Below are 72,089 nucleotides of genomic sequence, written 5' to 3' on the forward strand. Positions count from 1 at the left end.
AGGGAGCTTTAGTCTGTATCTAACCCCATGCTGTACCTGTCCTGGGAGTGTTTGATGGGGACAGGGTAGAGGGAGCTTTACTCTGTATCAAACCCCGTGCTGTACCTGTCCTGGGAGTGTTTGATGGGGACAGTGTAGAGGAAGCTTTCCTCTGTATCTAACCCCGTGCTGTACCTGTCCTGGGAGTGTTTGATGGGGACAGTGTAGAGGGAGCTTTCCTCTGTATCTAACCCCGTGCTGTACCTGTCCTGGGAGTGTTTGATGGGGACAGTGTAGAGGGAGCTTTACTCTGTATCTCACCCCGTGCTGTACCTGTCCTGGGAGTGTTTGATGGGGACACTGAGAGTTTGCTCTTCCTGGACAGTATAAAAATGGTAATATATTGAAAGGAGGTCTGAATGTTTCAGTGTCCCACACATTTGAGTTGCTTCTTTGCTCTGTTTTACTCCCTCGGGAATTTATGTCCCATTTTTCCTCACTTCAAAGAAAAGAAACGTCAGTTTGAAATGAGACGAAAGCAGATTTACGATGAGGCAAGAAATATTCAACGGGCGCGGCAGTTGATAGCGCACGAGGACCAGGAAGATCACGAAGATTCGGATTGTGAGTAACATCATCGCATCGTCATGTAACCGTGTCCGCTGTGGCCGATTCCAACCCAGACTGTCACAGCTATTGCTACCTGAGAACAGTGAGGGATTAGGGCCTGTCGGAGAGATTGCAGGAGAGAGGGGACTGAGAGACACGAGTCAGTGTACCGATATCTCCCTGAGAGAGGGAGGGGACTGAGAGACACCAGTCAGTGTACCGATATCTCCCTGAGAGAGAGGGGACTGAGAGACACCAGTCAGTGTACAGATATCTCCCTGAGAGAGAGGGGACTGAGAGACACCAGTCAGTGTACAGATATCTCCCTGAGAGAGAGGGGACTGAGAGACACCAGTCAGTGTACAGATATCTCCCTGAGAGAGAGAGGGGACTGAGAGACACCAGTCAGTGTACAGATATCTCCCTGAGAGAGAGGGGACTGAGAGACACCAGTCAGTGTACAGATATCTCCGCGAGAGAGAGAGGGGACTGAGAGACACCAGTCAGTGTACAGATATCTCCCTGAGAGAGAGGGGACTGAGAGACACCAGTCAGTGTACAGATATCTCCGCGAGAGAGAGAGGGGACTGAGAGACACCAGTCAGTGTACAGATATCTCCCTGAGAGAGAGGGGACTGAGAGACACCAGTCAGTGTACAGATATCTCCGCGAGAGAGAGAGGGGGGGACTGAGAGACACCAGTCAGTGTACAGATATCTCCCCGAGAGAGAGAGGGGACTGAGAGACACCAGTCAGTGTACAGATATCTCCCTGAGAGAGGGAGGGGACTGAGAGACACGAGTCAGTGTACAGATATCTCCCTGAGAGAGAGAGGACTGAGAGACACCAGTCAGTGTACAGATATCTCCCTGAGAGAGAGAGAGGACTGAGAGACACCAGTCAGTGTACAGATATCTCCGCGAGAGAGGGGGGGACTGAGAGACACCAGTCAGTGTACAGATATCTCCCTGAGAGAGAGGGGACTGAGAGACACGAGTCAGTGTACCGATATCTCCCTGAGAGAGGGGGGGGACTGAGAGACACCAGTCAGTGTACAGATATCTCCCTGAGAGAGAGGGGACTGAGAGACACGAGTCAGTGTACCGATATCTCCCTGAGAGAGGGAGGGGACTGAGAGACACCAGTCAGTGTACAGATATCTCCCTGAGAGAGGGGACAGAGAGACACCAGTCAGTGTACAGATATCTCCCCGAGAGAGAGAGGGGACTGAGAGACACCAGTCAGTGTACAGATATCTCCCTGAGAGAGAGGGGGGGACTGAGAGACACGAGTCAGTGTACCGATATCTCCCTGAGAGAGGGAGGGGACTGAGAGACACCAGTCAGTGGACAGATATCTCCCTGAGAGAGAGAGAGAGGACTGAGAGACACCAGTCAGTGTACCGATATCTCCCTGAGAGAGGGAGGGGACTGAGAGACACCAGTCAGTGTACAGATATCTCCCTGAGAGAGAGGGGACTGAGAGACACCAGTCAGTGTACAGATATCACCCTGAGAGAGAGGGGACTGAGAGACACCAGTCAGTGTACCGATATCTCCCTGAGAGAGGGAGGGGACTGAGAGACACCAGTCAGTGTACAGATATCTCCCTGAGAGAGAGAGGGGACTGAGAGACACCAGTCAGTGTACAGATATCACCCTGAGAGAGAGGGGACTGAGAGACACCAGTCAGTGTACAGATATCACCCTGAGAGAGAGGGGACTGAGAGACACCAGTCAGTGTACAGATATCACCCTGAGAGAGAGGGGACTGAGAGACACCAGTCAGTGTACAGATATCTCCCTGAGAGAGGGGGGACTGAGAGACACCAGTCAGTGTACAGATATCACCCTGAGAGAGAGAGAGGACAGAGAGACACCAGTCAGTGTACAGATATCTCCCTGAGAGAGGGGGGACTGAGAGACACCAGTCAGTGTACAGATATCTCCCTGAGAGAGAGAGAGGACTGAGAGACACCAGTCAGTGTACAGATATCTCCCTGAGAGAGAGAGGGGACTGAGAGACACCAGTCAGTGTACAGATATCTCCCTGAGAGAGAGGGGGGATTGAGAGACACCAGTCAGTGTACAGATATCTCCCTGAGAGAGGGGACTGAGAGACACCAGTCAGTGTACAGATATCTCCCTGAGAGAGAGAGGGGACTGAGAGACACCAGTCAGTGTACAGATATCTCCCTGAGAGAGAGGGGACTGAGAGACACGAGTCAGTCTACAGATATCTCCCTGAGAGAGAGAGAGGACTGAGAGACACCAGTCAGTGTACAGATATCTCCCTGAGAGAGAGGGGACTGAGAGACACCAGTCAGTGTACAGATATCTCCCTGAGAGAGAGAGGGGACTGAGAGACACCAGTCAGTGTACAGATATCTCCCTGAGAGAGAGGGACTGAGAGACACCAGTCAGTGTACAGATATCTCCCTGAGAGAGAGGGGACTGAGAGACACCAGTCACTGTACAGATATCTCCCTGAGAGAGAGGGGACTGAGAGACACCAGTCAGTGTACAGATATCTCCCTGAGAGAGAGAGAGAGGACTGAGAGACACCAGTCAGTGTACAGATATCTCCCTGAGAGAGAGGGGACTGAGAGACACCAGTCAGTGTATAGATATCTCCCTGAGAGAGAGGGGACTGAGAGACACCAGTCAGTGTACAGATATCTCCCTGAGAGAGAGAGAGGACTGAGAGACACCAGTCAGTGTACAGATATCTCCCTGAGAGAGAGAGAGGACTGAGAGACACCAGTCAGTGTACAGATATCTCCCTGAGAGAGAGAGGGGACTGAGAGACACCAGTCAGTGTACAGATATCTCCCTGAGAGAGAGAGAGGACTGAGAGACACCAGTCAGTGGACAGATATCTCCCTGAGAGAGAGAGAGGACTGAGAGACACCAGTCAGTGGACAGATATCTCCGAGAGAGAGAGGGGACTGAGAGACACCAGTCAGTGTACAGATATCTCCCTGAGAGAGAGAGAGGACTGAGAGACACCAGTCAGTGTACAGATATCTCCGCGAGAGAGAGAGGGGACTGAGAGACACCAGTCAGTGTACAGATATCTCCCTGAGAGAGAGAGAGGACTGAGAGACACCAGTCAGTGTACAGATATCCCCCTGAGAGAGAGGGGACTGAGAGACACCAGTCAGTGTACAGATATCTCCCTGAGAGAGAGGGGACTGAGAGACACGAGTCAGTCTACAGATATCTCCCTGAGAGAGAGAGAGGACTGAGAGACACCAGTCAGTGTACAGATATCTCCCTGAGAGAGAGGGGACTGAGAGACACCAGTCAGTGTACAGATATCTCCCTGAGAGAGAGAGGGGACTGAGAGACACCAGTCAGTGTACAGATATCTCCCTGAGAGAGAGGGACTGAGAGACACCAGTCAGTGTACAGATATCTCCCTGAGAGAGAGGGGACTGAGCGACACCAGTCAGTGTACAGATATCTCCCTGAGAGAGAGGGGACTGAGAGACACCAGTCAATGTACAGATATCTCCCTGAGAGAGAGAGGGGACTGAGTGACACCAGTCAGTGTACAGATATCTCCCTGAGAGAGAGAGGGAGACTGAGAGACACCAGTCAGTGTACAGATATCTCTCTGAGAGAGAGAGGGGACTGAGAGACGCCAGTCAGTGTGCAGATATCTCCCTGAGAGAGAGAGAGGACTGAGAGACACCAGTCAGTGTACAGATATCTCCCTGAGAGAGAGAGGGGACTGAGAGACACCAGTCAGTGTACAGATATCTCCCCGAGAGAGAGGGGATTGAGAGACACCAGTCAGTGTACAGATATCTCCCTGAGAGGGAGAGAGGATTGAGAGACACCAGTCAGTGTACAGATATCTCCCTGAGAGAGAGGGGGGACTGAGAGACACCAGTCAGTGTACAGATATCTCCCTGAGAGAGAGGGGGGACTGAGAGACACCAGTCAGTGTACAGATATCTCCCTGAGAGAGAGGACTGAGAGACACCAGTCAGTGTACAGATATCTCCCTGAGAGAGAGAGAGGATTGAGAGACACCAGTCAGTGTACAGATATCTCCCTGAGAGAGAGAGGGGACTGAGAGACACCAGTCAGTGTACAGATATCTCCCTGAGAGAGAGAGGATTGAGAGACACCAGTCAGTGTACAGATATCTCCCTGAGAGAGAGAGGGGACTGAGAGACACCAGTCAGTGTACAGATATCTCCCTGAGAGAGAGAGGGGACTGAGAGACACCAGTCAGTGTACAGATATCTCCCTGAGAGAGAGGGGACTGAGAGACACCAGTCAGTGTACAGATATCTCCCTGAGAGAGAGGGGACTGAGCGACACCAGTCAGTGTACAGATATCTCCCTGAGAGAGAGAGGGGACTGAGAGACACCAGTCAGTGTACAGATATCTCCCTGAGAGAGAGGGGACTGAGAGACACCAGTCAGTGTACAGATATCTCCCTGAGAGAGAGGGGACTGAGAGACACCAGTCAGTGTACAGATATCTCCCTGAGAGAGAGAGAGGACTGAGAGACACCAGTCAGTGTACAGATATCTCCCTGAGAGAGAGAGAGGATTGAGAGACACCAGTCAGTGTACAGATATCTCCCTGAGAGAGAGAGGGGACTGAGAGACACCAGTCAGTGTACAGATATCTCCCTGAGAGAGAGAGGGGACTGAGAGACACCAGTCAGTGTACAGATATCTCCCTGAGAGAGAGAGGGGACTGAGAGACACCAGTCAGTGTACAGATATCTCCCTGAGAGAGAGGGGGGACTGAGAGACACCAGTCAGTGTACAGATATCTCCCTGAGAGAGAGAGGGGACTGAGAGACACCAGTCAGTGTACAGATATCTCCCTGAGAGAGAGAGGGGACTGAGAGACACCAGTCAGTGTACAGATATCTCCCTGAGAGAGAGGGGACTGAGAGACACCAGTCAGTGTACAGATATCTCCCTGAGAGAGAGAGGGACTGAGAGACACCAGTCAGTGTACAGATATCTCCCCGTGAGAGAGAGGGGACTGAGAGACACCAGTCAGTGTACAGATATCTCCCTGAGAGAGAGAGGGGACTGAGAGACACCAGTCAGTGTACAGATATCTCCCTGAGAGAGAGAGGGGACTGAGAGACACCAGTCAGTGTACAGATATCTCCCTGAGAGAGAGAGGGGACTGAGAGACACCAGTCAGTGTACAGATATCTCCCTGAGAGAGAGGGGACTGAGAGACACCTGTCAGTGTACACTTATCTCCCTGAGAGAGGGGGGGACTGAGAGACACCAGTCAGTGTACAGATATCTCCCTGAGAGAGAGAGAGGACTGAGAGACACCAGTCAGTGTACAGATATCTCCCTGAGAGAGAGGGGACTGAGAGACACCAGTCAGTGTACAGATATCTCCCTGAGAGAGAGAGGGGACTGAGAGACACCAGTCAGTGTACAGATATCTCCCTGAGAGAGAGAGGGGACTGAGAGACACCAGTCAGTGTACAGATATCTCCCTGAGAGAGAGGGGGGATTGAGAGACACCAGTCAGTGTACAGATATCTCCCCGTGAGAGAGAGGGGACTGAGAGACACCAGTCAGTGTACAGATATCTCCCTGAGAGAGAGAGGGGACTGAGAGACACCAGTCAGTGTACAGATATCTCCCTGAGAGAGAGAGGGGACTGAGAGACACCAGTCAGTGTACAGATATCTCCCTGAGAGAGAGAGGGGACTGAGAGACACCAGTCAGTGTACAGATATCTCCCTGAGAGAGAGAGGGGACTGAGAGACACCAGTCAGTGTACAGATATCTCCCTGAGAGAGAGAGGGGACTGAGAGACACCAGTCAGTGTACAGATATCTCCCTGAGAGAGAGAGGGGACTGAGAGACACCAGTCAGTGTACAGATATCTCCCTGAGAGAGAGAGGGGACTGAGAGACACCAGTCAGTGTACAGATATCTCCCTGAGAGAGAGGGGGGATTGAGAGACACCAGTCAGTGTACAGATATCTCCCTGAGAGAGAGAGGGGACTGAGAGACACCAGTCAGTGTACAGATATCTCCCTGAGAGAGAGAGGGGACTGAGAGACACCAGTCAGTGTACAGATATCTCCCTGAGAGAGAGGGGACTGAGAGACACCAGTCAGTGTACAGATATCTCCCTGAGAGAGAGAGGACTGAGAGACACCAGTCAGTGTACAGGTATCTCCCTCAGAGAGAGAGAGGGACTGAGAGACACCAGTCAGTGTACAGATATCTCCCCGTGAGAGAGAGGGGACTGAGAGACACCAGTCAGTGTACAGATATCTCCCTGAGAGAGAGAGGGGACTGAGAGACACCAGTCAGTGTACAGATATCTCCCTGAGAGAGAGAGGGGACTGAGAGACACCAGTCAGTGTACAGATATCTCCCTGAGAGAGAGAGGGGACTGAGAGACACCAGTCAGTGTACAGATATCTCCCTGAGAGAGAGGGGACTGAGAGACACCTGTCAGTGTACACTTATCTCCCTGAGAGAGGGGGGGACTGAGAGACACCAGTCAGTGTACAGATATCTCCCTGAGAGAGAGAGAGGACTGAGAGACACCAGTCAGTGTACAGATATCTCCCTGAGAGAGAGGGGACTGAGAGACACCAGTCAGTGTACAGATATCTCCCTGAGAGAGAGAGGGGACTGAGAGACACCAGTCAGTGTACAGATATCTCCCTGAGAGAGAGAGGGGACTGAGAGACACCAGTCAGTGTACAGATATCTCCCTGAGAGAGAGAGGGGACTGAGAGACACCAGTCAGTGTACAGATATCTCCCTGAGAGAGAGAGGGGACTGAGAGACACCAGTCAGTGTACAGATATCTCCCTGAGAGAGAGGGGACTGAGAGACACCAGTCAGTGTACAGATATCTCAATGAGAGAGGGGACTGAGAGACACCAGTCAGTGTACAGATATCTCCCTGAGAGAGAGAGGGGACTGAGAGACACCAGTCAGTGTACAGATATCTCCCTGAGAGAGAGAGGGGACTTAGAGACACCAGTCAGTGTACAGATATCTCCCTGAGAGAGAGGGGGGATTGAGAGACACCAGTCAGTGTACAGATATCTCCCTGAGAGAGAGAGGGGACTGAGAGACACCAGTCAGTGTACAGATATCTCCCTGAGAGAGAGAGGGACTGAGAGACACCAGTCAGTGTACAGATATCTCCCTGAGAGAGAGGGGACTGAGAGACACCAGTCAGTGTACAGATATCTCCCTGAGAGAGAGGGGACTGAGAGACACCAGTCAGTGTACAGATATCTCCCTGAGAGAGAGAGGGACTGAGAGACACCAGTCAGTGTACAGATATCTCCCTGAGAGAGAGGGGACTGAGAGACACCAGTCAGTGTACAGATATCTCCCTGAGAGAGAGAGGGACTGAGAGACACCAGTCAGTGTACAGATATCTCCCTGAGAGAGAGGGGACTGAGAGACACCAGTCAGTGTACAGATATCTCCCTGAGAGAGAGAGACACCAGCCAGTTTGCCAATCCAGACGATTTAAGAAGCTGATGTGTTGTGAGAATGCTCCGCAGCTGATTTGAAGAATTGTTTTTTTGTTCTTATTAATATCCCTGCACTGTACACCTTGCATATTCCTGTTCCCAGTGTAGAAGATTGTGCTGAGTGTTATGTGTGAGTTCTTGAATCTGGCAGTTAGATCTGTACATATTCTGTAACCGGTCTCAATGTCTGTGGGGCTTTGCGCAGAGTGTGCCCCGAGCTCTCTGTCCCACTGTTTGGTGTCTGTGACATTGTTGGATGTACCCGCTCCCGGTCCCAGTCCTTTACCGACCCCCTCTCTCATGTTAATGAACGTTAGGTGGGATTGCTGCCAGAATTCCTGCTGTTGCTTTTCCTGTTCCAGCTGGGACAGTGGAAGTGACGTGTCCAGCAAGAATCAGCCTGAGGTGAAAATGCTGTTTGAGAGACGGGGTCTCAGGGGCACCATTGAAACAAGCCTGGGTACCGTGCAAGAGGCAACTGGGGAACTAGCACAGGCTGTGAGGGGGGTCACTGAGCATGGAGGGAGGGGGGGGGGTACAGCTGGTGCCCCTTCCCACCTCATTCCTCATTCCCAGCCCATGCGCAGGACACATCTGACCTTTGTCGCTGTAAAACTCGATGACCATGATCGTTCGTATCCATGGGGACTGCCACGGAACATAGAACATACAGTGCAGAAGGAGGCCATTCAGCCCATCGAGTCTGCACCGACCCGCTCAAGCCCTCACCTCCATCCTTCCCCATAACCCAATAACCCCTCCTAACTGAACCCAGAGGCTGGTCCATCTCTGTCTCTGATTGGAGGCAGACAGGCATTGCTCAGGACATCTTGACCTGCCTTCTCCTTTACTGTTCCTCCAGGGCCCCATAGAAATGGCATCATAACCTGTGGGACTAGAGTCACACAGACACCAGGACTTGGCACAGGGGGATACTGCTCCCTTCCCTGAAGGAGCTGAGCGAACCACTAGGTTTCCAGGACACTCAGTCGTCACAGGGTCACGATTCAGCAGCTCATTCCCAGCTCTGTCGATCACCAGCTTCTACCGAGTTCAAACTCACTCAGTGACTCGCTGGCACTTCAGCTCACAGGCTATGGGTAACAAGTCGAAACAAGGCCCTTCTCCTTGCGCCCAATCACACACACACACAGACATGTTCAATTCTGGTCGCCACACTACCAGAAGGATGTGGAGGCTTTAGAAAGGGGGCAGAAGAGATTTACCAGAATGTTGCCTGGTATGGAGGGCATTAGCTATGAAGAGCGGTTGAATAAACTCGGTTTGTTCTCACTGGAACGAAGGAGGTTGAGGGGCGACCTGATAGAGGTCTACAAAATTATGAGGGGCATAGACAGAGTGGATAGTCAGAGGCTTTACCCCAGGGTAGAGGGGTCAATTACTAGGGGGCATAGGTTTAAGGTGAGAGGGGCAAGGTTTAGAGTAGATGTACGAGGCACGTTTTTTACGCAGAGGGTAGTGGGTGCCTGGAACTCGCTACCGGAGGAGGTGGTGGAAGCAGGGACGATAGTGACATTTAAGGGGCATCTTGACAAATACATGAATAGGATGGGAATAGAAGGATACGGACCCAGGAAGTGTAGAAGATTGTAGTTTAGTCGGGCAGCATGGTCGGCACGGGCTTGGAGGGCCGAAGGGCCTGTTCCTGTGCAGTACATTTCTTTGTTCTTTGTTCTTTGAAAATACAATTACTGAGTGACCGGCAATGCACAGATTTCGAGCTCTTGACCACACAGCTTATTTCCAGAAACAATAGCGGCTGACGGCAGAGATCAGCAAAGGGCGAATTAAAAAGCCCCAAGTTCAGCCCAGTCAAACGGAGAGTATGTTTCATTTTTCTAATTTGTACTTTTGGTATGATCTCTTTCCCCAGCTGGTCAAGATGAGGGTAATAAAAGCTTGGGCCGGGACCATCAACAAGGACACTCAGGTCAGGTACAGCTCGGGGTTAGATACAGAGTAAAGCTCCCTCTACACCGTCCCCATCAAACACTCCCAGGACAGGTACAGCACGGGGTTAGATACAGAGTAAAGCTCCCTCTACACTGTCCCCATCAAACTCTCCCAGGACAGGTACAGCATGGGGTTAGATACAGAGTAAAGCTCCCTCTACACTGTCCCCATCAAACACTCCCAGGGCAGGTACAGCACGGGGTTAGATACAGAGTAAAGCTCCCTCGACACTGTCCCCATCAAACACTCCCAGGACAGGTACAGCACGGTGTTAGATACTGAGTAAAGCTCCCTTTACACTGTCCCCATCAAACACTCCCAGGACAGGTACAGCACGGTGTTAGATACAGAGTAAAGCTCCCTCTACACTGTCCCCATCAAACACTCCCAGGACAGGTACAGCACGGGGTTAGATACAGAGTAAAGCTCCCTCTACACTGTCCCCATCAAACACTCCCAGGACAGGTACAGCACGGGGTTAGATACAGAGTAAAGCTCCCTCTACACTGTCCCCATCAAACACTCCCAGGACAGGTACAGCACGGGGTTAGATACAGAGTAAAGCTCCCTCTACACTGCCCCCATCAAACACTCCCAGGACAGGTACAGCACGGGGTTAGATACAGAGTAAAGCTCCCTCTACACTGCCCCCATCAAACACTCCCAGGACAGGTACAGCACGGGGTTAGATACAGAGTAAAGCTCCCTCTACACTGCCCCCATCAAACACTCCCAGGACAGGTACAGCACGGGGTTAGATACAGAGTAAAACTCCCTCTACACTGCCACCATCAAACACTCCCAGGACAGGTACAGCACGGGGTTAGATACAGAGTAAAGCTCCCTCTACACTGCCCCCATCAAACACTCCCAGGACAGGTACAGCACGGGGTTAGATACAGAGTAAAGCTCCCTCTACACTGTCCCCATCAAACATTCCCAGAACAGGTACAGCACGGGGTTAGATACAGAGTAAAGCTCCCTCTACACTGTCCCCATCAAACGCTCCCAGGACAGGTACAGCACGGGGTTAGACACAGAGTAACGCTCCCTCTCCATTGTCCCCATCAAACACTCACAGGACAGGTACAGCACGGTGTTAGATACAGAGTAAAGCTCCCTCTACACTGTCCCCATCAAACACTCCCAGGGCAGGTACAGCACGGGGATAGGTACAGAGTAAAGCTCCCTCGACACTGTCCCCATCAAACACTCCCAGGACAGGTACAGCACGGGGATAGGTACAGAGTAAAGCTCCCTCGACACTGTCCCCTTCAAACACTCCCAGGGCAGGTACAGCACGGGGATAGGTACAGAGTAAAGCTCCCTCGACACTGTCCCCATCAAACACTCCCTGGACAGGTACAGCATGGGGTTAGATACAGAGTAAAGCTCCCTCTATACTGTCCCCATCAAACACTCCCAGGACAGGTACAGTACGGGGATAGGTACAGAGTAAAGCTCCCTCGACACTGTCCCCATCAAACACTCCCAGGACAGGTAAAGCACGGGGATAGGTACAGAGTAAAGCTCCCTCGACACTGTCCCCATCAAACACTCCCAGGACAGGTACAGCACGGGGTTAGATACAGAGTAAAGCTCCCTCGACACTGTCCCCATCAAACACTCCCAGGACAGGTACAGCACGGGGATAGGTACAGAGTAAAGCTCCCTCGACACTGTCCCCATCAAACACTCCCAGGACAGGTACAGCACGGGGTTAGATACAGAGTAAAGCTCCCTCTACTGTCCCCATCAAACACTCCCAGGACAGGTACAGCACGGGGTTAGATACAGAGTAAAGCTCCCTCTATACTGTCCCCATCAAACACTCCCAGGACAGGTACAGCACGGGGTTAGATACAGAGTAAAGCTCCCTCTACACTGTCCCCATCAAACACTCCCAGGACAGGTACAGCACGGGGTTAGATACAGAGTAAAGCTCCCTCCACAATGTCCCCATCAAACACTCCCAGGACAGGTACAGCACGGGGTTCGATACAGAGTAAAGCTCCCTCTTCACTGTCCCCATCAAACACTCCCAGGACAGGTACAGCACGGGGTTAGATATATGTAAAGCTCCCTCTACAATGTCCCCATCAAACACTCCCAGGACAGGTACAGCACGGGGTTAGCTACAGAGTAAAGCTCCCTCTACACAGTCCCCATCAAACACTCCCAGGACAGGTACAGCACGGGGTTAGATACAGAGTAAAGCTCCCTCTACACTGTCCTCATCAAACACTCCCAGGACAGGTACAGCACGGGGATAGATACAGAGTAAAGCTCCCTCTACACTGTCCCCATCAAACACTCCCTGGACAGGTACAGCACGGGGTTAGATACAGAGTAAAGCTCCCTCTACACTGTCCCCATCAAACGCTCCCAGGACAGGTACAGCACCGGGTTAGATACAGAGTAAAGCTCCCTCTACACTGTCCCCATCAAACACTCCCTGGACAGGTACAGCACGGGGTTAGACACAGAGTAACGCTCCCTCTACATTGTCCCCATCAAACACTCACAGGACAGGTACAGCACGGTGTTAGATACAGAGTAAAGCTCCCTCTACACTGTCCCCATCAAACACTCCCAGGAAAGGTACAGCACGGGGTTAGATACAGAGTAAAGCTCTCTCTACACTGTCCCCTTCAAACACTCCCAGGGCAGGTACAGCACGGGGTTAGATACAGGGTAAAGCTCCCTCTTCACTGTCCCCATCAAACACTCCCAGGACAGGTACAGCACGGGGTTAGATACAGAGTAAAGCTCCCTCCACAATGTCCCCATCAAACACTCCCAGGACAGGTACAGCACGGGGTTAGATACAGAGTAAACTCCTACTACTCTGTCCCCATCAAACACTCCCAGGACAGGTACAGCACGGGGTTAGATACAGAGTAAAGCTCCCTCTACACTGTCCCCATCAAACACTCCCAGGACAGATACAGCACGGGGTTAGATACAGAGTAAAGCTCTCTCTACACTGTCCCCATCAAACACTCCCAGGACAGGTACAGCACGGGGTTAGCTACAGAGTAAAGCTCCCTCTACAATGTCCCTATCAAACACTCCCAGAACAGGAACAACTCGGAGTTAGATACAGAGTAAAGCTCCCTTTTTGCCAGCTCTCTCCCTCATTGCCAGCAAAACTAAAGAGCTGGACACTGACCTCAGGAAGCAAAGTACTGTACACACCCCTGTCAGCATCAACAGGGCCGAGGTGGAGATGGTTAGCAGTTTCAAATTCCTAGGGGTGCACATCTCCAAAACTCTGTCCTGGTCCACCCACGTCGACGCTACCACCAAAAAAGCCCTCACCGCCTGTACTTCCTCAGGAAACTAAGAAAATTCGGCATGTCCACATTGACTCTTACCAACTTGTACAGATGCCCCACAGAAAGCATCCTATCGGGCTGCATCACAGCCGGGTATGGCAACTGCTCGGCCCAGGGTCGCAAGAAACTTCAGAGAGTCGTGAACAGCGCCCAGTCCATCTCACGAACCTGCCTCCCATCCATTGACTCCATCTACACCTCCCGCTGCCTGGGGAAAGCGGGCAGCATAATCAAAGACCCCTCCCACCCGGCTTACTCACTCTTCCAACTTCTTCCATCGGGCAGGAGATGCAGAAGTCTGAGAACACGCACGAACAGACTCAAAAACAGCTTCTTCCCCACTGTCACCAGACTCCTAAATGACCCTCTTATGGACTGACCTCATTAAAAAAAAAATAATAATGTTTTTATTAAGAATTTTTCAACAATATTTTCCACCTTACAAACAACCCCCCCCCCCCCCCCCCCCCCCCCCCCCCCCCCCCCCCCCCCCCCCCCCGTAACAAAGAAAAGAAAAAGAACTTGCGTGGCAAGACATGAACATGGCAAATCAATAAGATACAGAACTTTGTACATTGGATTCTTCCCGTACATGTCAGTTTCCGGATCATTCATGTGTTTTCTTGCTCAAATGCCCCCCAGAGAAACCCCCCTCACCCTCCTCACTCCCCCCACCCCCCCCCGAACAATGCACCCCCCCCCCCCGCTTGCTGCTGTCCGACCTTCCTCTAACGCTCCGCGAGATAGTCTAGGAACGGTTGCCTCCGCCTGTAGAACCCCTGCGCAGACCCTCTCAAGACAAACTTTATCCTCTCCAACTTTATGAACCCAGCCATATCATTTATCCAGGCCTCCAGGCTGGGGGGCTTCGCCTCCTTCCACATTAGCAAGATCCTTCGCCGGGCTACTAGGGACGCAAAGGCCAGAATGCCGGCCTCTTTCGCCTCCTGCACTCCCGGTTCGTCCACTGCTCCAAATATTGCTAGCCCCCAGCTTGGCTTGACCCGGACTTTCACCACCTGAGATATTGCTCCCACCACTCCTCTCCAGAACCCCTCCAGTGCCGGGCATGACCAAAACATATGGACATGGTTCGCCGGGCTCCCTGAGCACCTTCCACATCTGTCCTCTACCCCAAAGAACCTACTCAGCCTCGCCCCCGTCAAGTGCGCTCTGTGGACCACCTTAAAATGTATCAGGCTAAGCCTGGCACACGAGAAAGAGGAATTAACCCTCCCTAGGGCATCAGCCCATAGCCCCTCCTCAATCTCCTCCCCCAACTCCTCCTCCCATTTACCCATCAGCTCCTCTACCAGAACCTCCTCCTCTTCTTTCATCTCCTGGTATATCGCCGACACCTTGCCCTCCCCGACCCATACACCCGAAATCACCCTGTCTTGAATCCCCTGTGCCAGGAGTAGTGGAAATTCCCTCACCTGCCGCCTCACAAACGCCCTCACTTGAATGTACCTGAAAGCGTTTCCCGGGGGTAGCCCAAACCTCTCCTCCAGCGCTCCTAAGCTCGCAAACGTCCCATCGAGAACAGGTCCCCCATTCTTCTAATCCCTGCCCGATGCCAGCTCTGAAACCCCCCGCCCATCCTTCCTGGGACAAACCGGTGGTTATCTCTGATCGCGGACCACACCGAGGCTCCCATTGCACCCCTGTGCCGTCTCCACTGCCCCCAGATCTTTAGCGTTGCCACCACCACTGGGCTCGTGGTGTACCTTGTCGGCGAGAGCGGCAGCGGTGCAGTCACCAGCGCCCCCAGGCTCGTTCCTTTGCAGGACGCCATCTCCAACCTCTTCCACGCCGCCCCCTTTCCCTCCATCACCCACTTACGGATCATTGCCACGTTGGCTGCCCAATAGTAACCAGCCAAATTCGGCAACGCCAACCCTCCTCTATCTCTGCTACGCTCCAGGAACCCCCTCCTTACCCTCGGGGTCTTGCTCGCCCACACAAATCCCATAATGCTCCTGCTTACCCTCTTAAAAAAGGCTTTAATGATCACAATTGGGAGGCATTGGAATACAAAAAGAAACCTCGGGAGGACCACCATTTTAATCGACTGTACCCTACCCGCTAGCGAGAGTGGCAACATGTCCCACCTTTTAAAATCCTCCTCCATCTGTTCCACCAGCCGCATCAAATTAAGTTTGTGCAGTGCCCCCCAGCTTCTAACTACCTGAATCCCCAAGTATCAAAAGCTCCTTTCCGCCCTCCTCAGCGGTAGGTCGTCTATCCCTCTTCCCTGGTCCCCCGGATGGACCACGAAGAGCTCACTCTTTCCCACATTGAGCTTATAGCCCGAGAAGTCCCCAAACTCCCGTAGGATCTGCATTACCTCAACCATCCCCTCCACTGGATCCGTCACATACAGCAACAGGTCGTCTGCGTACAGCGACACTCGATGTTCCTCTCCCCCTCGGACCACCCCCTTCCATTTTCCCGACTTCCTTAATGCCATGGCCAAAGGTTCAATTGCCCAGGCGAACAGCAGAGGGGACAGGGGGCACCCCTGCCTCGTCCCTCGATACAGCCGGAAATACTCCGACCTCCGCTGGTTCGTGACCACACTCGCCACCGAGGCTTTATACAGGAGCTTGACCCAACTAATAAACCCTCCCCCGAACCCAAACCTACTCAACACTTCCCAGAGATACTCCCACTCTACCCAATCGAAGGCCTTCTCCGCGTCCATGGCTGCCACTATCTCCGCTTCTCCCTCCACCGATGGCATCATTATCACATTTAGAAGTCTTCGCACATTAGTATTTAACTGCCTACCCTTTACGAATCCCGTCTGGTCCTCGTGAATCACCCCCGGGACACAGTCCTCAATCCTCATGGCCAACATTTTTGCCAGCAACTTGGCATCTACATTGAGGAGCGAGATCGGCCTATACGACCCACATTGCAGTGGGTCCTTATCCCGCTTCAAGATCAAAGAGATCGTCGCCTCCGACATTGTCGGGGGCAGGGTCCCCCCCTCCCTTGCCTCATTAAAAGTCCTTACCAGCAACGGGGCTAACAGGTCTACATACTTCCTATAAAACTCAACCGGGAACCCATCTGGTCCCGGGGCCTTCCCTGCCTGCATACTCCCCAGTCCTTTAACCAGCTCCTCCACCCCAATTGGCGCCCCCAAACCAGTCACCTCCTGCTCCTCCGCCCTCAGGAACCTCAGTTGGTCCAAGAATCGCCGCATCCCCTCTTTTCCCCCTGGGGGCTGGGACCGATACAGCTCCTCGTAAAAGGCCTTAAAAGCCTCATTCACTTTCCCTGCACTCCGCACCGTAGTTCCCCTGCCAGCCTTGATTCCACCTATTTCCCTGGCTGCCGTCCACTTACGGAGCCCCAGCATCCGGCTTGCCTTCTCCCCATATTCATACATCGCCCCCTGTGCCTTCCTCCACTGTGCCTCTGCCTTCCCTGTGGTCAACAGGTCGAATTCCGCCTCTCCCAGAGTAGTCCCTCATCCGGAGCCTCTGCATATCTCCTGTCCACCCTTAAAATCTCCCCCACTAACCTCTCCCTTTCCCTGCCCCCTCTCTTCTCCTTGTGAGTCCTGATGGAGATTAACTCTCCCATGATCACCGCCTTCAGCGCCTCCCATACTACTCCCACCTGCACCTCCCCGTTGTCGTTGGCCTCCAGGTACCCTTCGATGCACCCCCGCACCCTCCCACACTCATCCTCGTCTGCCAGCAGTCCCACATCGAACCGCCACAGCGGGCGTTGGTCCCTCTCCTCTCCCAGCTCCACCTCCACCCAGCGCGGGGCGTGGTCTGAAATGGCTATGGCCGAATACTCCGTTCCCGCCACTTTCGGGATCAATGCCCTGCCCAGAACAAAGAAATCTATCCGGGAGTAGGCCTTAAGTATGTGGGAGAAAAAAAGAAAATTCTCTGGCCAAAGGCCTGGCAAATCTCCACGGATCTACTCCCCCCATCTGGTCCATAAACCCCCTAAGCACCTTGGCCGCAGCCGGCCTCTTCCCCGTCCTAGATCTGGAGCGATCTAATGCTGGGTCCAACACAGTGTTAAAATCCCCACCCATTATCAAGCTCCCTACCTCCAGGTCCGGAATACGCCCCAACATCCGTTTCATGAATTCAGCATCGTCCCAGTTCGGGGCGTATACATTCACCAGTACCACCTCCGTCCCCTGCAACCTACCACTCACCATCACGTATCGGCCTCCATTGTCCGCTACTATTGAGGGTAGTGGGTGCCTGGAACTCACTACCGGAGGAGGTAGTGGAAGCAGGGACGATAGGGACATTTAAGGGGCATCTTGACAAATATATGAATAGGATGGGAATAGAAGGATACGGACCCAGGAAGTGTAGAAGATTGTAGTTTAGTCGGGCAGCATGGTCGGCACGGGCTTGGAGGGCCGAAGGGCCTGTTCCTGTGCTGTACATTTCTTTGTTCTTTGTTCTTGTTATGTTCTTGGCCTCAAACGACACCCCCTTCCCCACCAGTATTGCCACCCCTCTATTCTTCGCATCCAGCCCCGAATGGAACACCTATCCTACCCATCCCTTCCTTAACCTGACCTGATCTGCCACCTTCAGATGTGTCTCCTGAAGCATGGCCACGTCTGCCTTCAGTCCCTTTAGGTGCGCGAACACTCGGGCCCTCTTAACCGGCCCATTTAGGCCTCTCACATTCCACGTGATCAGCCGGACTGGGGGGTTACCTACCCCCCGGCCGACTACCATCTCCTATCTCCTATCCCGTGCTCGCGCCTCCCGCACCCACCAGTCCCCCAGGCGGGGAACCCCCGCCCCGACCACCTCTTCCATTTTCAGTTCCGCCTCGGACAGTGCAGCAGCAACCCTGGAATCCCCCCCGCTAGATCCACATCTAGCTCTTTTGCTCCCCCCATATTACTTCCGAGAGTCAGCTGACTTCTGCTGACCCCGGCTTCCCCCCCGCCTTCCTGTTGATCTCCCCCGTGTGGGAGTCTCTCCTCCTCCTTACCTTCCTCCATTCCCCCCCCCCCCACAGGAAAAATCCCCCGCTTTCCTGAACCTGCCCCACCCCCTGTGGCGCAGCTCCTGTTGCAGCCATTATCCCAGCTCCCTCATCCCCGAGTCTCACCTCCCTCAAGCACCGACGCCCACATTCCCCATCATCATCATCTCGTCTACAGAAAAGAAAAAAAGGGAAATTTTAGGAATTTGAACCAGAACTCTACCCACATCCCGATCCATCATCCCACCCATGAATTATTCTTTACCCAGATTTACTACCCCGTATACAACCAACATCTCCCCCCACAATAACATCCCCTCAGTTCGAGTCCAGTTTTTCCGTCTGTATAAAGGTCCAAGCCTCTTCTGGCGTTTCAAAATACTGGTGTCTGTCCTGGTAAGTGACCCACAGTCGCGCAGGCTGCAGCATGCCGAACCTGACTCTTTTTCTATGCAGCACCGCCTTGGCCCGGTTGAAGCCAGCTCTCCTCTTTGCTCCAATCCTGGTATACTCGGATCACCGCGTTCTCCCATCTGCTGCTCCGCACCTTCTTGGCCCATCTCAGCACACTTTTTGTCCGCGAAGCGATGGAACTATCGCCCTTGGCGGCTCATCAGCCTTGGGTCTCCTCGCCAGGACCCGGTGAGCCCCTTCCAGCTCCAGGGGGGTCGGAGAGGCCTCCGCTCCCATCAGCGCTTGGAGCATCGTACTCGCGTACGCCCCGGCATCAGCTCCCTCCACTCCTTCGGGAAGACCCAGAATCCGGAGGTTCTTCCTCCTCGACCTGTTCTCCAGGACCTAGAGTCTCTCGGCCCACCTCCTGTGCACCGCTTCGTGCCCCTCCATTTTTACCGCGAGGCCCAGGATCTCGTCCTCGTTCTCATTAGTTTTATCCCTCACCTCACGAAGCTCCACCGCCTGGGCCTCCTTCAGCCCCTCGATCGCCAACAGCATTGGCGCCAGCACCTCCTTTTTAAGCTCCTCCACACAGCGCTTAAGGAACTCCTGCTGGTCTGGCCCCCATGCTGCTCGCTCTCCGCCCTCCGCCATCTTGCTTTTCCCCCCTCGATTTTCCCGCTGCTCCAGAGCCTCTTTTTTGGCCGCTCCACCGCTGATCTCGGCCATATATCGTAAGGGGGGACCTTACTGCACCTTCCCACACGGGATCAAATCAAGAAAGTTCCGTTGGGGCTCCTCTGGAGGGCCCGAACGTCCGTTGTGGCGGGAGCTGCCGAAACGTGCGGCTTAGCTCCTCATCGCCACAACCGGAAGTCATGGACTGAGCTGATTAACACTCCGCCCTGTCTGCTTCATCCGATGCCGGTGTTATGTAGTTACATTGTGAACCTTGTGTTGACCTATTATGTATTATCTTTTATTTCCTTTTCTTTTCATGTACTTAATGATCTGTTGAGCTGCTCACAGAAAAATTCATTTCACTGTACCTCGGTACACGTGACAACAAACAAATCCAATCCAATACCCCATCCACATCAAACACTCCCAGGACAGGTACAGCACGGGGTTAGATACAGAGTAAAGCTCCCTTTACACTGTCCCCATCAAACACTCCCAGGACAGGTACAGCACGGGGTTAGATACAGAGTAAAGCTCCCTCGATACTGTTCCCATCAAACACTCCCCGGACAGGTACAGCACGGGGTTAGATACAGAGTAATGCTCCCTCTACACTGTCCCCATCAAACACTCCCAGGACAGGTACAGCACGGGGTTAGATACAGAGTAAAGCTCCCTCGACACTGTTCCCATCAAACACTCCCCGGACAGGTACAGCACGGGGTTAGATACAGAGTAATGCTCCCTCTACACTGTCCCCATCAAACACTCCCAGGACAGGTACAGCACGGGGTTAGATACAGAGTAAAGCTCCCTTTACACTGTCCCCATCAAACACTCCCAGGACAGGTACAGCACGGGGTTAGATACAGAGTAAAGCTCCCTCGACACTGTTCCCATCAAACACTCCCCGGACAGGTACAGCACGGGGTTAGATACAGAGTAATGCTCCCTCTACACTGTCCCCATCAAACACTCCCAGGACAGGTACAGCACGGGGTTAGATACAGAGTAAAGCTCCCTCTACACTGTCCCCATCAAACACTCCCAGGACAGGTACAGCACGGGGTTAGATACAGAGTAAAGCGCCCTCTTCACTGTCCCCATCAAACACTCCCAGGACTGGTACAGCACGGGGTTAGATACAGAGTAAAGCTCCCTCTACAATGTCCCCATCAAACACTCCCAGGACTGGTACAGCACGGGGTTAGATACAGAGTAAAGCTCCCTCCACACTGTCCCCATCAAACACTCACAGGACAGGTACAGCACGGGGTTAGATACAGAGTAAAGCTCCCTCGACACTGTCCCCATCAAACACTCCCAGGACAGGTACAGCACGGGGTTAGATACAGAGTAAAGCTCCCTCTACACCGTCCCCATCAAACACTCCCAGGACAGGTACAGCACGGGGTTAGATACAGAGTAAAGATCCCTCTACACTGTCCCCATCAAACACTCACAGGACAGGTACAGCACGGGGTTAGATACAGAGTAAAGCTCCGTCCACACTGTCCCCATCAAACACTCACAGGACAGGTACAGCACGGGGTTAGATACAGAGTAAAGCTCCCTCCACACTGTCCCATTCAAACACTCACAGGACAGGTACAGCACGGGGTTAGATACAGAGTAAAGCTACCTCTACACTGTCCCCATCTGACACTCCCAGGACAGGTACAGCACGGTGTTAGATACAGAGTAAAGCTCCCTCAACACTGTCCCCATCAAACGCTCCCAGGACTGGTAAAGCACGGGGTTAGATACAGGGTAAATCTCCCTCTACACTGTCCCCATCAAACACTCCAGGACAGGTACAGCACGGGGTTAGATACAGGGTAAATCTCCCTCTACACTGTCCCAATCAAACACTCCAGGACAGGTAATGCACGGGGTTAGATACAGAGTAAAGCTCCCTCTACAGTGTCCTCATCAAACACTCCCAGAACAGGTAAAGCACATGGTTAGATACAGAGTAATGCTCCCTCTACACTATCCTCATCAAACACTCCCAGGACAGGTACAGCACGGTGTCAGAGGCAGATTAAAGCTCCCAGTGTATTGTCCCCATCAAACACTCCAGGACAGGTACAGCACACGGTTAGATACAGAGTAAAGCTCCCTCTACACTGTCCCCATCAAACATTCCCAGGACAAGTCCAGCAAGGGGTTAGATACAGAGTAAAGCTCCCTCTACACTGTTCCCATCAAACACTCCCAGGACAGGTGCAGCACGGGGTTAGATACAGAGTAAAGCTCCCAGTATATTGTCCCCATCAAACACTCCCAGGACAGGTACAGCACGGGGTTAGATACAGAGTAAAGCTCCCTCTACACTGTCCCCATCAAACACTCCCAGAACAGGTACAGCACGGGGTTAGATACAGAGTAAATCTCCCTCTACACTGTCCCCATCAAACACTCCCATGACAGGTACAGCACTGGGTTAGATACAGAGCAAATCTCCCTCTACACTGTCCCCATCAAACACGTCCAGGACAGGTACAGCACGGGGTTAGACACAGAGTAAAGCTCCCTCTACACTGTCCCCATCAAACACTCCCAGGACAGGCAGCACGGGGTTAGATACAGAGTAAAGCTCCCAGTATATTGTCCCCATCAAACACTCCCAGGACAGGAAAAGCACGGGGTTAGATACAGAGTAAAGCTCCCTCCACACTGCCCCATCAAACACTCCCAGAACAGGTACAGCACTGGGTTAGATACAGAGTAATGCAGCCTCGACACTGTCCTCATCAAACACTCCCAGGACAGGTAAAGCACGGGGTTAGATACAGAGTAAAGCTCCCAGTATATTGTCCCCATCAAACACTCCCAGGACAGGTACAGCACGGGGTTAGATACAGAGTAAGGCTCCCTCTACACTGTGCCCATTAAACACTCCCTGGACAGGTATAGCACGCCGTTAGATACAGAGTAAAGCTCCCTCTATACTGCCCCATCAAACACTCCCAGAACAGGTACAGCAAGGGGTTAGATACAGAGTAAAGCTCCCTCTACACTGTCCCCATCAAACACTCCCTGGACAGGTACAGCACGGGGTTAGATACAGAGTAAAACTCCCTCTACACTGTCCCCATCAAACTCTCCCAGGACAGCACGGGGTTTGATACAGAGTAAAGCTCCCTCTACACTGTCCCCATCAAACACTCACGGGACAGGTACACCATGGGGTTAGACACAGAGTAATGCTCCCTCTACACTGTCCCCATCAAACACTCCCAGGGCTGGGACAGCAATGGGATAGATACAGAATAAAGCTCCCTCTGCACTGTCCCCATCAAACACTCCCAGGACAGGTACAGCACGGGTCTAGATACAGAGTAAATCTCCCTCTACACTCCCGTCAAATACTCCCAGGACAGGTCCAGCACGGGGATATGTACAGAGTAAAGCTCCCTCGACACTGTCCCGATCAAACACTCCCTGGGCAGGTACGGCACGGGGTTAGATACAGAGTAAAGCTCACTCTACACTGTCCCCATCAAACACACTCAGGACGGGTAAAGCACGGGGCTAGATACAGAGTAAAGCTCCCTCTACACTGTCCCCATCAAACACTCCCAGGACAGGTACAGCACGGGGTTAGACACAGAGTAAAGCTCCCTCTACACTGTCCCCATCAAACACTCCCCGGACAGGTACAGCACGGGGTTAGATGCAGAGTAAAGCTCCCTCTACACTCTCTCCATCAGACACTCCCAGGACAGGTACAGCACGGGGTTAGATACAGAGTAAAGCTCCCTCTACACTCCCCATCAAACACTCCCAGGACATGTACAGCACGGTGTTAGATACAGAGTAAAGCTCCCTCTAGACTGTCACCGTCAAACACTCCCAGGACAGGTACAGCACGGGGTTAGATACAGAGTAAAGCTCCCTCTGCACTTTCCCATCAAACACTCCCAGGACAGGTACAGCACGGGGTGAGATACAGAGTAAAGCTCCCGCCACACTGTCCCCATCAAACACTCCCAGGACAGGTACAGCACGGGGTTAGATGCAGAGTAATGCTCCTTCTACACTGTTCCTATCAAACACTCCCAGGACAGGTACAGCACGGGGTTAGATACAGAGTAAAGCTCCCTCTACACTGTCCCCATCAAACACTCCCAGGACAGGTTCAGCACGGGGTTCGATACATAGTAAAGCTCCCTCTACACTCCCCATCAAACATTCCCAGTACAGGTACAGCACGGGGTTAGATACAGAGTAAAGCTCCCTCCACACTGTCCCCATCAAACACTCCCAGGACAGGTACAGCACGGGGTTAGACACAGGGTAAAGCTCCCTCTACACTGTCCCCATGAAATACCCCCAGTACAGGTACAGCACGGGTTTCGATACAGAATAAAGCTCCCTCTACACTGTCCCCATCAAACACTCCCAGGACAGGTACAGCACGGGGTTAGATACAGAGAAAAGCTCCCTCTACACTGTCCCCAACAAGCACTCCCAGGACAGGTACAGCACGAGGTAGATACAGAGTAAAACTCCCTCTACACAGGCCCCATCAAACACTCCCAGGACAGGTTCAGCTCGGGGTTAGATACAGTGTAAAGCTCCCTCCACACTGTCCACATCAAACACTCCCTGGACAGGTACAGCACGGGGTTTGATACAGAGTAAAGCTCCCTCTACACTGCACCATCAAACACTCCCAGGACAGGTACAGCACGAGTTTAGATACAGAGTAAAGCTCCCTCTACACTGTCCCCATCAAACAATCCCAGGACAGGTACAGCACTGGGTTAGATACAGAGTAAATCTCCCTCTACACTGTCCCCATCAAACACTCCCAGGACAGGTACGGCACGGGGTTAGATGTAGAGTAAAGCTCCCACGACACTGTCCCCATCAAACACTCACAGGACAGGTCCAGCACGGGGTTAGATACAGTGTAAAGCTCCCTCCACACCGTCCCCATCAAACACTCCCAGGACAGGTACAGCACGGGGTTAGATACAGAGGAAAGCTCCCACGACACTGTCCCCATCAATCACGTCCAGGACAGGAACAGCACGGGGTTAGATACAGAGTAAAGCTCCCTCTACACTGCCCCATCAAACACTCCTAGGACAGGTCCATCTAGGGGTTAGATACAGAGTAAAGCTCCCTCTACACTGTCCCCATCAAACACTCCCAGAACAGGTACAGCAAGAGGTTAGATACAGAGTAAAGCTCCCTCTGCACTGTCCCCATCAAACACTCCCAGGACAGGTACAGCACGGGGTTAGATACAGAGTAAAGCTCCCTCCACACTGTCCCCATCAAACACTCCCAGGCCAGGTACAGCACGGGGTGAGATACTGAGTAAAGCTCCCTCTACACTGTCCCCATCAAACACTCCCAGGACAGGTACAGCACGGGGTTAGATACAGAGTAAAGCTCCCTCCACACTGTCCCCTTCAAACACTCTCGGGACATGTACAGCACGGGGTTAGATACAGAGCAAAGCTCCCTCTACCCTCTCCCCATCAAACACGTCCAGGACAGGAACAGCACGGGGTTAGATACAGAGTAAAGCTCCCTCTACACTGCCCCATCAAACACACACAGGACAGGTCCAGCTAGGGGTTAGATACAGAGCAAAGCTCCCTCTACACTGTCCCCATCAAACACTCCCAGGACAGGTACAGCACGGGGTTAGATGCAGAGTAAAGCTCCCTCTACACTGTCCCCATCAAACACTCGCAGGACAGGTACAGCACGGGGTTTGATACAGAGTAAACTTCCACTAATCTGTCCCCATCAAACACTCCCAGGAAAGGTACAGCACGGGGTGAGATACAGAGTAAAGCTCCCTCCACACTGTCCCCATCAAACACTCCCAGGACAGGTACAGCACGGGGTTAGATACAGAGTAAAGCTCCCTCTGCACTGTCCCCATCAAACACTCCCAGAACAGGTACGGCACGGGGTTAGATGCAAAGTAAAGCTCCCTCTACACTGCCCCATCAAACACTCCCAGGACAGGTCCAGCTAGGGGTTAGATAGAGTAAAGCTCCCTCTACACTGGCCCTATCAAACACTCCCAGGACAGGTACAGCATGGGGTTAGATACAGAGTAAAGCTCCCACTGCACTGTCCCATCAACCACTCCCAGGACAGGATCAGCACGGGGTGAGGTACAGAGTAAAGCTCCCTTCACACTGTCCCCATGAAACACTCCCAGGACAGGTACAGCACGGGGTTAGATACAGAGAAAAGCTCCCTCTACAATGTCCCCATCAAACACTCCCAGGACAGGTACAGCACGGGGTTAGATATAGAGTAAAGCTCCCTCTACACTGTCCCCATCAAACACTCCCAGGACAGGTACAGCACAGGGTTAGATACAGAGAAAAGCTCCCTCTACACTGTCCCCAACAAGCACTCCCAGGACAGATACATCACGGGGTTAGATACAGAGTAAAGCTCCCTCTACACTGTCCCCATCAAACACTCCCAGGCCAGGTACAGCACGGAGTGAGATACTGAGTAAAGCTCCCTCTATACTGTCCCCAACAAGCACTCCCAGGACAGATACATCACGGGGTTAGATACAGAGTAAAGCTCCCTCTACACTGTCCCTATCAAACACTCCCAGGACAGGTACAGCACGGGGTTAGATACAGAGTAAAGCTCCCTCTACACTCCCCATCAAACACTCCCAGGACAGGTACAGCACGGGGTTAGATACAGAGTAAAGCTCCCTCTACACTGTCCCCATCAAACACTCCCAGGACATGTACAGCACGGTGTTAGATACAGAGTAAAGCTCCCTCTAGACTGTCACCGTCAAACACTCCCAGGACAGGTACAGCACTGGGTTAGATACAGAGTAAAGCTCCCTCTGCACTTTCCCATCAAACACTCCCAGGACAGGTACAGCACGGGGTGAGATACAGAGTAAAGCTCCCGCCACACTGTCCCCATCAAACACTCCCAGGACAGGTACAGCACGGGGTTAGATACAGAGTAAAGCTCCCTCTACACTGTCCCCATCAAACACTCCCAGGACAGGTACAGCACGGGGTTAGATACAGAGTAAAGCTCCCTCTACACTGTCCCCATCAAACACTCCCAGGACAGGTACAGCACGGGGTTAGATGCAGAGTAAAGCTCCCTCTACACTGTCTCCATCAAACACTCCCAGGACAGGTACAGCACGGGGTGAGATACAGAGTAAAGCTCCCTCTACACTGTCCCCATCAAACACTCCCAGGACAGGTACAGCACGGGGTTAGATGCAGAGTAATGCTCCTTCTACACTGTTCCTATCAAACACTCCCATGACAGGTACGGCACGGGGTTAGATACAGAGTAAAGCTCCCTCTACACTGTCCCCATCAAACACTCCCAGGACAGGTTCAGCACGGGGTTCGATACATAGTAAAGCTCCCTCTACACTCCCCATCAAACATTCCCAGTACAGGTACAGCACGGGGTTAGATACAGAGTAAAGCTCCCTCCACACTGCTCCATCAAACACTCCCAGGACAGGTACAGCACGGGGTTAGACACAGGGTAAAGCTCCCTCTACACTGTCCCCATGAAATACCCCCAGTACAGGTACAGCACGGGTTTCGATACAGAATAAAGCTCCCTCTACACTGTCCCCATCAAACACTCCCAGGACAGGTACAGCACGGGGTTAGATACAGAGAAAAGCTCCCTCTACACTGTCCCCAACAAGCACTCCCAGGACAGGTACAGCACGAGGTAGATACAGAGTAAAACTCCCTCTACACAGGCCCCATCAAACACTCCCAGGACAGGTTCAGCTCGGGGTTAGATACAGTGTAAAGCTCCCTCCACACTGTCCACATCAAACACTCCCTGGACAGGTACAGCACGGGGTTTGATACAGAGTAAAGCTCCCTCTACACTGCACCATCAAACAATCCCAGGACAGGTACAGCACTGGGTTAGATACAGAGTAAATCTCCCTCTACACTGTCCCCATCAAACACTCCCAGGACAGGTACGGCACGGGGTTAGATGTAGAGTAAAGCTCCCACGACACTGTCCCCATCAAACACTCACAGGACAGGTCCAGCACGGGGTTAGATACAGTGTAAAGCTCCCTCCACACCGTCCCCATCAAACACTCCCAGGACAGGTACAGCACGGGGTTAGATACAGAGGAAAGCTCCCACGACACTGTCCCCATCAATCACGTCCAGGACAGGAACAGCACGGGGTTAGATACAGAGTAAAGCTCCCTCTACACTGCCCCATCAAACACTCCTAGGACAGGTCCATCTAGGGGTTAGATACAGAGTAAAGCTCCCTCTACACTGTCCCCATCAAACACTCCCAGAACAGGTACAGCAAGAGGTTAGATACAGAGTAAAGCTCCCTCTGCACTGTCCCCATCAAACACTCCCAGGACAGGTACAGCACGGGGTTAGATACAGAGTAAAGCTCCCTCCACACTGTCCCCATCAAACACTCCCAGGCCAGGTACAGCACGGGGTGAGATACTGAGTAAAGCTCCCTCTACACTGTCCCCATCAAACACTCCCAGGACAGGTACAGCACGGGGTTAGATACAGAGTAAAGCTCCCTCCACACTGTCCCCTTCAAACACTCTCGGGACATGTACAGCACGGGGTTAGATACAGAGCAAAGCTCCCTCTACCCTCTCCCCATCAAACACGTCCAGGACAGGAACAGCACGGGGTTAGATACAGAGTAAAGCTCCCTCTACACTGCCCCATCAAACACACACAGGACAGGTCCAGCTAGGGGTTAGATACAGAGCAAAGCTCCCTCTACACTGTCCCCATCAAACACTCCCAGGACAGGTACAGCACGGGGTTAGATGCAGAGTAAAGCTCCCTCTACACTGTCCCCATCAAACACTCGCAGGACAGGTACAGCACGGGGTTTGATACAGAGTAAACTTCCACTACTCTGTCCCCATCAAACACTCCCAGGACAGGTACAGCACGGGGTGAGATACAGAGTAAAGCTCCCTCCACACTGTCCCCATCAAACACTCCCAGGACAGGTACAGCACGGGGTTAGATACAGAGTAAAGCTCCCTCTGCACTGTCCCCATCAAACACTCCCAGAACAGGTACGGCACGGGGTTAGATGCAAAGTAAAGCTCCCTCTACACTGCCCCATCAAACACTCCCAGGACAGGTCCAGCTAGGGGTTAGATAGAGTAAAGCTCCCTCTACACTGGCCCTATCAAACACTCCCAGGACAGGTACAGCATGGGGTTAGATACAGAGTAAAGCTCCCACTGCACTGTCCCATCAACCACTCCCAGGACAGGATCAGCACGGGGTGAGGTACAGAGTAAAGCTCCCTTCACACTGTCCCCATGAAACACTCCCAGGACAGGTACAGCACGGGGTTAGATACAGAGAAAAGCTCCCTCTACAATGTCCCCATCAAACACTCCCAGGACAGGTACAGCACGGGGTTAGATACAGAGTAAAGCTCCCTCTACACTGTCCCCATCAAACACTCCCAGGACAGGTACAGCACAGGGTTAGATACAGAGAAAAGCTCCCTCTACACTGTCCCCAACAAGCACTCCCAGGACAGATACATCACGGGGTTAGATACAGAGTAAAGCTCCCTCTACACTGTCCCCATCAAAAACTCCCAGGCCAGGTACAGCACGGAGTGAGATACTGAGTAAAGCTCCCTCTATACTGTCCCCAACAAGCACTCCCAGGACAGATACATCACGGGGTTAGATACAGAGTAAAGCTCCCTCTACACTGTCCCTATCAAACACTCCCAGGACAGGTACAGCACGGGGTTAGATACAGAGTAAAGCTCCCTCTACACTCCCCATCAAACACTCCCAGGACATGTACAGCACGGTGTTAGATACAGAGTAAAGCTCCCTCTAGACTGTCACCGTCAAACACTCCCAGGACAGGTACAGCACGGGGTTAGATACAGAGTAAAGCTCCCTCTACACTCCCCATCAAACACTCCCAGGACAGGTACAGCACGGGGTTAGATACAGAGTAAAGCTCCCTCTACACTGTCCCCATCAAACACTCCCAGGACATGTACAGCACGGTGTTAGATACAGAGTAAAGCTCCCTCTAGACTGTCACCGTCAAACACTCCCAGGACAGGTACAGCACGGGGTTAGATACAGAGTAAACTTCCACTACACTGTCCCCATCAAACACTCCCAGGACAGGTACAGCACTGGGTTAGATACAGAGTAAAGCTCCCTCTGCACTTTCCCATCAAACACTCCCAGGACAGGTACAGCACGGGGTGAGATACAGAGTAAAGCTCCCGCCACACTGTCCCCATCAAACACTCCCAGGACAGGTACAGCACGGGGTTAGATACAGAGTAAAGCTCCCTCTACACTGTCCCCATCAAACACTCCCAGGACAGGTACAGCACGGGGTTAGATACAGAGTAAAGCTCCCTCTACACTGTCCCCATCAAACACTCCCAGGACAGGTACAGCACGGGGTTAGATGCAGAGTAAAGCACCCTCTACACTGTCCCCATCAAACACTCCCAGGACAGGTACAGCATGGGGTTAGATACAGAGTAAAGCTCCCTCCACACTGTCCCCATCAAACACTCCCCGGACAGGTACAGCACGGGGTTAGATGCAGAGTAAAGCTCCCTCTACACTGTCTCCATCAAACACTCCCAGGACAGGTACAGCACGGGGTGAGATACAGAGTAAAGCTCCCTCTACACTGTCCCAATCAAACACTCCCAGGACAGGTACAGCACGGGGTTAGATGCAGAGTAATGCTCCTTCTACACTGTTCCTATCAAACACTCCCATGACAGGTACGGCACGGGGTTAGATACAGAGTAAAGCTCCCTCTACACTGTCCCCATCAAACACTCCCAGGACAGGTTCAGCACGGGGTTCGATACATAGTAAAGCTCCCTCTACACTCCCCATCAAACATTCCCAGTACAGGTACAGCACGGTGTAAGATACAAAGTAAAGCTCCCACGACACTGTCCCCATCAAACACGTCCAGGTCAGGAACAGCACGGGGTTAGATACAGAGTAAAGCTCCCTCCACACTGCTCCATCAAACACTCCCAGGACAGGTACAGCACGGGGTTAGACACAGGGTAAAGCTCCCTCTACACTGTCCCCATCAAACACTCCCAGGACAGGTACAGCACGGGGTTAGATACAGAGAAAAGCTCCCTCTACACTGTCCCCAACAAGCACTCCCAGGACAGGTACAGCACGAGGTAGATACAGAGTAAAACTCCCTCTACACAGGCCCCATCAAACACTCCCAGGACAGGTTCAGCTCGGGGTTAGATACAGTGTAAAGCTCCCTCTACACTGTCCCCATCAAACACTCCCAGGACAGGTACAGCACGGGGTTAGATGCAGAGTAAAGCTCCCTCTACACTGTCCACATCAAACACTCACAGGACAGGTCCAGCTAGAGGTTAGATACAGAGAAAAGATCCCTCTCTACTGTCCCCATCAAACACTCCCAGAAGAGGTACAGCACGAGTTTAGATACAGAGTAAAGCTCCCTCTACACTGTCCCCATCAAACAATCCAAGGACAGGTACAGCACTGGGTTAGATACAGAGTAAATCTCCCTCTACACTGTCCCCATCAAACACTCCCAGGACAGGTACGGCACGGGGTTAGATGTAGAGTAAAGCTCCCACGACACTGTCCCCATCAAACACTCCCAGGACAGGTCCAGCACGGGGTTAGATACAGTGTAAAGCTCCCTCCACACCGTCCCCATCAAACACTCCCAGGACAGGTACAGCACGGGGTTAGATACAGAGGAAAGCTCCCACGACACTGTCCCCATCAATCACGTCCAGGACAGGAACAGCACGGGGTTAGATACAGAGTAAAGCTCCTTCTACACTGCCCCATCAAACACTCCTAGGACAGGTCCATCTAGGGGTTAGATACAGAGTAAAGCTCCCTCTACACTGTCCCCATCAAACACTCCCAGAACAGGTACAGCACGAGGTTAGATACAGAGTAAAGCTCCCTCTGCACTGTCCCCATCAAACACTCCCAGGACAGGTACAGCACGGGGTTAGATACAGAGTAAAGCTCCCTCCACACTGTCCCCATCAAACACTCCCAGGCCAGGTACAGCACGGGGTGAGATACTGAGTAAAGCTCCCTCTACACTGTCCCCATCAAGCACTCCCAGGACAGGTACAGCACGGGGTTAGATACAGAGTAAAGCTCCCTCCACACTGTCCCCATCAAACACTCTCAGGACATGTACAGCACGGGGTTAGATACAGAGCAAAGCTCCCTCTACCCTCTCCCCATCAAACACACACAGGACAGGTCCAGCTAGGGGTTAGATACAGAGCAAAGCTCCCTCTACACTGTCCCCATCAAACACTCCCAGGACAGGTACAGCACGGGGTTAGATGCAGAGTAAAGCTCCCTCTACACTGCCCCCATCAAACACTCGCAGGACAGGTACAGCACGGGGTTAGATACAGAGTAAAGCTCCCTCTGCACTGTCCCCATCAAACACTCCCAGGACAGGTACGGCACGGGGTTAGATGCAGAGTAAAGCTCCCACGACACTGTCCCCATCAAACACTCCCAGAACAGGTACGGCACGGGGTTAGATGCAAAGTAAAACTCCCTCTACACTGCCCCATCAAACACTCCCAGGACAGGTCCAGCTAGGGGTTAGATAGAGTAAAGCTCCCTCTACACTGGCCCTATCAAACACTCCCAGGACAGGTACAGCATGGGGTTAGATACAGAGTAAAGCTCCCACTGCACTGTCCCATCAACCACTCCCAGGACAGGATCAGCACGGGGTGAGGTACAGAGTAAAGCTCCCTTCACACTGTCCCCATGAAACACTCCCAGGACAGGTACAGCACGGGGTTAGATACAGAGAAAAGCTCCCTCTACAATGTCCCCATCAAACACTCCCAGGACAGGTACAGCACGGGGTTAGATACAGAGTAAAGCTCCCTCTACACTGTCCCCATCAAACACTCCCAGGACAGGTACAGCACGGGGTTAGATACAGAGGAAAGCTCCCACGACACTGTCCCCATCAATCACGTCCAGGACAGGAACAGCACGGGGTTAGATACAGAGTAAAGCTCCTTCTACACTGCCCCATCAAACACTCTCAGGACATGTACAGCACGGGGTTAGATACAGAGCAAAGCTCCCTCTACCCTCTCCCCATCAAACACGTCCAGGACAGGAACAGCACGGGGTTAGATACAGAGTAAAGCTCCCTCTACACTGCCCCATCAAACACACACAGGACAGGTCCAGCTAGGGGTTAGATACAGAGCAAAGCTCCCTCTACACTGTCCCCATCAAACACTCCCAGGACAGGTACAGCATGGGGTTAGATGCAGAGTAAAGCTCCCTCTACACTGTCCCCATCAAACACTCGCAGGACAGGTACAGCACGGGGTTTGATACAGAGTAAACTTCCACTACTCTGTCCCCATCAAACACTCCCAGGACAGGTACAGCACGGGGTGAGATACAGAGTAAAGCTCCCTCCACACTGTCCCCATCAAACACTCCCAGGACAGGTACAGCACGGGGTTAGATACAGAGTAAAGCTCCCTCTGCACTGTCCCCATCAAACACTCCCAGGACAGGTACGGCACGGGGTTAGATGCAGAGTAAAGCTCCCACGACACTGTCCCCATCAAACACTCCCAGAACAGGTACGGCACGGGGTTAGATGCAAAGTAAAGCTCCCTCTACACTGCCCCATCAAACACTCCCAGGACAGGTCCAGCTAGGGGTTAGATAGAGTAAAGCTCCCTCTACACTGGCCCTATCAAACACTCCCAGGACAGGTACAGCATGGGGTTAGATACAGAGTAAAGCTCCCACTGCACTGTCCCATCAACCACTCCCAGGACAGGATCAGCACGGGGTGAGGTACAGAGTAAAGCTCCCTTCACACTGTCCCCATGAAACACTCCCAGGACAGGTACAGCACGGGGTTAGATACAGAGAAAAGCTCCCTCTACAATGTCCCCATCAAACACTCCCAGGACAGGTACAGCACGGGGTTAGATACAGAGTAAAGCTCCCTCTACACTGTCCCCATCAAACACTCCCAGGACAGGTACAGCACAGGGTTAGATACAGAGAAAAGCTCCCTCTACACTGTCCCCAACAAGCACTCCCAGGACAGATACATCACGGGGTTAGATACAGAGTAAAGCTCCCTCTATACTGTCCCCAACAAGCACTCCCAGGACAGATACATCACGGGGTTAGATACAGAGTAAAGCTCCCTCTACACTGTCCCTATCAAACACTCCCAGGACAGGTATAGCACGTGGTTTGATACAGAGTAAACTTCCACGACACTGTCCCCATCAAACACTCCCAGGACAGGTACAGCACGGGGTTAGATACAGAGTAAAGCTCGCTCTACACTGTCCCCATCGAACACTCCCAGGACAGGTCCAGCACGGGGTTAGATGCAGAGTAAAGCTCCCTCTACACTGTCCCCATCAAACACTCCCAGGACAGGTCCAGCACGGGGTTAGATACAGAGTAAAGCTCCCTTTACACTGTCCCCATCAAACACTCCCAGGACAGGTACAGTACGGGGTTAGATACAGAGTAAAGCTCCCTCCACACTGTCCACATCAAACACTCCCAGGACAGGTACAGCACGGGGTTAGATACAGAGTAAATCTCCCTCTACACTGTCCCCATCAAACACTCCCAGGACAGGTACGGCACGGGGTTAGATGTAGAGTAAAGCTCCCACGACACTGTCCCCATCAAACACTCCCAGGACAGGTACAGCACGGGGTTAGATACAGAGGAAAGCTCCCTCCACACTGTCCCCATCAAACACTCCCAGGATAGGTACAGCACGGTGGTAGATACAGAGTAAAGCTCCCACGACACTGTCCCCAACAAACACTCCTACGACAGGTCCATCTAGGGGTTAGATACAGAGTAAAGCTCCCTCTACACTGTCCCCATCAAACACTCCCAGGCCAGATACAGCACAGGGTTAGATACAGAGTAAAGCTCCCTCTGCACTGGCCCATCAAACACTCCCAGGACAGGTACAGCACGGGGTTAGATACAGAGTAAAGCTCCCTCTACACTGTCCCCATCAAACACTCCCAGGACAGGTACAGCACGGGGTTAGATGCAGAGTAAAGCTCCCTCTACACTGTCCCCATCAAACACTCCCAGGCCAGATACAGCACATGGTTAGATACAGAGTAAAGCTCCCTCTGCACTGGCCCATCAAACACTCCCAGGACAGGTACAGCACTGGGTGAGATACAGAGTAAAGCTCCCTCTACACTGTCCCCATCAAACACTCCCAGGACAGGTACAGCACGGGGTTAGATACAGAGTAAAGCTCCCTCTACACTGTCCCCATCAAACACTCCCAGGACAGGTACGGCACGGGGTTAGATACAGAGCAAAGCTCCCACGACACTGTCCCCATCAAACACTCCCAGGACAGGTACAGCACGGGGTTAGATACAGAGTAATGCTCCCTCTACACTGTCCCCATCAAACACTCCCAGGACAGGTACAGCACGGGGTTAGATACAGAGTAAAGCTCTCTCTACACTGTCCCCATCAAACACTCCCAGGACAGGTACAGCGCGGGGTTACATACAGAGTAAAGCTCCCTCTACACTGCCCCATCAAACACTCCCAGGACAGGTCCAGCTAGGGGTTAGATACAGAGTAAAGCTCCCTCCACACTGTCCCCATCAAACACTCCCAGGACATGTACAGCACGGGGTTAGATACAGAGCAAAGCTCCCTCTACCCTCTCCCCATCAAACACGTCCAGGACAGGAACAGCACGGGGTTAGATACAGAGTAAAGCTCCCTCTACACTGCCCCATCAAACACACACAGGACAGGTCCAGCTAGGGGTTAGATACAGAGTAAAGCTCCCTCGACACTGTCCCCATCAAACACTCCCAGAACAGGTACGGCACGGGGTTAGATGCAAAGTAAAGCTCCCTCTACACTGCCCCATCAAACACTCCCAGGACAGGTCCAGCTAGGGGTTAGATAGAGTAAAGCTCCCTCTACACTGGCCCTATCAAACACTCCCAGGACAGGTACAGCATGGGGTTAGATACAGAGTAAAGCTCCCACTGCACTGTCCCATCAACCACTCCCAGGACAGGATCAGCACGGGGTGAGGTACAGAGTAAAGCTCCCTTCACACTGTCCCCATGAAACACTCCCAGGACTGGTACAGCACGGGGTTAGATACAGAGAAAAGCTCCCTCTACAATGTCCCCATCAAACACTCCCAGGACAGGTACAGCACGGGGTTAGATACAGAGTAAAGCTCCCTCTACACTGTCCCCATCAAACACTCCCAGGACAGGTACAGCACGGTGGTAGATACAGAGTAAAGCTCCCACGACACTGTCCCCATCAATCACGTCCAGGACAGGTACAGCACGGGGTTAGATACAGAGTAAAGCTCCCTCTACACTGCCCCAACAAACACTCCTACGACAGGTCCATCTAGGGGTTAGATACAGAGTAAAGCTCCCTCTACACTGTCCCCATCAAACACTCCCAGGCCAGATACAGCACAGGGTTAGATACAGAGTAAAGCTCCCTCTGCACTGGCCCATCAAACACTCCCAGGACAGGTACAGCACTGGGTGAGATACAGAGTAAAGCTCCCTCTACACTGTCCCCATCAAACACTCACAGGACTGGTACAGCACGGGGTTAGAAACAGAGTAAAGCTCCCTCTACACTGTCCCCATCAAACACTCCCAGGACAGGTACAGCACGGGGTTAGATGCAGAGTAAAGCTCCCTCTACACTGTCCCCATCAAACACTCCCAGGACAGGTACAGCACGGGTTGAGATACAGAGTAAAGCTCCCTCCACAGTGTCCCCATCAAACACTCCCAGGACAGGTACAGCACGGGGTTAGATACAGAGTAAAGCTCCCTCTACACTGTCCCCATCAAACACTCCCAGGACAGGTACGGCACGGCGTTAGATACAGAGTAAAGTTCCCTCTACACTGCCCCATCAAACACTCCCAGGACAGGTCCAGCTAGGGGTTAGATACAGAGTAAAGCTCCCTCTACACTGCCCCATCAAACACACACAGGATAGGTCCAGCGAGGGGTTAGATACAGAGTAAAGCTCCCTTTACACTGTCCCCATTAAACACTCCCAGGACAGGTACAGCACTGGGTGAGATACAGAGTAAAGCTCCCTTTACACTGTCCCCATCAAACACTCCCAGGACAGGTACAGCACGGGGTTAGATGCAGAGTAAAGCTCCCTCTACACTGTCCCCATCAAACACTCCCAGGACAGGTACAGCACTGGGTTAGATACAGAGTAAAGCTCCCTCTGCACTGTCCCATGAAACACTCCCAGGACAGGTACAGCACGGGGTTAGATACAGAGTAAAGCTCCCTCCACACTGTCACCATCAAACACTCCCAGGACAGGTACAGCACGGGGTTCGATACAGAGTAAAGCTCCCTCTACACTGTCCCCATCAAACACTCCCAGGATAGGTACAGCACGGTGGTAGATACAGAGTAAAGCTCCCACGACACTGTCCCCATCAATCACGTCCAGGACAGGTACAGCACGGGGTTAGATACAGAGTAAAGCTCCCTCTACACTGTCCCTATCAAACACTCCCAGGACAGGTACAGCACGGGGTTAGATACAGAGTATAGCTCCCTCTTCACTGTCCCCATGAAACACTCGGAGGACAGGTTCAGCACGGGGTTAGATGCAGAGTAAAGTTTCCTCTACACTGTCCCCATCAAACACTCCCAGGCCAGATACAGCACAGGGTTAGATACAGAGTAAAGCTCCCTCTGCACTGGCCCATCAAACACTCCCAGGACAGGTACAGCACTGGGTGAGATACAGAGTAAAGCTCCCTCTACACTGTCCCCAACAAACACTCACAGGACTGGTACAGCACGGGGTTAGAAACAGAGTAAAGCTCCCTCTACACTGTCCCCATCAAACACTCCCAGGACAGGTACAGCACGGGGTTAGATGCAGAGTAAAGCTCCCTCTACACTGTCCCCATCAAACACTCCCAGGACAGGTACAGCACGGGGTTAGATGCAGAGTAAAGCTCCCTCTACACTGTCCCCATCAAACACTCCCAGGATAGGTACAGCACGGTGGTAGATACAGAGTAAAGCTCCCACGACACTGTCCCCATCAATCACGTCCAGGACAGGTACAGCACGGGGTTAGATACAGAGTAAAGCTCCCTCTACACTGCCCCAACAAACACTCCTACGACAGGTCCATCTAGGGGTTAGATACAGAGTAAAGCTCCCTCTACACTGTCCCCATCAAACACTCCCAGGACATGTACAGCACGGGGTTAGATACAGAGCAAAGCTCCCTCTACCCTCTCCCCATCAAACACGTCCAGGACAGGAACAGCACGGGGTTAGATACAGAGTAAAGCTCCCTCTACACTGCCCCATCAAACACACACAGGACAGGTCCAGCTAGGGGTTAGATACAGAGTAAAGCTCCCTCGACACTGGCCCTATCAAACACTCCCAGGACAGGTACAGCATGGGGTTAGATACAGAGTAAAGCTCCCACTGCACTGTCCCATCAACCACTCCCAGGACAGGATCAGCACGGGGTGAGGTACAGAGTAAAGCTCCCTTCACACTGTCCCCATGAAACACTCCCAGGACTGGTACAGCACGGGGTTAGATACAGAGAAAAGCTCCCTCTACAATGTCCCCATCAAACACTCCCAGGACAGGTACAGCACGGGGTTAGATACAGAGTAAAGCTCCCTCTACACTGTCCCCATCAAACACTCCCAGGACAGGTACAGCACGGTGGTAGATACAGAGTAAAGCTCCCACGACACTGTCCCCATCAATCACGTCCAGGACAGGTACAGCACGGGGTTAGATACAGAGTAAAGCTCCCTCTACACTGCCCCAACAAACACTCCTACGACAGGTCCATCTAGGGGTTAGATACAGAGTAAAGCTCCCTCTACACTGTCCCCATCAAACACTCCCAGGCCAGATACAGCACAGGGTTAGATACAGAGTAAAGCTCCCTCTGCACTGGCCCATCAAACACTCCCAGGACAGGTACAGCACTGGGTGAGATACAGAGTAAAGCTCCCTCTACACTGTCCCCATCAAACACTCACAGGACTGGTACAGCACGGGGTTAGAAACAGAGTAAAGCTCCCTCTACACTGTCCCCATCAAACACTCCCAGGACAGGTACAGCACGGGGTTAGATGCAGAGTAAAGCTCCCTCTACACTGTCCCCATCAAACACTCCCAGGACAGGTACAGCACGGGTTGAGATACAGAGTAAAGCTCCCTCCACAGTGTCCCCATCAAACACTCCCAGGACAGGTACAGCACGGGGTTAGATACAGAGTAAAGCTCCCTCTACACTGTCCCCATCAAACACTCCCAGGACAGGTACGGCACGGCGTTAGATACAGAGTAAAGTTCCCTCTACACTGCCCCATCAAACACTCCCAGGACAGGTCCAGCTAGGGGTTAGATACAGAGTAAAGCTCCCTCTACACTGCCCCATCAAACACACACAGGACAGGTCCAGCGAGGGGTTAGATACAGAGTAAAGCTCCCTTTACACTGTCCCCATTAAACACTCCCAGGACAGGTACAGCACTGGGTGAGATACAGAGTAAAGCTCCCTTTACACTGTCCCCATCAAACACTCCCAGGACAGGTACAGCACGGGGTTAGATGCAGAGTAAAGCTCCCTCTACACTGTCCCCATCAAACACTCCCAGGACAGGTACAGCACTGGGTTAGATACAGAGTAAAGCTCCCTCTGCACTGTCCCATGAAACACTCCCAGGACAGGTACAGCACGGGGTTAGATACAGAGTAAAGCTCCCCCTACACTGTCCCCATCAAACACTCCCAGGACAGGTACAGCAAGGGGTTAGATACAGAGGAAAGCTCCCTCCACACTGTCACCATCAAACACTCCCAGGACAGGTACAGCACGGGGTTCGATACAGAGTAAAGCTCCCTCTACACTGTCCCCATCAAACACTCCCAGGATAGGTACAGCACGGTGGTAGATACAGAGTAAAGCTCCCACGACACTGTCCCCATCAATCACGTCCAGGACAGGTACAGCACGGGGTTAGATACAGAGTAAAGCTCCCTCTACACTGTCCCTATCAAACACTCCCAGGACAGGTACAGCACGGGGTTAGATACAGAGTATAGCTCCCTCTTCACTGTCCCCATGAAACACTCGGAGGACAGGTTCAGCACGGGGTTAGATGCAGAGTAAAGTTTCCTCTACACTGTCCCCATCAAACACTCCCAGGCCAGATACAGCACAGGGTTAGATACAGAGTAAAGCTCCCTCTGCACTGGCCCATCAAACACTCCCAGGACAGGTACAGCACTGGGTGAGATACAGAGTAAAGCTCCCTCTACACTGTCCCCATCAAACACTCACAGGACTGGTACAGCACGGGGTTAGAAACAGAGTAAAGCTCCCTCTACACTGTCCCCATCAAACACTCCCAGGACAGGTACAGCACGGGGTTAGATGCAGAGTAAAGCTCCCTCTACACTGTCCCCATCAAACACTCCCAGGACAGGTACAGCACGGGGTTAGATGCAGAGTAAAGCTCCCTCTACACTGTCCCCATCAAACACTCCCAGGATAGGTACAGCACGGTGGTAGATACAGAGTAAAGCTCCCACGACACTGTCCCCATCAATCACGTCCAGGACAGGTACAGCACGGGGTTAGATACAGAGTAAAGCTCCCTCTACACTGCCCCAACAAACACTCCTACGACATTTCCATCTAGGGGTTAGATACAGAGTAAAGCTCCCTCTACACTGCCCCATGAAACACTCCCAGGACAGGTCCAGCACGGGGTTAGATACAGAGTAAAGCTCCCACTGCACTGTCCCATCAAACACTCCCAGGACAGGTACAGCACGGGGTTAGATACAGAGTAAAGCTCCCTCGACACTGTCCCCATCAAACACTCCCAGGACAGGTACAGCACGGGGTTAGATACAGAGTAAAGCTCCCTCTACACTGTCCCCATCAAACACTCCCAGGACAGGTACAGCACGGGGTGAGATACAGAGAAAAGCTCCCTCTTCACTGTCCCCATCAAACACTCCCAGGACAGGTACAGCACGGGGTTCGATGCAGAGTAAAGCTCCCTCTACACTGTCCCCATCAAACACTCCCAGGACAGGTACAGCACGGGGTTAGATACAGAGTAAAGCTCCCTCTACACTGTCCCCATCAAACACTCCCAGGACAGGTACAGCACAGGGTTAGATACAGAGTAAAGCTCCCTCTACACTGTCCCCATCAAACACACCCAGGACAGGTACAGCACGGGATTAGATGCAGAGTAATGCTCCCTCTACACTGTCCCTATCAAACACCCCCAGGACAGGTCCAGCACGGGGTTAGATACAGTGGAAAGCTCCCTCTACACTGTCCCCATCAAACACACCCAGGACAGGTACAGCACGGGATTAGATGCAGAGTAATGCTCCCTCTACACTGTCCCTATCAAACACCCCCAGGACAGGTCCAGCACGGGGTTAGATACAGAGTAAAGCTCCCTCCACACTGTCACCGTCAAACACTCCCAGGATAGGTACAGCACGGGGTTCGATACATAGTAAAGCTCCCTCTACACTCCCCATCAAACACTCCCAGGATAGGTACAGCACGGGGTTAGATGCAGAGTAAAGCTCCCACGACACTGTCCCCATCAAACACGTCCAGGACAGGAACAGCACGGGGTTAGATACAGAGTAAAGCTCCCTCTACACTGCCCCATGAAACACTCCCAGGACAGGTCCAGCACGGGGTTAGATACAGAGTAAAGCTCCCACTGCACTGTCCCATCAAACACTCCCAGGACAGGTACAGCACGGGGTTAGATACAGAGTAAAGCTCCCTCGACACTGTCCCCATCAAACACTCCCAGGACAGGTACAGCACGGGGTTAGATACAGAGTAAAGCTCCCTCTACACTGTCCCCATCAAACACTCCCAGGACAGGTACAGCACGGGGTGAGATACAGAGAAAAGCTCCCTCTTCACTGTCCCCAACAAGCACACCCAGGACAGATACATCACGGGGTTAGATACAGAGTAAAGCTCCCTCTACACAGTCCCCATCAAACACCCCCAGGACAGGTCCAGCACGGGGTTAGATACAGTGGAAAGCTCCCTCCTCACTGTCCCCATCAAACACTCCCAGGACAGGTCCAGCTACGGGTTAGATGCAGAGTAAAGCTCCCTCTACACTGTCCCCATCAAACATGGCACATGGGACTGGGATATTATAGCTATGACTGAAACATGGCTAAGGGAGGGGCAGGACTGGCAGCTCAATGTTCCGGGGTACAGATGCTATAGAAAGGATAGAACAGGAGGTAAGAGAGGAGGGGGAGTGGCGTTTTTGATGAGGGAGAACATCACGGCAGTACTTAGAGGGGATATATCCGAGGGTTCGCCCACAGTCTATATGGGTGGAACTGAAAAATAAGAAGGGAGAGATCACCTTGGTAGGACTGTACTACAGGCCCCCAAATAGTCAGCGGGAAATTGAGGAGCAAATATGTAAGGAGATTACAGATAGCTGCAAGAATAATAGGGTGGTAGTAGTAGGGGACTTTAACTTTCCCAACATTGACTGGGACAGCCATAGCATTAGGGGCTTGGATGGAGGGAAATTTGTTGAGTGTATTCAGGAGGAATTTCTCATTCAGTATGTGGATGGACCGACTAGAGAGGGGGCAAAACTTGACCTCGTCTTGGGAAATAAGGAAGGGCAAGTGATAGAAGTGCTAGTGAGGGATCACTTTGGGACAAGTGACCATAATTCCATTAGTTTTAAGATAGCTATGGAGAATGATAGGTCTGGCCCAAGAGTTAAAATTCTTAATTGGGGCAAGGCCAATTTTGATGGTATCAGACAGGAACTTGCAGAGGTAGATTGGGGGAGACTATTGGCAGACAAAGGGACAGCTGGTAAATGGGAGGCTTTTAAAAATGTGTTAACCAGGGTGCAGGGTAAGCACATTCCCCTTAGAGTGAAGGGCAAGGCTGGTAGAAGTAGGGAACCCTGGATGACTCGAGATATTGAGACTCTGGTCAAAAAGAAGAAGGAGGCATATGACGTACATAAGCAACTGGGATCAAGCAGATCCCTTGAAGAGTATAGAGATTGTCGAAATAGAGTTAAGAGGGAAATCAGGAGGGCAAAAAGGGGAGATGAAATTGCTTTGGCAAATAATGCAAAGGAGAATCCAAAGAGATTCTACAGATACATAAAGGGGAAAAGAGTAACTAGGGACAGAGTAGGGCCTCTTAAGGATCAACAAGGGCATCTATGTGCAGAGCCACAAGAGTTGGGTGAGATCCTGAATGAATATTTCTCATCGGTATTCACGGTGGAGAAAGGCATGGATGTTAGGAAACTAAGGGAAATAAATAGTGATGTCTTGAGAAGTGTGCATATTACAGAGGAGGAGGTGCTGGAAGTCTTAAAGCGCATCAAGGTAGATAAATCCCCGGGACCTGATGAAATGTATCCCAGGATGTTGTGGGAGGCTAGGGAGGAAATTGCAGGTCCCCTAACCGAGATATTTGAATCATCGGCAGCCACAGGTGAGGTGCCTGAAGATTGGAGAGTGGCGAATGTTGTGCCCTTGTTTAAGAAGGGCAGCAGGGAAAAGCCTGGGAACTACAGACCGGTGAGCCTAACGTCTGTAGTAGGTAAGTTGCTAGAAGGTATTCTGAGAGACAGGATCTACAAGCATTTAGAGAGGCAAGGACTGATTCGGGGCAGTCAGCATGGCTTTGTGCGTGGAAAATCATGTCTCACAAATTTGATTGAGTTTTTTGAGGGAGTGACCAAGAAGGTAGATGAGGGCAGTGCAGTAGACGTTGTCTACATGGACTTTAGCAAAGCCTTTGACAAGGTACCGCATGGTAGGTTGTTGCAGAAGGTTAAAGCTCACGGGATCCAGGGTGAGGTTGCCAATTGGATTCAAAATTGGCTGGACGACAGAAGGCAGAGGGTGGTTGTAGAGGGTTGTTTTTCAAACTGGAGGCCTGTGACCAGTGGTGTGCCTCAGGGATCGGTGCTGGGTCCACTGTTATTTGTGATTTATATTAATGATTTGCATGAGAATTTAGGAGGCATGGTTAGTAAGTTTGCAGATGACACCAAGATTGGTGGCACAGTGGATAGTGAAGAAGGTTATCTAGGATTGCAACGGGATCTTGATCAATTAGGCCAGTGGGCCGACGAATGGCAGATGGAGTTTAATTTAGATAAATGTGAGGTGATGCATTTTGGCAGATCGAATCAGGCCAGGACCTACTCAGTTAATGGTATGGCGTTGGGGAGAGTTATAGAACAAAGAGATCTAGGAGTACAGGTTCATAGCTCCTTGAAGGTGGAGTCGCAGGTGGACAGGGTGGTGAAGAAGGCATTCGGCATGCTTGGTTTCATTGGTCAGAACATTGAATATAGGAGTTGGGACGTCTTGTTGAAGTTGTACAAGACATTGGTACGGCCACACTTGGAATACTGTGTGCAGTTCTGGTCACCCTATTATAGAAAGGATATTATTAAACTAGAAAGAGTGCAGAAAAGATTTACTAGGATGTTGCCGGGACTTGATGGTTTGAGTTATAAGGAGAGGCTGGATAGACTGGGACTTTTTTCCCTGGAGCGTAGGAGGCTTAGGGGTGATCTTATAGAGGTCTATAAAATAATGAGGGGCATAGATAAGGTAGATAGTCAACATCTTTTCCCAAAGGTAGGGGAGTCTAAAACTAGAGGGCATAGGTTTAAGGTGAGAGGGGAGAGATTCAGAAGGGCCCAGAGGGGCAATTTCTTCACTCAGAGGGTAGTGAGTGTCTGGAATGGGCTGCCAGAGGTAGTAGTAGAGGCGGGTACAATTGTGTCTTTCAAAAAGCATTTAGATGGTTACATGGGTAAGATGGGTATAGAGGGTTATGGGCCAAGTGCGGGCAACTGGGACTAGCTTAATGGTAAAAAACTGGGCGGCATGGACTGGTTGGGCCGAAGGGCCTGTTTCCATGCTGTAAACTTCTATGATTCTATGATTCTATTCTACACTGTCCCCATCAAACACTCACAGCACAGGTACAGAACGGGGTTAGATACAGAGTAAAGCTCCCTCTACACTGTCCCCATCAAACACTCCCAGGACAGGTACAGCACGGGGTTAGATGCAGAGTAAAGCTCCCTCTACACTGTCCCTATCAAACACTCCCAGGACAGGTCCAGCACGGGGTTCGATACATAGTAAAGCTCCCTCTACACTGTCCCCATCAAACACTCCCAGGACAGGTACAGCACGGTGGTAGATACAGAGTAAAGCTCCCACGACACTGTCCCCATCAATCACGTCCAGGACAGGAGCAGCACGGGGTTAGATACAGAGTAAAGCTCCCTCTACACTGCCCCATCAAACACTCCCAGGACAGGTCCAGCTATGGGTTAGATACAGAGTAAAGCTCCCTCTACACTGTCCCCATCAAACACTCCCAGAACAGTAACAGCACGAGGTTAGATACAGAGTAAAGCTCCCTCGACACTGTCCCCATCAAACACTCCCAGAACAGTAACAGCACGGGGTTAGATACAGAGTAAAGCTCCCTCGACACTGTCCCCATCAAACACTCCCAGGACAGGTACAGCACGGGGTGAGATACAGAGTATAGCTCCCTCTACACTGTCCCCATCAAACACTCCCAGGACAGGAACAGCACGGGGTTAGATACAGAGTATAGCTCCCTCTACACTGTCCCTATCAAACACTCCCAGGACAGGTACAGCATGGGGTTAGATACAGAGTAAAGCTCCCACTGCACTGTCCCATCAACCACTCCCAGGACAGGTACAGCACGGGGTTAGATACAGAGTAAAGCTCCCTCGACACTGACCCAATCAAACACGTCCAGGACAGGTACAGCACGGGGTTAGGAACAGAGTAAAGCTCCCTCTACACTGTTCCTATCAAACACTCCCATGACAGGTACGGCACGGGGTTAGATACAGAGTAAAGCTCCCTCTACACTGCCCCATCAAACACACACAGGACAGGTCCAGCTAGGGGTTAGATACAGAGTAAAGCTCCCTCTACACTGTCCCCATCAAACACTCCCAGGACAGGTACAGCACGGGGTTAGATGCAGAGTAAAGCTCCCTCTACACTGTCCCTATCAAACACTCCCAGGACAGGTACAGCACGGGGTTTGATACACAGTAAACTTCCACTACACTGTCCCCATCAAACACTCCCAGGACACGTACAGCACTGGGTTAGATACAGAGTAAAGCTCCCTCTGCACTGTCCCATCAAACACTCCCAGGACAGGTACAGCACGGGGTGAGATACAGAGTAAAGCTCCCTCCACACTGTCCCCATCAAACACTCCCAGGACAGGTACAGCACGGGGTTAGATACAGAGTAAAGCTCCCTCTACACTGTCCCCATCAAACACTCCCAGGACAGGTAAGGCACGGGGTTAGATGCAGAGTAAAGCTCCCAAGACACTGTCCCCATCAAACACTCCCAGGACAGGAACAGCACGGGGTTAGATACAGAGTAAAGCTCCCTCTACACTGTCCCCAGCAAACACTCCCAGGACAGGTACAGCACGGGGTTAGATACAGTGGAAAGCTCCCTCCACACTGTCCCCAACAAGCACACCCAGGACAGATACATCACGGGGTTAGATACAGAGTAAAGCTCCCTCTACACAGTCCCCATCAAACACTCCCAGGACAGGTCCAGCACGGGGTTAGATACAGTGGAAAGCTCCCTCCAAACTGTCCCCATCAAACACTCCCAGGACAGGTACAGCACGGGGTTAGATACAGAGTAAAGCTCCCTCTACACAGTCCCCATCAAACACCCCCAGGACAGGTACAGCACAGGGTTAGATACAGAGTAAAGCTCCCTCCACACTGTCACCGTCAAACACTCCCAGGACAGGTACAGCACGGGGTTCGATACATAGTAAAGCTCCCTCTACACTCCCCATCAAACACTCCCAGGACAGGTACAGCACGGGGTTAGATACTGAGTAAAGCTCCCTCTACACTGTCCCCATCAAACACGTCCAGGACAGGTACAGCACGGGGTTAGATGCAGAGGAAAGCTCACTCTACACTGTCCATATCAAGCACTCCCAGGACAGGTACAGCACGGGATTAGATACAGAATAAAGCTCCCTCCACACTGTCCCCATGAAACACTCGGAGAACAGGTTCAGCACGGGGTAAGATGCAGAGTAAAGCTCCCTCGACACTGTCCCCATCAAACACTCCCAGGACAGGTACAGCACGGGGTTAGATACAGAGTAAAGCTCCCACGACACTGTCCCCATCAATCACGTCCAGGACAGGAGCAGCACGGGGTTAGATACAGAGTAAAGCTCCCTCTACACTGCCCCATCAAACACTCCCAGGACAGGTCCAGCTATGGGTTAGATACAGAGTAAAGCTCCCTCTACACTGTCCCCATCAAACACTCCCAGGACAGGTACAGCACGGGGTGAGATACAGAGTATAGCTCCCTCTACACTGTCCCCATCAAACACTCCCAGGACAGGAACAGCACGGGGTTAGATACAGAGTATAGCTCCCTCTACACTGTCCCTATCTCAAACTCCCAGGACAGGTACAGCATGGGGTTAGATACAGAGTAAAGCTCCCACTGCACTGTCCCATCAACCACTCCCAGGACAGGTACAGCACGGGGTTAGATACAGAGTAAAGCTCCCTCGACACTGACCCAATCAAACACGTCCAGGACAGGTACAGCACGGGGTTTGATACACAGTAAACTTCCACTACACTGTCCCCATCAAACACTCCCAGGACACGTACAGCACTGGGTTAGATACAGAGTAAAGCTCCCTCTGCACTGTCCCATCAAACACTCCCAGGACAGGTACAGCACGGGGTGAGATACAGAGTAAAGCTCCCTCCACACTGTCCCCATCAAACACTCCCAGGACAGGTACAGCACGGGGTTAGATACAGAGTAAAGCTCCCTCTACACTGTCCCCATCAAACACTCCCAGGACAGGAACAGCACGGGGTTAGATACAGAGTAAAGCTCCCTCTACACTGTCCCCAGCAAACACTCCCAGGACAGGTACAGCACAGGGTTAGATACAGAGTAAAGCTCCCTCTACACTGTCCCCATCAAACACTCCCAGGACAGGTACAGCACGGGATTAGATGCAGAGTAATGCTCCCTCTACACTGTCCCTATCAAACACTCCCATGACAGGTACGGCACAGGGTTAAATACAGAGTAAAACTCACTCTACACTGTCCCCATCAAACACACTCAGGACAGGTACAGCACGGGGTTAGATACAGAGTAAAGCTCCCTCTACACTGTCCCCATCAAACACTCCCAGGACAGGTACAGCACGGGGTTAGATACAGTGGAAAGCTCCCTCCACACTGTCCCCAACAAGCACACCCAGGACAGATACATCACGGGGTTAGATACAGAGTAAAGCTCCCTCTACACAGTCCCCATCAAACACTCCCAGGACAGGTCCAGCACGGGGTTAGATACAGTGGAAAGCTCCCTCCAAACTGTCCCCATCAAACACTCCCAGGACAGGTACAGCACGGGGTTAGATACAGAGTAAAGCTCCCTCTACACAGTCCCCATCAAACACCCCCAGGACAGGTACAGCACAGGGTTAGATACAGAGTAATGCTCCCTCCACACTGTCACCGTCAAACACTCCCAGGACAGGTACAGCACGGGGTTCGATACATAGTAAAGCTCCCTCTACACTCCCCATCAAACACTCCCAGGACAGGTACAGCACGGGGTTAGATACTGAGTAAAGCTCCCTCTACACTGTCCCCATCAAACACGTCCAGGACAGGTACAGCACGGGGTTAGATGCAGAGGAAAGCTCCCTCTACACTGTCCATATCAAGCACTCCCAGGACAGGTACAGCACGGGATTAGATACAGAATAAAGCTCCCTCCACACTGTCCCCATGAAACACTCGGAGAACAGGTTCAGCACGGGGTAAGATGCAGAGTAAAGCTCCCTCGACACTGTCCCCATCAAACACTCCCAGGACAGGTACAGCACGGGGTTAGATACAGAGTAAAGCTCCCTCTACACAGTCCCCATCAAACACTCCCAGGACAGGTACAGCACGGGGTTAGATACAGAGTAAAGCTCCCTCTACACTGTCCCCATCAAACACTCCCAGGGCAGGTACAGCATGGGGTTAGATACAGAGTAAAGCTCCCTCTACACTGTCCCCATTAAACAGTCCCAGGACAGGTACAGCACGGTGTTAGATACAGAGTAAAGCTCCCTCTACACTGTCCCCATCAAACACTCCCAGGACAGGTACAGCACGGGGTTAGAAACTGAGTAAAGCGCCCTCCACACTGTCACCGTCAAACACTCCCAGGATAGGTACAGCACGGTGTTAGATACAGAGTAAAGCTCCCACGACACTGTCCCCATCAATCACGTCCAGGACAGGAACAACACGGGGTTAGATACAGAGTAAAGCTCCCTCTACACTGTCCCCTTCAAACACTCCCAGGACAGGTACAGCACGGGGTTAGATAGAGAGTAAAGCTCCCTCCACACTGTCCCCATCAAACACTCCCAGGACATGTACAGCACGGGGTTAGATGCAGAGTAATGCTCCCTCTGCACTGTCCCTATCAAACACTCCCATGACAGGTACGGCACGGGGTTAGATACAGAGTAAAGCTCCCTCTACACTGTCCCCATCAAACACTCCCAGGACAGGTACAGCACGGGGTTAGATACAGAGTAAAGCTCTCTCTACACTGTCCCCATCAAACACTCCCAGGACAGGTACAGCACGGGGTTACATACAGAGTAAAGCTGCCTCTACACTGTCCCCATCAAACACTCCCAGGACAGGTACAGCACGGGGTTAGATACAGAGTAAAGCTCCCTCTACACTGTCCCCATCAAACACTCCCAGGACAGGTACAGCACGGGGGTAGATACTGAGTAAAGCTCCCTCCACACTGTCACCGTCAAACACTCCCAGGACAGGTACAGCTCAGGGTTCGATACATAGTAAACCTGCCTCTACACTCCCCATCAAACACTCCCAGGACAGGTACAGCACGGGGTTAGATACAGAGTAAGACTCCCTCTACACTGTCCCCATCAAACACTCCCAGGACAGGTACAGCACGGGGTTAGATACAGAGTAAAGCTCCCTCTACACTGTCCCCATCAAACACTCCCAGGACAGGTACAGCACGGGGTTAGATACTGAGTAAAGCTCCCTCTACACTGTCCCCATCAAACACGTCCAGGACAGGTACAGCACGGGGTTAGATGCAGAGGAAAGCTCCCTCTACACTGTCCATATCAAGCACTCCCAGGACAGGTACAGCACGGGATTAGATACAGAATAAAGCTCCCTCCACACTGTCCCCATGAAACACTCGGAGAGCAGGTTCAGCAAGGGGTAAGATGCAGAGTAAAGCTCCCTCGACACTGTCACCGTCAAACACTCCCAGGATAGGTACAGCACGGGGTTAGATACAGAGTAAAGCTCCCTCTACACTGTCCCCATTAAACCCTCCCAGGACAGGTACAGCACGGGGTTAGATACAGAGTAAAGCTCCCTCTACACTGTCCCCTTCAAACACTCCCAGGACAGGTTCAGCACGGGGTTAGATACAGATTAAAGCTCCCTCTACACTGTCCCCTTCAAACACTCCCAGGACAGGTACAGCACGGGGTGAGATACAGAGTAAAGCTCCCTCTACACTCCCCATCAAACACTCCCAGGACAGGTACAGCACGGGGTTAGATACAGAGTAAAGCTGCCTCTACACTGTCCCCATCAAACACTCCCAGGACAGGTACAGCACGGGGTTAGATACAGACTAAAGCTCCCTCTACACTGTCCCCATCAAACACTCCCAGAACAGGTACAGCACGGGGTTAGATACAGAGTAAAGCTCTCTCTACACTCCCCATCAAACACTCCCAGGACAGGTACAGCACGGTGTTAGATACTGAGTAAAGCTCCCTCCGCACTGTCACCGTCAAACACTCCCAGGACAGGTACAGCACGGGGTTAGATACAGAGTAAAGCTCCCTCTACACTCCCCATCAAACACTCCCAGGACACGTACAGCACGGGGTTAGATACAGAGTAAAGCTCCCTCTACACTGTCCCCATCAAACACTCCCAGAACAGGTACAGCACGGGGTTAGATACAGAGTAAAGCTCTCTCTACACTGTCCCCATCAAACACTCCCAGGACAGGTACATCACGGAGTTAGATACAGAGTAAAGCTCCCTCTACACTGTCCCCATCAAACACTCCCAGGACAGGTACAGCACGGGGTTAGATACAGGGTAAAGCTCCCTCTACACTGTCCCCATCAAACACTCCCAGGACTGGTACAGCATGGGGTTAGATACAGAGTAAAGCTCCCTCTACACTGTCCCCATCAAACACTCCCAGAACAGGTACAGCACGGGGTTAGATACAGAGTAAAGCTCCCTCTACACTGTCCCCATCAAACAGTCGCAGGACAGGTACAGCACGGGGTTAGATACAGAGTAAAGCTCCCTCTACACTGTCCACATCAAAGACTCCCAGGGCAGGTACAGCACGGGGTTAGATACAGAGTAAAGCTCCCTCTACACTGTCCCCATCAAACAGTCGCAGGACAGGTACAGCACGGGGTTAGATACAGAGTAAAGCTCCCTCTATACTGTCCCCATCAAACACTCCCAGGACAGGTACAGCACGGGGTTAGATACAGAGTAAAGCTCACTCTACACTGTCCCCATCAAACACTCCCAGAACAGGTACAGCACGGGGTTAGATACAGAGTAAAGCTCACTCTACACTGTCCCCATCAAACACTCCCAGGACAGGTACAGCACGGGGGTAGATACTGAGTAAAGCTCCCTCCACACTGTCACCGTCAAACACTCCCAGGACAGGTACAGCACGGGGTTAGATACAGAGTAAAGCTCCCTCTACACTCCCCATCAAACACTCCCAGGACAGGTACAGCACGGGGTTAGATACAGAGTAAAGCTCCCTGTACACTGTCCCCATCAAACACTCCCAGGACAGGTACAGCACGGTGTTAGATACAGAGTAAAGCTCCCTCTACACTGTCCCCATCAAACACTCCCAGAACAGGTACAGCACGGGGTTAGATACAGAGTAAAGCTCTCTCTACACTCCCCATCAAACACTCCCAGGACAGGTACAGCACGGTGTTAGATACTGAGTAAAGCTCCCTCCGCACTGTCACCGTCAAACACTCCCAGGACAGGTACAGCACGGGGTTAGATACAGAGTAAAGCTCCCTCTACACTCCCCATCAAACACTCCCAGGACACGTACAGCACGGGGTTAGATACAGAGTAAAGCTCCCTCTACACTGTCCCCATCAAACACTCCCAGAACAGGTACAGCACGGGGTTAGATACAGAGTAAAGCTCTCTCTACACTGTCCCCATCAAACACTCCCAGGACAGGTACATCACGGAGTTAGATACAGAGTAAAGCTCCCTCTACACTGTCCCCATCAAACACTCCCAGGACAGGTACAGCACGGGGTTAGATACAGGGTAAAGCTCCCTCTACACTGTCCCCATCAAACACTCCCAGGACTGGTACAGCATGGGGTTAGATACAGAGTAAAGCTCCCTCTACACTGTCCCCATCAAACACTCCCAGAACAGGTACAGCACGGGGTTAGATACAGAGTAAAGCTCCCTCTACACTGTCCCCATCAAACAGTCGCAGGACAGGTACAGCACGGGGTTAGATACAGAGTAAAGCTCCCTCTACACTGTCCACATCAAAGACTCCCAGGGCAGGTACAGCACGGGGTTAGATACAGAGTAAAGCTCCCTCTACACTGTCCCCATCAAACAGTCGCAGGACAGGTACAGCACGGGGTTAGATACAGAGTAAAGCTCCCTCTACACTCCCCATCAAACACTCCCAGGACAGGTACAGCACGGGGTTAGATACAGAGTAAAGCTCCCTGTACACTGTCCCCATCAAACACTCCCAGGACAGGTACAGCACGGGGTTAGATACAGAGTAAAGCTCCCTCTACACTGTCCCCATCAAACACTCCCAGAACAGGTACAGCACGGGGTTAGATACAGAGTAAAGCTCCCTCTACACTGTCCCCATCAAACACTCCCAGGACAGGTACAGCACAGGGTTCGATACACAGTAAAGCTCCCTCTACACTCCCCATCAAACACTCCCAGGACAGGTACAGCACTGGGTTAGATACAGAGTAAAGCTCCCTCTACACTGTCCCCATCAAACACTCCCAGGACAGGTACAGCACGGGGTTAGATACAGAGTAAAGCTCTCTCTACACTGTCCCCATCAAACAATCCCAGGACAGGTACATCACGGAGTTAGATACTGAGTAAAGCTCCCTCTACACTGTCCCCATCAAACACTCCCAGGACAGGTACAGCACGGGGTTCGATACATAGTAAAGCTCCCTCTACACTCCCCATCAAACACTCCCAGGACAGGTACAGCACGGGGTTAGATACAGAGTAAAGCTCCCTCGACACTGTCCCCATCAAACACTCCCAGGACAGGTACAGCACGGGGTTAGATACATAGTAAAGCTCCCTCTACACTCCCCATCAAACGCTCCCAGGACAGGTACAGCACGGGGTTAGATACAGAGTAAAACTCCCTCTACACTGTCCCCATCAAACACTCCCAGGACAGGTACAGCACGGGGTTAGATGCAGAGTAAAGCTCCCTCTACACTGTCTCCATCAAACACTCCCAGGACAGGTCCAGCACGGGGTTAGATACAGAGTACATAGAACATAGAACAATACAGCGCAGTACAGGCCCTTCGGCCCACGATGTTGCACCGAAACAAAAGCCATCCAACCTACACTATGCCATTATCATCCATATGTTTATCCAGTGTAGAGGGAGAGTAAAGCTCCCTCTACACTGTCCCCATTAAACCCTCCCAGGACAGGTACAGCATGGGGTTAGATACAGAGTAAAGCTCCCTCTACACTGTCCCCATCAAACACTCCCAGGACAGGTACAGCACGGTGTTAGATACTGAGTAAAGCTCCCGCCGCACTGTCACCGTCAAACACTCCCAGGACAGGTACAGCACGGGGTTAGATACAGAGTAAAGCTGCCTCTACACTGTCCCCATCAAACACTCCCAGGACAGGTACAGCATGGGGTTAGATACAGAGTAAAGCTCCCTCTACACTGTCCCCATCAAACACTCCCAGGACAGAATAGAATAGAATAGAAGTTTACAGCATGGAAACAGGCCCTTTGGCCCAACCAGTCCATGCCGCCCAGTTTTTACCATTAAGCTAGTCCCAGTTGCCCGCACTTGGCCCATAACCCTCTATACCCATCTTACCCATGTAACCATCTAAATGCTTTTTTAAAGACACAATTGTACCCGCCTCTACTACTACTTCTGGCAGCACATTCCAGACACTCACTACCCTCTGAGTGAAGAAATTGCCCCTCTGGGCGCTTCTGAATCTCTCCCCTCTCACCTTAAACCTATGCCCTCTAGTTTTAGACTCCCCTACCTTTGGGAAAAGATGTTGACTATCTACCTTATCTATGCCCCTCATTATTTTATAGATCTCTATAAGATCACCCCTAAGCCTCCTACGCTCCAGGGAAAAAAGTCCCAGTCTATCCAGCCTCTCCTTATAACTCAAACCATCAAGTCCCGGCAACATCCTAGTAAATCTTTTCTGCACTCTTTCTAGTTTAATAATATCCTTTCTATAATAGGGTGGCCAGAACTGCACACAGTATTCCAAGTGTGGCCGTACCAATGTCTTGTACAACTTCAACAAGACGTCCCAACTCCTATATTCAATGTTCTGACCAATGAAACCAAGCATGCCGAATGCCTTCTTCACCACCCTGTCCACCTGCGACTCCACCTTCAAGGAGCTATGAACCTGTACTCCTAGATCTCTTTGTTCTATAACTCTCCCCAACGCCATACCATTAACTGAGTAGGTCCTGGCCTGATTCGATCTGCCAAAATGCATCACCTCACATTTATCTAAATTAAACTCCATCTGCCATTCGTCGGCCCACTGGCCTAATTGATCAAGATCCCGTTGCAATCCGAGATAACCTTCTTCACTATCCACTGTGCCACCAATCTTGGTGTCATCTGCAAACTTACTAACCATGCCTCCTAAATTCTCATCCAAATCATTAATATAAATCACAAATAACAGTGGACCCAGCACCGATCCCTGAGGCACACCACTGGTCACAGGCCTCCAGTTTGAAAAACAACCCTCTACAACCACCCTCTGCCTTCTGTCGTCCAGCCAATTTTGAATCCAATTGGCAACCTCACCCTGGATCCCGTGAGCTTTAACCTTCTGCAACAACCTACCATGCGGTACCTTGTCAAAGGCTTTGCTAAAGTCCATGTAGACAACGTCTACTGCACTACCCTCATCTACCTTCTTGGTCACTCCCTCAAAAAACTCAATCAAATTTGTGAGACATGATTTTCCACGCACAAAGCCATGCTGACTGCCCCGAATCAGTCCTTGCCTCTCTAAATGCTTGTAGATCCTGTCTCTCAGAATACCTTCTAGCAACGTACCTACTACAGACGTTAGGCTCACCGGTCTGTAGTTCCCAGGCTTTTCCCTGCTGCCCTTCTTAAACAAGGGCACAACATTCGCCACTCTCCAATCTTCAGGCACCTCACCTGTTGCTGCCGATGATTCAAATATCTCGGTTAGGGGACCCGCAATTTCCTCCCTAGCCTCCCACAACATCCTGGGATACATTTCATCAGGTCCCGGGGATTTATCTACCTTGATGCGCTTTAAGACTTCCAGCATCTCCTCCTCTGTAATATGCACACTTCTCAAGACATCACTATTTATTTCCCTTAGTTTCCTAACATCCATGCCTTTCTCCACCGTGAATACCGATGAGAAATATTCATTCAGGATCTCACCCAACTCTTGTGGCTCTGCACATAGATGCCCTTGTTGATCCTTAAGAGGCCCTACTCTGTCCCTAGTTACTCTTTTCCCCTTTATGTATCTGTAGAATCTCTTTGGATTCTCCCTTGCATTATTTGCCAAAGCAATTTCATGTCCCCTTTTTGCCCTCCTGATTTCCCTCTTAACTCTATTTCAAACAAAGAACAGAGAACAAAGAAATGTACAGCACAGGAACAGGCCCTTCGGCCCTCCAAGCCCGTGCCGACCATACTGCCCGACTAAACTACAATCTTCTACACTTCCTGGGTCCGTATCCTTCTATTCCCATCCTATTCATATATTTGTCAAGATGCCCCTTAAATGTCCCTATCGTCCCTGCTTCCACTACCTCCTCCGGTAGTGAGTTCCAGGCACCCACTACCCTCTGCGTAAAAAACTTGCCTCGTACATCTACTCTAAACTTTGCCCCTCTCACCTTAAACCTATGCCCCCTAGTAATTGACCCCTCTACCCTGGGGAAAAGCCTCTGACTATCCACTCTGTCTATGCCCCTCATAATTTTGTATACCTCTATCAGGTCGCCCCTCAACCTCCTTCATTCCAGTGAGAACAAACCGAGTTTATTCAATCGCTCCTCATAGCTTATGCCCTCCATACCAGGCAACATTCTGGTAAATCTCTTCTGCACCCTCTCTAAAGCCTCCATATCCTTCTGGTAGTGTGGCGACCAGAATTGAACACTATACTCCAAGTGTGGCCTAACTAAGGTTCTATACAGCTGCAACATGACTTGCCAATTCTTATACTCAATGCCCCGGCCAATGAAGGCAAGCATGCCGTATGCCTTCTTGACTACCTTCTCCACCTGTGTAGCCCCTTTCAGTGATCTGTGGACCTGTACTCCTAGATCTCTTTGACTTTCAATACTCTTGAGGGTTCTACCATTCACTGTATATTCCCTACCTGCATTAGCCCTTCCAAAATGCATTACCTCACATTTGTCCAGGTTAAACTCCATCTGCCATCTCTCCGCCCAAGTCTCCAGACAATCTAAATCCTGCTGTATCCTCAGACAGTCCTCATCGCTATCCGCAATTCCACCAACCTTTGTGTCGTCTGCAAACTTACTAATCAGACCAGTTACATTTTCCTCCAAAGCATTTATATATACTACAAAGAGCAAAGGTCCCAGCACTGATCCCTGTGGAACACCACTGGTCACAGCCCTCCAATTAGAAAAGCATCCCTCCATTGCTACCCTCTGCCTTCTATGGCCTAGCCAGTTCTGTATCCACCTTGCCAGTTCACCCCTGATCCCGTGTGACTTCACCTTTTGTACTAGTCTACCATGAGGGACCTTGTCAAAGGCCTTACTGAAGTCCATATAGACAACATCTACTGCCCTACCTGCATCAATCATCTTAGTGACCTCCTCGAAAAACTCTATCAAGTTAGTGAGACACGACCTCCCCTTCACAAAACCGTGCTGCCTCTCACTAATACGTCCATTTGTTTCCAAATGGGAGTAGATCCTGTCTCGAAGAATTCTCTCCAGTAATTTCCCTACCACTGAAGTAAGGCTCACCGGCCTGTAGTTCCCGGGATTATCCCTGCCACCCTTCTTAAACAGAGGAACAACATTGGCTATTCTCCAGTCCTCCGGGACATCCCCTGAAGACAGCGAGGATCTAAAGATTTCTGTCAAGGCCTCAGCAATTTCCTCTCCAGCCTCCTTCAGTATTCTGGGGTAGATCCCATCCGGCCCTGGGGACTTATCTACCTTAATATTTTTTAAGACACCCAACACCTCGTCTTTTTGGATCACAATGTGACCCAGGCTATCTACACCCCCTTCTCCAGACTCAACATCTACCAATTCCTTCTCTTTGGTGAATACTGATGCAAAGTATTCATTTAGTACCTCGCCCATTTCCTCTGGCTCCACACATAGATTCCCTTGCCTATCCTTCAGTGGGCCAACCCTTCCCCTGGCTACCCTCTTGCTTTTTATGTACGTGTAAAAAGCCTTGGGATTTTCCTTAACCCTATTTGCCAATGACTTTTCATGACCCCTTCTAGCCCTCGTGACTCCTTGCTTAAGTTCCTTCCTACTTTCCTTATATGCCACACAGGCTTCGTCTGTTCCCAGCCTTTTAGCCCTGACAAATGCCTCCTTTTTCTTTTTGACGAGGCCTACAATATCACTCGTCATCCAAGGTTCCCGAAAATTGCCGTATTTATCTTTCTTCCTCACAGGAACATGCCTGTCCTGTATTCCTTTCAACTGACACTTGAAAGCCTCCCACATGTCAGATGTTGATTTGCCCTCAAACATCCGCCCCCAATCTATGTTCTTCAGTTCCCGCCTAATATTGTTATAATTAGCCTTCCCCCAATTTAGCACATTCACCCTCGGACCACTCTTATCCTTGTCCACCAGTACTTTAAAACTTACTGAATTGTGGTCACTGTTACCGAAATGCTCCCCTACTGAAACATCTACCACCTGGCCGGGCTCATTCCCCAATACCAGGTCCAGTACCACCCCTTCCCTAGTTGGACTGTTTACATATTGTTTTAAGAAGCCCTCCTGGATGCTCCTTACAAACTCTGCCCCGTCTAAGCCCCTGGCACTAAGTGAGTCCCAGTCAATATTGGGGAAGTTGAAGTCTCCCATCACCACAACCCTGTTGTTTTTACTCTTTTCCAAAATCTGTCTACCTATCTGCTCCTCGATCTCCCGCTGGCTGTTGGGAGGCCTGTAGTATACCCCCAACATTGTGACTGCACCCTTCTTATTCCTGATCTCTACCCATATAGCCTCACTGCCCTCTGAGGTGTCCTCTCGCTGTATAGCTGTGATACTCTCCCGAACAAGTAGTGCAACTCCGCCTCCCCTTTTACATCCCCCTCTATCCCGCCTGAAACATCTAAATCCTGGAACGTTTAGCTGCCAATCCTGCCCTTCCCTCAACCAGGTCTCTGTAATGGCAACAACATCATAGTTCCAAGTAGTAATCCAAGCTCTAAGTTCATCTGCCTTACCCGTAATGCTCCTTGCATTAAAACATATGCACTTCAGGCCACCAGACCCGCTGTGTTCAGCAACTTCTCCCCGTCTGCTCTGCCTCAGAGCCACACTGTCCCTATTCCCTAGTTCTCCCTCAATGCTCTCACCTTCTGACCTATTGCTCCCGTGCCCACCCCCTGGCCATCGACAATCTCTATACTCTTCAAGGGATCTACTTGATCCCAGTTGCTTATGTACGTCATATGCCTCCTTCTTCATTTTGACCAGAGTCTCAATATCTCGAGTCATCCAGGGTTCCCTACTTCTACCAGCCTTGCCCTTCACTCTAAAGGGAATGTGCTTACCCTGCACCCTGGTTAACACATTTTTAAAAGCCTCCCATTTACCAGCCGTCCCTTTGTCTGCCAATAGTCTCCCCCAATCTACCTCTGCAAGTTCCTGTCTGATACCATCAAAATTGGCCTTGCCCCAATTAAGAATTTTAACTCTTGGGCCAGACCTATCATTCTCCATAGCTATCTTAAAACTAATGGAGTTATGGTCACTTGTCCCAAAGTGATCCCTCACTAGCACTTCTATCACTTGCCCTTCCTTATTTCCCAAGACGAGGTCATGTTTTGCCCCCTCTCTAGTCGGTCCATCCACATACTGAATGAGAAATTCCTCCTGAATACACTCAACAAATTTCCCTCCATCCAAGCCCCTAATGCTATGGCTGTCCCAGTCAATGTTGGGAAAGTTAAAGTCCCCTACTACTACCACCCTATTATTCTTGCAGCTATCTGTAATCTCCTTACATATTTGCTCCTCAATTTCCCGCTGACTATTTGGGGGCCTGTAGTACAGTCCTACCAAGGTGATCTCTCCCTTCTTATTTTTCAGTTCCACCCATATAGACTCAGTGGGCGAACCCTCGGATATATCCCCTCTAAGTACTGCCGTGATGTTCTCCCTCATCAAAAACGCCACTCCCCCTCCTCTCTTACCTCCTGTTCTATCCTTTCTATAGCATCTGTATCCCGGAACATTGAGCTGCCAGTCCTGCCCCTCCCTTAGCCATGTTTCAGTCATAGCTATAATATCCCAGTCCCATGTGCCCGTCCATGCCCTGAGTTCATCCGCTTTGCCCGTCAGGCCCCTTGCATTGAAATAAATGCAGTTTAATGTAGACCTTCCTTGCTCTCTGCCCTGCTTTCTCTGGTCATGCTTTACACACTCTCCCTTCCTGCCTTTTGTTTCTGTCCCCACTGACTTCCTACATCGGTTCCCATCCCCCTGGCACATTAGTTTAAACCCTCCCCAACTGCACTAGCAAACACCCCCCCCGAGAACATTGGTTCCGGTCCCACCCAGATGCAGACCGTCCGATTTGTACAGGTCCCACCTCCCCCAGAATCGGTCCCAATGTCCCAGGAATTTGAAACCCTCCCTCTTGCACCATCTCTCAAGCCACGTATTCATCCTAGCTATCCTGTCATTCCTACTCTGACTATCACGTGGCACTGGTAGCAATCCTGAGATTACTACCTTTGAGGTCCTACTTTTTAGTTTAACTCCTAACTCCCTAAATTCAGCTTGTAGAACCTCATCCCGTTTTGTACCTATATCGTTGGTGCCTATATGCACCACGACAGCTGGCTGTTCACCCTCCCCCTCCAGAATGCCCTGCAGCCGCTCCGAGACATCCTTGACCCTTGCACCAGGGAGGCAACATACCAACCTGGATTCTCGTTTGCGTCCGCAGAAACGCCTGTCTATTCCCCTTACAATTGAATCCCCTATCACTATAGCTCTGCCACTCTTTTTCCCGCCCTTCTGTGCAGCAGAGCCAGCCACGGTGCCATGAACCTGGCTGCTGCCACCTTCCCCTGGTGCGCCATCTCCCCCAACAGTTTCCAAAACGGTAAATCTGTTTTGGAGGGAGATGACCGCAGGGGATCCCTGCACTGCCTTCCTACTCTTCCTCTGTCTGTTGGTCACCCATTCCCTATCTGCCTCAGTAATTTTAATCTGCGGTGTGACCAACTCACTGAATGTGCTATCCACAACTTCCTCAGCATCGCGGATGCTCCAAAGTGAGTCCATCCGCAGCTCCAGAGCCGTCAAGCGGTCTAACAGGAGCTGCAGTTGGACACACTTCTTGCAGATGAAGGAGTCAGGGACACCAGAAGGGTCCCTGACTTGCCACATCTCACAAGAGGAGCATGACACGGGTCTGAGCTCTCCTGCCATGACTTAAACCTGAAGTTAAATTTGAGCTACACTACACAGCTAGGAGAAAGTCAAAGAGAGAGAAATCACTTACCAGTTACAAGCCAAACACTTACCTGCTGGCTGTGATGCAATTGCTCCAGAGACTCCCTCACGGGTCTGCTTCTCTGCACCTCCTTCAGGTGAGCACCAAATTCCCTTAACTAGTTAATTACTTTACTTAATTAACTTGATTTTTTTTTTTTTTTTGTCACTCCCCTCTTACCCGAACTCAGCCTTACCCAAACTCAGATACACTCTGTTTGCCTCCAGCACTCAGCCTTACCCAAACTCAGATACACTCTGTTTGCCTCCAGCACTCAGCCTTACCCAAACTCAGATACACTCTGTTTGCCTCCAGCACTCAGCCTTACCCAAACTCAGATACACTCTGTTTGCCTCCAGCACTCAGCCTTACCCAAACTCAGATACACTCTGTTTGCCTCCAGCACTCAGCCTTACCCAAACTCAGATACACTCTGTTTGCCTCCAGCACTCAGCCTTACCCAAACTCAGATACACTCTGTTTGCCTCCAGCACTCAGCCTTACCCAAACTCAGATACACTCTGTTTGCCTCCAGCACTCAGCCTTACCCAAACTCAGATACACTCTGTTTGCCTCCAGCACTCAGCCTTACCCAAACTCAGATACACTCTGTTTGCCTCCAGCACTCAGCCTTACCCAAACTCAGATACACTGTTTGCCTCCAGCACTCAGCCTTACCCAAACTCAGATACACTCTGTTTGCCTCCAGCACTCAGCCTTACCCAAACTCAGATACACTCTGTTTGCCTCCAGCACTCAGCCTTACCCAAACTCAGATACACTCTGTTTGCCTCCAGCACTCAGCCTTACCCAAACTCAGATACACTCTGTTTGCCTCCAGCACTCCGTTTCTAAAGGCACTTCAGCCACACCCTTTGTATCCTTCCTGATTTACAGTCAGCCAATAGGCCTGCTCCCAAAACTGATCTCTCTCCCAAACAGCTGACCTGCAAGGTAAGGAAGTGGTTAAGCAGTACTTACCTCACCCACGGCGCGCCCTTTTAAACTGTCCCCTCTGCCTCGCATCTCCCGCGCTTTTTGAAACTCCCGCGCTGTTTCCAAGGTCCTGGCTCCCTCTCTCTCCCGAACAGCTGACCTGCAAGGTAAGGAAGTGGTTAAGCAGTACTTACCTCACCCACGGCGCGCCCTTTTAAACTGTCCCCTCTGCCTCGCAGCTCCCGCGCTTTTTGAAACTCCCGCGCTGTTTCCAAGGTCCTGGCTCCCTCTCTCTCCCGAACAGCTGACCTGCAAGGTAAGGAAGTGGTTAAGCAGTACAGGTACAGCACGGGGTTAGATACAGAGTAAAACTCCCTCTACACTGTCCCCATCAAACACTCCCAGGACAGGTACAGCACGGGGTTAGATACAGAGTAAAGCTCCCTCTACACTGTCCCCATCAAACACTCCCAGGACAGGTACAGCACGGGGTTAGATACAGAGTAAAGCTGCCTCTACACTGTCCCCATCAAACACTCCCAGGACAGGTACAGCACAGGGTTCGATACATAGTAAAGCTCCCTCTACACTCCCCATCAAACACTCCCAGGACAGGTACAGCACGGGGTTAGATACGGAGTAAAGCTCCCTCTACACAGTCCCCATCATACACTCCCAGGACAGATACAGCACGGGGTTAGATACAGAGTAAAGCTCCCTCTACACTGTCCCCATCAAATACTCCCAGGACAGGTACAGCATGGGGTTAGATACAGAGTAAAGCTCCCTCTACACTGTCCCCATCAAACACTCCCAGGACAGGTACAGCACGGTGTTAGATACTGAGTAAAGCTCCCTCCGCACTGTCACCGTCAAACACTCCCAGGACAGGTACAGCACGGGGTTAGATACAGAGTAAAGCTCCCTCTACACTGTCCCCATCAAACACTCCCAGGACAGGTACAGCACGGGGTTAGATACAGAGTAAAGCTCCCTCTACACTGTCCCCATCAAACACTCACAGGACAGGTACAGCACGGGGTTAGATACAGAGTAAAGCTCCCTCTACACTGTCCCCATCAAACACTCCCAGGACAGGTACAGCACGGGGTTAGATACAGAGTAAAGCTCCCTCTACACTGTCCCCATCAAACACTCCCAGGACAGGTACAGCACGGGGTTAGATACAGAGTAAAGCTCCCTCTACACTGTCCCCATCAAACACTCCCAGGACAGATACAGCACGGGGTGAGATACAGACTGATGGTTTTCTCAGACGTGGTTTAGAAATTGCAGCCTGATTATCCTTTCTTCCGCTTCTTCCTCCCTGAGCAGCAACACATCGGCTTGAGGAGCCTGGGACTGGCGGCTGTCCGTGCTGTCATCTTGTGTGAGTTCACACTGGCTCTGTCGCCCTCACAGTCAACACTGCAAATACTCAGCAAGGCCTGGCAGCGTCTGAGGGGAGAGAATCAGAGTATAATCTGGGCTCTGCACATGTCTCCTTGAGGGATCTGTTACCTCTGCCTCCAGCGACGCTGCCTGGTATTAGCTGTGTGCTGCAGCATTTGCTGTGTGTCATTGCGAGTTGCAGCCTCCCAGCATGTTGCTGCTGTTTGGCTGCTCAACCTTCGCCTTCCTGCTACTTCCAGTGGGCTCCACCCACAGGCCCAAATCCTCCCCCTCTGTTGCCACCACATGGGGCTCTGCACCCATTGACATTCGGGCCTGTGTCTGCCCAGTTCCCCCCCCCCCCCCCCCACTGCGTCCCCGACACCTGCCAACCCTTTCTGACAGACGTCCGATTGTCCGGCTCGTGGGTGGTGCATTTGTGCGGCACCTACCTTGACTGACGCCAAATATCCCAGAACGGGGGAGCCGGTGGGGGGGGGGGGGGGGGGGGGGGGGGGGGGGGGGGGGCGCTGGGCAAACACAATCTGCGCACAGCCAGTTCTCACTACCGCCAGGGTGATGGTGTCCCTGGCATCTGCCCAGGCTCTGTCCTTTCTCATTCCTGCCCTGCAACCTCTCTGACTTTCTCCCTCTTCTGCTGCTGCTGCGCGCTCATTTTGTCGTATCCTTTCTGCTCTCTCTGCGTCCATTGTTACAAGTGGAAACAAGCCTTGTCTGATTCACATTTCCTCTTACACCCAACCCCCCCCGTTCCTGGGCACGTCTGAATCTTTCTCCCCTTGCCCATGGCGCTATCTCGCCCTCCGTGCGTTCTCCCCCGAGCTGGCCTGGCCCTCCCCCGCCTAACCGCATGGACTGGGAACCCCCCCGACACCACGGGGCCGTTGACCCCTGGACCGGGGAGGCCGGCCGCCAGTTCAGGCCCCATGTTCCTGATCGCGTCCGGAAGGCGGCGCGGGAAGATACCAGGCAAGGTGTAGCTGTGACCGCTACTCTCCGGCCCTCTCGCAGTTACATCACCCTGGTGACGTCCCTCTCCAGGTCCCGCTGAACAAAGCCCTGGGCACGTACGGATGGTATCCATGGTAACATACCCCCAGTCAAAGATTGAGTGGAAGTTGGAATGGGGGGAAATCTGAGGGAATGATCCTCTGTGGATCGGCTGGATTGCTACACGAAGGGGAGGGGAATAGGAGGATTGGCTGACAGTGTGAGACGGAGAGGGGGGCCATGGGAGGAGGCTGGTGTGGAGCTGGGACAGCAGCAGTGAGCAGACGGGCCGAATGGCCTACAGCAGAAGAAAACCTGCCAAAGCATTCCGGGAAACCCCGGAAACCAGCTTCAAGGAGCGGGCGAGGGAACAGATGAGGAGGATAATTGAGAGAAAGGTCAGAGTAGAGGATCTGGGGAGGATTTTCGAAGTTCGGGGGTAACGGGGCAGTAGGGGCAGATGGTAGAACCAACCAGTGCTCCGTTGTGGAGAGAGAGAGCAAAGCATCTCCGAGATGGAAGAGTTTCCACGTACTGACTCACAAAGTGGGAGGAACGGGAGGGCCAGATTGCAAAATGGCCGCTAGAAAGGGGAGGGGCCGAGATTTGGATTTGACGAGATTGGGTGAGGGAGAGTGAGTGGAGTTTGCTGTGGAATCAGGGGTTGGGGAGCCCTTTCAGAGGGTCCGTGCAGACTCGATGGGCAGAATGGCCTCCTCCTGCATGGATTGGGAACTCCCCCAACACCAGAGTACACACACCAGAGTACGCAGACCAGAATACACACACCAGAGTACGCACACCAGAGTACGCACACCAGAGTACGCACACCAGAATACGCACACCAGAGTACGCGCACCAGAGCATGCACACCAGAGCATGCACACCAGAGCACGCACACCAGAGCACGCACACCAGAGCACGCACACCAGAGTACGCACACCAGAGTATGCACACCAGAGCACGCACACCAGAGCACGCACACCAGAGCATGCACACCAGAGCACGCACATCAGAGCACGCACACCAGAGCACGCACACCAGAGCACGCACACCAGAGCGCGCACACCAGAGCGCGCACACCAGAGCACGCACACCAGAGCACGCACACCAGATCACGCACACCAGAGCACGCACACCAGAGCACGCACACCAGAGCACGCACACCAGAGTACGCACACCAGAGCACGCACACCAGAATACGCACACCAGAATACGCACACCAGAGTACGCACACCAGAGCACGCTCACCAGAATACGCACACCATAGCACGCACACCAGAGCACGCACACCAGAGCACGCACACCAGAACACGCACACCAAAGCACGCACACCAGAATACGCACACCAGAGTACGCACACCAGAGTACGCACACCAGAGTATGCACACCAGAGCACGCACACCAGAATACACACACCAGAGCACGCACATCAGAATATGCACACCTTAGTACGCACACCAGAGCACGCACACCAGAATACGCACACCAGAGTACGCACACCAGAGCACGCACACCAGAGCACGCACACCAGACTACGCACACCAGAGTACGCACACCAGAGTACGCACACCAGAGCACGCACACCAGAGCACGCACACCAGAGCACGCACACCAGAGCACGCACACCAGAGCACGCACACCAGAGTACGCACACCAGAGTACGCACACCAGAGTACGCACACCAGAGCACGCATACCAGAGCACGCACACCAGAGCACGCACACCAGAGTACGCACACCAGAGTACGCACACCAGAGTACGCACACCAGAGTACGCACACCAGAGTACGCACACCAGAGTACGCACACCAGAGAACGCACACCAGAGAACGCACACCAGAGAACGCACACCAGAGAACGCACACCAGAGTACGCACACCAGAGTACGCACACCAGAGCACGCACACCAGAGTACGCACACCAGGGTACGCACACCAGAGTACGCACACGAGAGTGCGCACACCAGAGCACGCACACCAGAGTACGCACACCAGAGCACGCACACCAGAGCACGCACACCAGAGTACGCACACCAGAGTACGCACACCAGAGTACGCACACCAGAATACGCACACCAGAGTACGCACACCAGAGCACGCACACCAGAATACGCACACCAGAATACGCACACCAGAGTACGCACACCAGAGCACGCACACCATAGTACGCACACGAGAGTACGCACACCAGAGCACGCACACCAGAGTACGCACACCAGAGTACGCACACCAGAGTACGCACACCAGAGTACGCACACCAGAGCACGCACACCAGAGCACGCACACCAGAGTACGCACACCAGAATACGCACACCAGAGCACGCACACCAGAGCACGCACACCAGGGTACGAACACCAGAGCACGCACACCAGAGCTCGCACACCAGAATACGCACACCAGAGTACGCACACCAGAGCACGCACACCAGAATACGCACACCAGAATACGCACAACAGAGCACGCACACCAGAATACGCAGACCAGAGCACGCACACCAGAGCACGCACACCAGAGCATGCACACCAGAGTACGCACACCAGAGCACGCACACCAAAATACACACACCAGAATACGCACACCAGAGTACGCACACCAGAGCACGCTCAGCAGAATACGCACACCAGAGCACGCACACCAGAGCACGCACACCAGAGCACACACACCAGAACACGCACACCAGAGCACGCACACCAGAATACGCACACCAGAATACGCACACCAGAATACGCACACCAGAGTATGCACACCAGAGCACGCACACCAGAATACACACACCAGAGCACGCACATCAGAATATGCACACCTTAGTACGCACACCAGAGCACGCACACCAGAATATGCACACCAGAGTACGCACACCAGAGCACGCACACCAGCGCACGCACACCAGAATACGCACACCAGAGTACGCACACCAGAGTCCGCACACCAGAGCACGCACTCCAGAGTACGCACACCAGAGTACGCACACCAGAGCACGCACACCAGAGCACGCACACCAGAGCACGCACACCAGAGCACGCACACCAGAGTACGCACACCAGAGTACGCACACCAGAGTACGCACAGCAGAGCACGCACACCAGAGTACGCACACCAGGGTACGCACACCAGAGTACACACACCAGAGTACACACCAGAGTACGCACACCAGAGCACGCACACCAGAGCACGCACACCAGAGCACGCACACCAGAGTACGCAAACCAGAGTACGCAAACCAGAGTACGCACACCAGAGCACGCACACCAGAGTACGCACACCAGAGCACGCACACCAGAACACGCACACCAGAACACGCACACCAGAACACGCACACCAGAGCACGCACACCAGAGCACGCACACCAGAGCACGCACACCAGTGCACGCACACCAGAATACGCACACCAGTGTACGCACACCAGAGCACGCACACCAGAGCACGCACACCAGAATACGCACACCAGAGTACGCACACCAGAGCACGCACACCAGAATACGCACACCAGAATACGCACACCAGAGTGCGCACACCAGAGCATGCACACCAGAGTACGCACACGAGAGTACGCACACGAGAGTACGCACACCAGAGCACGCACACCAGAGTACGCACACCAGAGTACGCACACCAGAGCACGCACACCAGAGCACGCACACCAGAGTACGCACACCAGAGCACGCACACCAGAATACGCACACCAGAGCACGCACACCAGAGCACGCATACCAGGGTACACACACCAGAGCACGCACACCAGAAAACGCACACCAGAGTACGCACACCAGAGCACGCACACCAGAATACGCACACCAGAATACGTACACCAGAGCACGCACACCAGAGCACGCACACCAGAATACGCACACCAGAATACGCACACCAGAGCACGCACACCAGAATACGCACACCAGAGTACGCACACCAGAGCACGCACACCAGAGCACGCACACCAGAGCATGCACACCAGAGCACGCACACCAGAGCACGCACACCAGAGCACGCACACCAGAGCACGCACACCAGAGCACGCACACCAGAGCACGCACACCAGAGCACGCACACCAGAATATGCACACCAGAGTACGCACACCAGAGCACGCTCACCAGAATACGCACACCAGAGCACGCACACCAGAGCACGCACACCAGAGCACACACACCAGAACACACACACCAGAGCACGCACACCAGAATACGCACACCAGAGTACGCACACCAGAGTACGCACACCAGAGTATGCACACCAGAGCACACACACCAGAATACACACACCAGAGCACGCACATCAGACTATGCACACCTTAGTACGCACACCAGAGCACGCACACCAGAATATGCACACCAGAGTACGCACACCAGATCACGCACACCAGAGCACGCACACCAGAATATGCACACCAGAGTACGCACACCAGAGCACGCACACCAGCGCACGCACACCAGAATACGCACGCCAGAGTACGCACGCCAGAGTACGCACACCAGAGTACGCACACCAGAGTACGCACACCAGAGTACGCACACCAGAGCATGCACACCAGAGTACGCACACCAGAGCACGCACACCAGAGCACGCACACCAGAGCACGCACACCAGAGCACGCACACCAGAGTACGCACACCAGAGTACGCACACCAGAGTACGCACAGCAGAGCACGCACACCAGAGTACGCACACCAGGGTACGCACACCAGAGTACACACACCAGAGTACACACCAGAGCACGCACACCAGAGCACGCACACCAGAGCACGCACAACAGAGTACGCACACCAGAGTACGCACACCAGAGTACGCACACCAGAGTACGCACACCAGAGTACGCACACCAGAGCACGCACACCAGAGTACGCACACCAGAGTACGCACACCAGAGTACGCACACCAGAGTACGCACACCAGAGTACGCACACCAGAATACGCACACCAGAGTACGCACACCAGAGTACGCACACCAGAGCACGCACACCAGAGCACGCACACCAGAACACGCACACCAGAACACGCACACCAGAGCACGCACACCAGAGCACGCACAGCAGAGCACGCACACCAGTGCACGCACACCAGAATACGCACACCAGTGTACGCACACCAGAGCACGCACACCAGAGCACGCACACCAGATTACGCACACCAGAGTACGCACACCAGAGCACGTACACCAGAGTACGCACACCAGAGTACGCACACCAGAGTACGCACACCAGAGTACGCACACCAGAGCATGCACACCAGAATACGCACACCAGAATACGCACACCAGAATACGCACACCAAAGTACGCACACCAGAGCATGCACACCAGAGTACGCACACCATAGTACGCACACGAGAGTACGCACACCAGAGCACGCACACCAGAATACGCACACCAGAGCACGCACACCAGAGCACACACACCAGAACACACACACCAGAGCACGCTCACCAGAATACGCACACCAGAGCACGCACACCAGAGCACGCACACCAGAGCACACACACCAGAACACACACACCAGAGCACGCACACCAGAATACGCACACCAGAGTACGCACACCAGAGTACGCACACCAGAGTATGCACACCAGAGCACACACACCAGAATACACACACCAGAGCACGCACATCAGACTATGCACACCTTAGTACGCACACCAGAGCACGCACACCAGAATATGCACACCAGAGTACGCACACCAGATCACGCACACCAGAGCACGCACACCAGAATATGCACACCAGAGTACGCACACCAGAGCACGCACACCAGCGCACGCACACCAGAATACGCACGCCAGAGTACGCACGCCAGAGTACGCACGCCAGAGTACGCACACCAGAGTACGCACACCAGAGTACGCACACCAGAGCATGCACACCAGAGTACGCACACCAGAGCACGCACACCAGAGCACGCACACCAGAGCACGCACACCAGAGCACGCACACCAGAGTACGCACACCAGAGTACGCACACCAGAGTACGCACAGCAGAGCACGCACACCAGAGTACGCACACCAGGGTACGCACACCAGAGTACACACACCAGAGTACACACCAGAGCACGCACACCAGAGCACGCACACCAGAGCACGCACAACAGAGTACGCACACCAGAGTACGCACACCAGAGTACGCACACCAGAGTACGCACACCAGAGTACGCACACCAGAGTACGCACACCAGAGCACGCACACCAGAGTACGCACACCAGAGTACGCACACCAGAGTACGCACACCAGAGTACGCACACCAGAATACGCACACCAGAGTACGCACACCAGAGTACGCACACCAGAGCACGCACACCAGAGCACGCACACCAGAACACGCACACCAGAACACGCACACCAGAACACGCACACCAGAGCACGCACACCAGAGCACGCACACCAGAGCACGCACACCAGTGCACGCACACCAGAATACGCACACCAGTGTACGCACACCAGAGCACGCACACCAGAGCACGCACACCAGATTACGCACACCAGAGTACGCACACCAGAGCACGTACACCAGAATACGCACACCAGAGTACGCACACCAGAGTACGCACACCAGAGTACGCACACCAGAGCATGCACACCAGAATACGCACACCAGAATACGCACACCAGAATACGCACACCAAAGTACGCACACCAGAGCATGCACACCAGAGTACGCACACCATAGTACGCACACGAGAGTACGCACACCAGAGCACGCACACCAGAATACGCACACCAGAGCACGCACACCAGAGCACACACACCAGAACACACACACCAGAGCACGCACACCAGAATACGCACACCCGAGTACGCACACCAGAGTACGCACACCAGAGTATGCACACCAGAGCACACACACCAGAATACACACACCAGAGCACGCACATCAGACTATGCACACCTTAGTACGCACACCAGAGCACGCACACCAGAATATGCACACCAGAGTACGCACACCAGATCACGCACACCAGAGCACGCACACCAGAATATGCACACCAGAGTACGCACACCAGAGCACGCACACCAGCGCACGCACACCAGAATACGCACGCCAGAGTACGCACGCCAGAGTACGCACACCAGAGTACGCACACCAGAGTACGCACACCAGAGCACGCACACCAGAGCACGCACACCAGAGTACGCACACCAGAGCACGCACACCAGAGCACGCACACCAGAGCACGCACACCAGAGCACGCACACCAGAGCACGCACACCAGATTACGCACACCAGAGTACGCACACCAGAGCACGTACACCAGAATACGCACACCAGAGTACGCACACCAGAGTACGCACACCAGAGTACGCACACCAGAGTACGCACACCAGAGCACGCACACCAGAATACGCACACCAGAATACGCACACCAAAGTACGCACACCAGAGCATGCACACCAGAGCACGCACACCAGAGCACGCACACCAGAGTACGCACACCAGAGTACACACCAGAGTGCGCACACCAGAGCACGCACACCAGAGCACGCACACCAGAGTACGCACACCAGAATACGCACACCAGAATACGTACACCAGAGCACGCACACCAGAGCACGCACACCAGAGCACGCACATCAGAATACGCACACCAGAATACGCACACCAGAGCACGCACACCAGAGTACGCACACCAGAGTACGCACACCAGAGCACGCACACCAGAGCACGCACACCAGAGCACGCACACCAGAGCATGCACACCAGAGCACGCACACCAGAGCACGCACACCAGAGTACGCACACCAGAGTACACACCAGAGTGCGCACACCAGAGCACGCACACCAGAGCACGCACACCAGAGTACGCACACCAGAATACGCACACCAGAATACGTACACCAGAGCACGCACA

This window comes from Scyliorhinus torazame, chromosome 31, assembly GCF_047496885.1.
Source record: "Scyliorhinus torazame isolate Kashiwa2021f chromosome 31, sScyTor2.1, whole genome shotgun sequence".
In the NCBI taxonomy this organism is placed as follows: domain Eukaryota; kingdom Metazoa; phylum Chordata; class Chondrichthyes; order Carcharhiniformes; family Scyliorhinidae; genus Scyliorhinus; species Scyliorhinus torazame.